The 61,077-nt window shown below is 35.6% G+C and overlaps 5 protein-coding genes across 11 annotated transcripts in view; 2 read left to right on the plus strand and 3 right to left on the minus strand.

Moving 5' to 3' along the window:
- LOC115448424 (far upstream element-binding protein 3) overlaps window positions 1-10,746 on the minus strand; it is an 18,159-nt gene extending 7,413 nt beyond the window's left edge. For 4 of the 5 annotated variants that reach the window (XM_030175861.2, XM_030175860.2, XM_037440641.1 and 1 more), the window contains exons 1-6: window positions 10,493-10,746; window positions 9,793-9,905; window positions 7,481-7,620; window positions 1,404-1,542; window positions 722-845; window positions 5-133 (exon numbers count right to left, since the gene is read on the minus strand). In XM_030175861.2, coding sequence (XP_030031721.2) covers window positions 5-133; window positions 722-845; window positions 1,404-1,542; window positions 7,481-7,620; window positions 9,793-9,905; window positions 10,493-10,576 — 729 coding nt within the window. In that variant the 5' untranslated portion in view covers window positions 10,577-10,746. Of the gene's footprint in view, window positions 1-4; window positions 134-721; window positions 846-1,403; window positions 1,543-7,480; window positions 7,621-9,792; window positions 9,906-10,263; window positions 10,446-10,492 lie in introns of those variants that run through there. The other variant, XM_037440648.1, reaches the window with a different exon arrangement.
- Window positions 10,747-11,465: 719 nt separating this feature from the next.
- Window positions 11,466-37,027, plus strand: LOC115448426 (protein DEK). The gene is given in 19 exon segments (XM_037440865.1): window positions 11,466-11,620; window positions 13,481-13,634; window positions 23,768-23,862; window positions 25,674-25,701; window positions 25,704-25,774; window positions 26,173-26,210; window positions 26,212-26,274; window positions 26,782-26,914; window positions 27,647-27,775; window positions 28,368-28,530; window positions 28,906-29,064; window positions 29,531-29,616; window positions 30,129-30,293; window positions 30,460-30,570; window positions 30,891-31,008; window positions 31,291-31,472; window positions 33,952-34,104; window positions 35,083-35,252; window positions 35,549-37,027. Coding segments are annotated over 18 exon segments (1,899 nt in total). The 5' UTR covers window positions 11,466-11,578; the 3' UTR covers window positions 35,092-35,252; window positions 35,549-37,027.
- Window positions 37,028-39,216: 2,189 nt separating this feature from the next.
- On the minus strand, window positions 39,217-57,184 carry LOC115448410. Its single transcript, XM_037442342.1, is given in 16 exon segments — window positions 39,217-39,907; window positions 40,743-40,845; window positions 42,645-42,750; window positions 42,968-43,917; window positions 44,634-44,742; window positions 46,151-46,229; window positions 47,054-47,103; window positions 47,477-47,625; window positions 48,007-48,170; window positions 49,598-49,688; window positions 50,052-50,197; window positions 52,160-52,195; window positions 52,198-52,299; window positions 52,632-52,806; window positions 53,122-53,350; window positions 56,979-57,184. Coding segments are annotated over 15 exon segments (2,658 nt in total). The 5' UTR covers window positions 53,296-53,350; window positions 56,979-57,184; the 3' UTR covers window positions 39,217-39,683.
- Window positions 53,597-55,892, plus strand: LOC115448412 (protein SREK1IP1-like). The gene is made up of 3 exons (XM_030175839.2): window positions 53,597-53,838; window positions 54,620-54,792; window positions 55,628-55,892. The coding sequence occupies exons 1-3, from the start codon at window positions 53,725-53,727 to the stop codon at window positions 55,788-55,790; spliced, it is 450 nt and encodes a 149-aa protein (XP_030031699.1). The 5' UTR covers window positions 53,597-53,724; the 3' UTR covers window positions 55,791-55,892.
- LOC115448411 lies at window positions 56,490-60,480 on the minus strand. 3 transcript variants are annotated; one of them, XM_030175833.2, is made up of 7 exons: window positions 60,071-60,386; window positions 59,596-59,780; window positions 59,236-59,411; window positions 58,527-58,727; window positions 58,021-58,179; window positions 57,498-57,637; window positions 56,490-57,427 (listed from the first exon to the last, which is right to left on the minus strand). In XM_030175833.2, the coding sequence occupies exons 3-7, from the start codon at window positions 59,353-59,355 to the stop codon at window positions 57,310-57,312; spliced, it is 738 nt and encodes a 245-aa protein (XP_030031693.2). In that variant the 5' UTR covers window positions 59,356-59,411; window positions 59,596-59,780; window positions 60,071-60,386; the 3' UTR covers window positions 56,490-57,309. The 3 variants fall into 3 exon arrangements, with proteins under 3 accessions (XP_030031693.2, XP_030031692.2, XP_030031697.2); XM_030175832.2 differs by lacking the exons at window positions 59,596-59,780; window positions 60,071-60,386 and adding an exon at window positions 60,393-60,480; XM_030175837.2 differs by lacking the exon at window positions 59,596-59,780.
- Between the last annotated feature and the right edge of the window lie 597 nt (window positions 60,481-61,077).

Raw genomic sequence — 61,077 nt, forward strand, 5'->3', positions numbered from 1 at the left:
TCACATATTCCGTGTTGGGTCCGTCCTGTATGACCACCATCTTGGCGCCCGACTGCTCTTGCAGTTGTTTTATTGTTTTACCGTTCTTGCCGATGATGAGACCTACTTTCGGTCCTGGAAGCATTATCTCCTCCTATACGAAAAAAAATTAGTTAATACACAAGTTTTTATCAATATCAACCATAGATAATATATTGATCATTAAATAGCATTCAAACATATAATAGCTGATCGAACTATAAAAAAATAAACGGCAAGTGAGCGGCGACAGCACGTCATAGGCGAGAGTTTATAAAAAAACGTTCCATGTCTTCATAATTGCCCATTTGATACTCTGTGCATTATGAGTAATAGAACTTTTTCTATAGTTTCGACTTATAATACTATTAGCCCTGTATTATTTACTGTCCCACAGCTGGACCCCGGCCTCCTCTTCTATTTAAAGTGATTAGGCCTTAGTACACCGCGCTGGCCTAATGTGGATTGGTAGACTTTACACACCCTCAAATCCCTATAAGGAACTTTCTCAGGTATGTTAGTTAGTTTCGACATGTGAGTTAGGAATTTTCGAGGGTGTGTGAAGTCTACCAACCCGCACTAGGCCAGCGTGGTGGACTAAGGCCTATTCCCTCTCAGTAGTAGAGGAGGCCCGTGCCCAACAGTGGGACAGTATATAATATAGGGCTGATATTATTATATATATTAAATTCTGTTGACTCACCGTGGTGGGTCCCCCGCCCCCGCCGCCCCGCATCATGGGCGGCATGCCCCCGCCGCCGGGGTTGTCCTGGTGTTGCGGCGCGTTCTCGCGGCCACGGTGGTTCACTATTTGGTTTACCAGCTCCCTAAATACACATAACATAGTACACAATCACGTAAGTGCCCTTTAGCCCTGAGAAATGCTTTTGCACTGCTTGGAATGGACTTCCCCTACCCATAAGTTAATAATACGAAAATTAAAAGAAATATTTTAAACAAACTAACCTTACCAAGATGAATACCGCTATGAAATATAACGGTGAAGTATTGGCCTATTGATTTATATAATACTTAGCTTTTGCCTGCGTGAAGGAGATTTTCGGGAAATTCTTTTTCAGACTTACTCGATATGTATCATTATATCACGACCAAATTACATAAAATTATTATAAACTGTAGCCTATGTGTTATTCTGATATATAACCAATTTTACTGTAAAGTTTAATCCACATCCGTTCAGAAGTTTTGTTGTGAAAGAGGAACAAACATACATACATCCTCATAAACTTTTGCATTTATAATATTAGGATAAATAATATAATTCATTCTAACTAATCTTATCCAAGTGTTAAAAATAACGTGGCACTTATACCACACTGTACGAATATTAATATTAAAATACATAATATTTCATGAATACGTACTTCGCCCTCTCAATGGCCTCTCGCGACCCGGTGAGCGTGCACAGCCTGTCTGGGTGTTCGCCCAAGTCCGGAGCCATTTGGATCTTGCACCCAGACTCAGCTTGCAGCCTCGTGATCTGCTCGCCGCCACGACCGATTACTGCGAAAATAGACTTTCTTAGTCTTTTATTAAGGATTACTGATTCAACACCAAGTACGAAAAATAAAACTAATAAAAAAATCAACGAGGACTCTTGTTATCAAGTCATATTAGCCATCTACAGTAGGGCTGCCATAAATCACTGAAGCTAAAACAGGATATTCCAAAAATGGCTTGAAGTACACCATAAAACCAAACGAACGCAACTGAATTATTGACGGAGATAGGTTACAAATCGGGATATGTCCTTGTATAATGAGAAGTATGGCAACCCTAATCTATATCAGTTTGGTCAGTTTTAGGCGTCAAGTTGAGTACGATTCATTGCATTAATCTTTCAGATGCGGCTTTACCTAATACGTCACAATGCTCTCTATTATGACTTCATACAATCATTACTACTATGCACTGATAAATTTGAGTGTGTTTGTATTACATTATTATATTTAACGTAAAATATGTATGAAATTGTTTAATACCTCTGTCGTCCGCTAGAAGCGCTCTTCCTTTTAGCGCTTGCGCAGAAAATATTTTACCCGACAATAAATACACAATAATAACACATTAGTGGAAATATTCAAATTGGATTTTTTGTTATTCTTATTAGACATAATTTGTTCTTCAAAGAATTTTATGTCAAATGTCAAAGGCAAAAGACTAAACCCTGTTGAGATGAGATACAATTAATATTTTTTTAAGTTGTATAGCTAAAAATTAAACATCTTTACCTGTTCTTAAGTTGTACAGGTGTTTATAATAGTTTATTCATAGCAATATTTTCATGTGTGTATGCTGTATTTAACTATCTTGGAACATTACAATATTCCATACATTATCTAGTAACTATCCTGATATTGGGACATCAATCATGTTACCTAATAAATTACATTTACATACATATTTAAACACATTACTCCTATGTTACATTATATCAGGACATATTGTCACCCTAGTCTTAACAATATCAGATATGCGAAATTGATATTTCTGGAACTAAAATGGCAAAATACAATTTAATAATTGTCATTGTAAATTAAAAATTTTGTTTATAATATTTTATGAAGTAAATAATCTAGTTGAATCAGTATTGCCTATTATTGTGCAATATTAGCTATTTAATCGATTGGTATGTTGAGGTTTAAATGTTATCAATAACATCACAGCTCACAATGCGATAGCTGGAATAGACAGCTTTCTTTATCTTTTTTGGAAACATTCAAAATTATTTCACTACAAAAATCATACTTTTGGAATAGCAAATTAAGAATTAAGTAAAAGTACTCATAGAAATAATAAACTGAAATAAAATAAAGTTTATAAATTCTTGAATAATTATTTTAATTCCTACAATTTGAATTCACGCATAGTTTTAATATTCTAATGAAATATTGCAAGTTGCAACCGACAACGGCTTTCTGCTTTATATGCTCACTACATTTAAATACATAACATATAACATGAAGGGAAAAATCCCTAAACAACTTGTTCGCGAAAAAGTTTTCAAACAGTAAATTTAGTTTTATTGTATGGTTTAATAAAAAAATAGATGCGACTCAAATACCCCAGTAACGATACGTAAATATTTAGCCGTAATTATGACTAGCGAGGGATAAACCTAATTTGTCAGTCGACAATATTCTACTTACCATCAGGTGCAGTTGGGTCACTTTACCACATAAAAAGTAGTGTTACGGTAGAGAGCCGCTTGGGTGTGTCCCTGGCATGGTCAACGACGACCACATACCATCAGATGGAATCTTCTTTGGATAGAACTAATAAAGAATCTAATACGATACATGTGCAAACGGCCTTACATCGGTGGCACTGTATGCAGTCGCCTTTATGATGATTGCAACTGCCGTCGTGGTCCCAATTACTTACTTAACTCTTGGTCTCTCGTGGCTCGCCGGCGAGCCAAGACAGCTACATGACATTTGCGTGTGTCACGGGATTATAACCTTATATACTACATAATAAGGTTATTTTTCCGTCACACGCGTAGCTGTTTGACAAGTCATGACGGGTTAATGTCAATAAGGGAGTAGTGACGGTAAAAAGATTTAATTGTATAAATATTGACTTTATGTCCATCGGTATACGGCTGATATTAGTGTAACGACTTGAATCGTTACCGGTGTAACGTTTTAACATATTAACCCGTCATGACTTGTCAAAATTTTATTTTCAAATATGTACAGGTAGCTGAATGTTTGCCGCCAAACATTGACAGCTACGCGTGTGACGGAAAAATAACCTTATTATGTAGTATATAAGGTTATAATCCCGTGACACACGCAAATGTCATGTAGCTGTCTTGGCTCGCCGGCGAGCCACGAGAGACCAAGAGTTAATATGAACCGTATGCAGAGGGTTATGAGGTTAAGATTTCGACTGTTCGACCTCGTTCTCTTCGTCATCTCGTTACGGTTAAGGATCAATGTTGATGGCCCGTCTCTGATTGAAATGATTGAATGTTGTTTGCTCAAAACAGCTACTTACGTTTTATATTACCTTTCTGTTAGAAATTCTACATGATTAACGATATAAAATAATTTCATTGAGGTATGATTACGAACTAAACTCCAACGAATAGCAGATGAGAAAATTTCTAATGGTATATTATAAATATAGTAAAATGCAGACGGAAACTGAAAAAATTACCAATACAATAATATTATAACAATAGGTTACAAATACACAATACGTTTTGTAGCTTTGTGTTTTCAGGTTGCGCCCGCGCCTGCCTACATCCGCCGGCTGTTTGCCTACGTCACCGTGTAATGGCTACTGTCGACTAGACAAGTACGGTCAGCAACAAAAGTCGATGAACAAATACTAATTTACAAAACACCTGAACATTGAAACGGACCTTAAATCACTTACCAAAGAAAAGTACAGATTAAGGTTATCATTTCAATGTTACAAAAGTCGCTAAACATTTTATTTGACATGACAATGCATTAGTTGATGAATCTCATTATTAAATCTATGCTTCTATTATATAAAGCTGAAGAGTTTGTTTGTTTGTTTGACCGCGCTAATCTCAGGAACTACCGGTTCAGACTGAAAAAATATTTTTGTGTTGGATAACCCTTTGTTAGTGCAGTGCTATAGGCTATATATCATTACGCTATGACCAATAGGAGCGGCGCAGTAATGAAACATGTTGCAAAAACGGGCAAAATTTATTAGTTTTGAGAGCTTCTGTTGCGTGCGCTGCTTAAACGGTTAAAGTTATGCAACAATGATGTATGACGGGATAGTTCATCTTAAAAAGTTATACATAAATATGTAATACAAGAGAACATAGGCTTACGGGAAAATATATAGCGTGACTTTTATAAGGGAAAATTTTAGCCCGAAAAACTTTATATCGCGGGTGGAGCAGCGGGCAAAAGCTCGTACACCATTAAAAAATATGAAAAATAAACTGACGTTTACGTTGAAACCTTCGAGGAGAATCTCCTGTCATAATAATTTTGAATTTACACATTTGTTTTTTAAACCGGCCAGTGCTCTATAAAATAGGATGTTTAAAATGTAATTAACCTATTCCTATTAATGTTATAATATTACTTTCTAATATATTATGATGTTTTGTCCATACTTAAAAATTTATAATTCTGTTTATTAACTGCAATATATACTATTATATAAACCTAAAGGGTTTGTTTGTTAGAATGCGCTAAACTCAGGAACTACTTAACCGATTTTGAAAATATTTCACTAATAGGAAGCTACATTACTCTTAAGGCCTATACGCTACTTTCTATCCAGGGTAAATATAAAACACGACTTTTATCTTTGAAAAACTTTTTCACGCGGGCAGAGTAGCGAGCCAAAGCTAGTATGTTATAAAATAACAATTTAATAAACATCCTGGATTGTTGTATTTATTCGGCAATGTTTTGATAGTAAAAAACGCGGTGCGCTGCGCTTCGCGATATTGGTGTCTTGAAGCTTGATGGGTTCAATTTAACGAATAGAAAAAGCTTGCATATAAAACAAAGAATTTGCTAATTTCAGCCACATTTGTATTTATTACAGATCATAAAAATTGACGCTAGTAATGTTTAGCAGTTAATGGTTTGACAGCATTCAGCTACTTTTGTAGTTCAATTATGACAAGTTGTTTTGTTTTTAAATTAATCAGCAACTTATGGTAAATGATAATGATAAGGAAATATTGGAAACAAATTATGTTCAACGACTTCTGTTGCTGACTGTACCATCGAATTGTAAAACTATGACCATTAAGAACGCGCTTCGGTGCGCCGACATGACTGAATACGATTGGATTCCGTGCACTTCTATTCTGGCGTCTTATATTTTCTATGCCCCATGTTATTTCGACAGTGCGTAACAAGAATGTAAGGTGTTACGTTATACACACTAGAAATTGGCATACAGAATATAATTTCACGAACATAACGTAAAACGGCCGTGTTTACGCTGTCATAGAGAAATCCCCTGTTCTAGTCGGCGCCAGCTTTAATATTTTTGAATAGTCTACAAAATTACCGGTCGTTTCGCCGTAGACTGGTAATTTCCAATCTAATCAGTGACTTGGTCTCACGCAAACGAACTGTAGTCGCTCTTAATTCTGCGCGCCTTAGTCACGATACAAGTTAACGATTGTAATATCTTACCAATGCGATAATACCCAGTGCTGTAACTAGCCTTATGCGCCCGCGGGGAACTTCTACAACTGCCCATGCATGACCCAGAACTTGTTCCTGGTCAGCTAATTTCTGCGCCCTATGCCTGAGCACTGATTATACTATAAAGCCCATGTCCGCTTTTTGTACAGATGCTGGTTCTTATTTCAAAAAAATCAAATCAATCAAACTTATTGGATAACTCTTAAGGCGATACCTCAAGGTCCATTTTCATACATTTTGTTTCGGCTTTAATCTGGGTAACTAAACAAGTATTGGCAAGTAAAGAATTTAAATTCACGTCTAGTTAGTGATTAGTTCTCGCAGTTGAAAGAAAAATGTAAAAATAATTAATAATCATGGATATTTCTGCCTTTAAAATTTCGTCATATTAAATTTATTTTTTTTAGTTACCTAGATTAAACAAAATGTATGAAAATGGACCTTGAGGTATCGCCTTAAAAATAATTTCAGTGATTCCTCGAAGGAGGTGGAATAAGTAACAATCTAGAATTTAGTTTTTTTTTTTGTACATAAGTAGCTGCCAGTTATTGTTATTCGTGGATACAAAGAAAAATTAAAACAAAACGCGGTTATTCTACTTCGGTGCCAGATTCATAGCTTATTGAATTTTTGATAACTTTACTTTTTGGGGGCATTGCAATGTAGCAACATTTATATTCCGAAAGCGTTCATTTAACTAAAACAAAATAACAATAATTAAAAATCGGATGTCTTTAAAAATCAATTATTTATTGCTTCAAAGATGATATATGAATTATCTTGGTTAGAATTTCTGTCGAATAAAAAACCGTTTTGTACGTCCTTTGATACTAAATTTCGGTATAAATTCAATAAGACTTGACATTAGCGTATATTGCCAACAGGGGCTCTATATCTTTATTTGTTGAGGGCAGGATAGTGCGAACTTTTGGGCGCGCGCTTAGTTTAATGTAGGTATGGGCCCCGTAATACGGCTGATATAGCGGTAGCTACGTCCCTGGAACTTAACGATCGTAACTCATATCGACACTACCGCCGTAAGTGCAGTCGGCCCTGTATCATTATAATAAGTCATACTTGAAATTAAACTACTTTTCGGATTCTATCGCGGTTTTCTATATTTTAGTTTTATATATAGACCATGAAGGCGGCAAAGTCTTCGAAACGTCGGGAGAAAACTAAAATATAAAAAACCGCGATAGAATACGAAAAGTAGTTTAATTTCAATGTTTGACATTCGCGTAAACATAAGAAATCATTATATAAGTCATACTTACTAAGTCCGACCATCTTGTGAGGTACTTTGATGTATTCATTGATGCTCTGTTCAGGCAGGAGGTTTGAGGGTGCGCCAGGCGGGCCGCCGCTGGGCACCGGCATGCGAGCCCCGCCGCCCATCGCTGCTGCCGCTGAGCCACTGGTGTTAATGATTTAGATATAATATTATGTTTGAGCTATCATCATCAGCCGCAGTATGTCCACTGCTGAAAATGTTTGAGCTAGCTATAAATTGTATAAAAGAAATAATGCTATTTTACTGGTTTGAGTTTTTTTTGGATTTTAGTAATTCCCTTTTCGAAGTAGCTTAATATTTTTTAACAAATTTCAAATTTAATAAGTTTCAACCTTATATAAAGTTAGATTTTGGAGAAATCACTAACCTGATTTATCACCATTTCATTAGCCTTTGATGCATAAATGTGATTTTATATGCATATTTAAACATGAAATAAAAATATTATATGTTTAAAGTCATTTTGACCAATGAGATTAAATGTTTTACATTATAATATCTCTCCATTTACACATACATTAGTTATTATCATATTAATTCCATTTCTAACAATCAGGCTAACTAAACCTCGTTATTTGTCATTCTTATCAGTATAGTACTTGCATTGTGACAATATTCCTAATAATTCAAACAATTAATCAATGAACAAGACTAAATCACCCTTCATTTTAACATCAGCTACAGCATATCCACTGCTGAATATAGGCCTTCACAAATGATTTCTGGGCTAACCTGTTGCAAGCAGTTTGCATGCAATGATTATTCAAAATATAGATATGGTACCCTAACCAATCAAATAATCTCCCCTGGTGCATTTCATGTGCACTTTGTGTCCACACTGAATTTCTCCCCTCCGCTCATTGTAAAGGGTGTTCCTATTCTTCCCCTACACTTCCTCCCCTAATTATTCTCTCCCAACTCTCCTCCAGCACCCTGTGGTCACTAAGCCAGGTGGATTCCAGTATCACATTTGAGGGTTTCTCTCAGTGAAGAATGCACGGACAGTTACAAAAAAAGAAACTGATCAAATGAAAAAAAAATAATTGTATGCCCGCATATACAGTTCATTAATCTATGTTATAGATTATTACCTAACCACTCAAATGAAAAGATAGTAGTATGCACTCATAAACATTCTTAACATTGATATTATGTGATTAGAAAAGGTTGATTTAATTAAACAAGTATAAAAAGGTTCACACATCCTAACCTTGTACAGGACAAATGTGGAAAAGTATCCCCTCTACATTAACAAGTATAACTAAAAGCTAAAATTTTACATTTATGTATGCAATTGTCTCTATTCAGACAACTTCAAATTGTTTAAGTAAGCATTTTTATACCATATCTACCACTTTATTATAGTATCATCGCCTGCTACCAGCAAAAATTTACATCTTAATCCACAACTCAACACTAATGGTATAAATTTTATTTTTCAAGCTTATTATCAATAATATGAAGAAGCTTAATGACTGCATTTAGGACACATGCATTAATAAATTTGTAATCAATACTTAATTAGCAAGCATGCCATTGTTCAACTTCAAGGACACTGGAGTGAGTGACAATGCTCAACAGATTTGAATCCTATGCACTTCAATAAAGTAATCATTTTTTTAGATACTAAATCTGTATCTAATAGCATGTACTCAATAAGGGATCTAGTTAATTCCACATTTCATTGTTAAATTATTGGGCTTATATCCAACAATACCTTATTATTTGAATTAATGATGATGAAAATTATTTGAGATACTGTAAGTAAAAACTGAAAAACATATTTACATGTAGATATACAATATTGTTTAATAAGATTACTAGCTTTTACTTGTAGGTTTGACGGAATATGTAAAAACATAACATCTAGTAAGTATGCCTTTATCCTGTAGATAAAAGGTAGCATTAAGATAATGTAGCTTTAACGAAAGATATTTCTGAATTAGAACAATAGTTCCAGAAATTATAACATTTAGGACTTATTACACAACTTCTGAGTAATTGGTACTTGTCAGATAAACATATAAGCCAACCAAATCTGAAAGACACACTCAAATATATGATCCCAAATAAGTGGTAATGAAATGAGTACTATTAACATTGGCTGTTTAATATAACTGTCAAATAAAATTTACTTGACACTTGTAAAACAGACCCTTCAAGAAGAACAAACATCCTAACAAGTTTTATATAATATTGATAACAAAAACTTGTTTTGAAACCAGGATCAAACAGCTATGTGACATTTAGCTATTCACACCAAAGAGTTTGTAGTTTTTATTTTTTCATACTGACCTCATGATTTGCTGTTGCGGTTGATATACAGGTTCTACAGGTGCCAATTTCTTTGGACTTGGTTCAGGTCCGTCTTCTAATGCCCTCTTGCTACCACCAAGCTTAGCAGCCACCTGACAGTAATAATGTTGTACAATATTGTCAATAATATATAAAAACTACATATAGTAATGCCATGCTAAGGGAAACACACAATCATTACTGCAGCGGTAATGACGCGTCAATCACTCTGTTTACCCTCGATGCGAAATGGCGCGATGTTAATCAGAATTTTTAGTTACACGACGCAAAAATATAGATTAGGCACATTTGTACACTTTATACAAGTCTGCTTGAATAATGTAACATAAGCTACTAGTTTTGGAAATACAAGCATTTCCCGCTATGACGTTAACGTAAAGGCCGTTGAACCCTAAAATACGCATATGTGTTGGTATTGCGGAGGCAACAAGCGAAGGTTTAATTACTTACTGGGCCTGCACCAATTAGTTTGCGCCAAAGCGAAACCACAATCAATAAGTAGGTTAGGTAAAAGTAAAGCACAATCGTATCGTTAGTGGCTTCTGCACAATAGGAGGTACGACAGCCTATAATATTGGCAAAATTGCTATTGAGAAGGTACACGTAAAAAAATAGGGGTAAATAAAAGACGAAGTTGTCAAAATAACGCGGTTTTTATACAAAAAGGAGGTACGCTTACCAATCTCGCACGTTGTACAGCAGTCGCGAATCCTGCCGTTTGGCTATTGTTTTGAAGCGTAGCCATAGAAGAATAGTCACTCATGTTTGAACTTAACTACACTTTCAACGGCACTATTCAGCAGCCATCAAGAAAAGGTCAAAAGACCCAGTAATCCGCGATTTTCACTCGCAAACTTGCGAGCCGAGAGAAAGACGCGGACCATAGACAAAATAGATTAGTGATCAAAATGTCGCTTCTAATTTCCAACGACAAAACACATAATGTGGAGATATTTTATGTAGCAGCATAAAAAATAAGCATATTACCATCAAAGATTTGTTTTCGTCAGTATAAAGTAATTCTGATGACTCCAACTGATTGATTTATTGACAAACTGTTAAATATTGAATATTCTATTTTTAAAATAGAGCTATTCTCTTTGCCGCATTGCAATAGGAAGTTAAACGTTTTATTTTTGCCAATAAATGTCAATGTATATTTTTTTTATATAAATTTATATAAAATATTTTTATGATTCACAAACTAAAATATATTTAACTTTCACGTGTTATTAAAAATACTGGTGTAGAATTTTTTAAGGGTTTATCAATAAATTGCAAAAGAGAGTCCACAAAATGCAATAAGTCACAAAAACAAGTTAGGTTTTTCTTGTTTTTTTTTCATTCAAGAGTTAAATTATTAAATTATACAGAAAATAAGTCACAAAGTTAAATAACTTAAAAATTATCACATTAGAATTGTAATTCAAAGTATTTTTTAAAAAAATGAAGTAATAATAAGTATATGTCTTTATGTAATTAATAAGTAAATTCTTTTTTATTTTACTATTATTTACGTTAATAATCTTTAGCCCATTCTTATCATTAAGTTACTCTATCCAATTTAATCAATTATTGAGATATTATCATTCAATAAATGTAATATTTATCTCGGTCACCTCAAACCAGGAAGTGCAAACCACTCCATTCCTATTGAGACAACAAAACGTTGTACCTTTTTTTTTCTATGTTATGGGTGCGTGCATTTGTGTTGTCCGGTGTTTGAAGACGCTTGGAATTCGCTTTCAATTTCTTCGTAGGAAAAATGTCGGGTGATACCGATAAAGCGAAAATCAGTGACAATCAGGTATAGTTGTGAAATATGTTTTTGTTCTTATTTTCTTCGTATTGGTGCGCACGTAATGGGAAGTTTTTGAGCAGTGAAGTGGTGTTATTTCCGTGTTATATCACTAATGTTTGCCTGCGTCTCAACATGGCTGACAGAACGTTCGCTTCCCGCTAAAAGCGGGAACTACGCCACGGAGGGATGTGTTATTAGTCAATATTTCGCAATAAAAACTGTATATGCCACGTTGATCGGTTATCGAAACTGATACTTTTGGGATATTTTTCAGGATTTTGTATATTTTAGCCACCCCCGCCCCTTTGCATTTCGTTGCAGGGCCTTTGTTAACGTGCACGACGTTATATGACATTGATATGAAATCCGCATGACCTTGATATTTGGTTTCTTGCGATTATTCAATTTTCGAGACGGCGTGATATGTTTTTGTTCCAACGAGTCGCGGCCTCGCGAGTCGTTATTTACGCTCGGAACTCGCCAAGCGATGTAAATAAAACGGGTATGCTTTCGGAGGCCTTTATTGCTGACCTCTTTAATTTTTTTTCCTAAGCTGAAAGTTGTTGTTTTAGGAGCGAAACGGCGAGAACGTTGTAGTTTGTGTATCAGACATGTGAATATTAGGTTTGGCGACTAATTCTGTGGTTATTGATATTCCTTTCTATGTTCACACTTACCTAACTATATGTACACAAGTGTATATCTCCTACGGAACCGATACGAGCACTGCAATTTGTGACTTACGTTATCAGACATAAGGTTCATATTGGAATACAGCCGGTAGCAATGACGCCAAGAACACCGATAGAATGGTGTTTTACTACAGATTTGGAAATTATTGCAAAATTTTTCAAGACATTGTGATTATTTTTATTTGTGTATAAATTGTACTCATGTTGTTGTTATGTTTTTGTATGTAAATATATCTGTATGAGACTATATTTATGAAATACAATATGCTTGTCATTGAAATCTGATAAGTATGTCATTTCATTATAGTATTTTTAAAAAACTTCCTAAATATAGGATCATACTTATTTTAATCAAGATAAGATATTTCCACATGTAATATAAAAAATAAACTCCATTTGCAGTATAGAATGTATGTAAACTTGCATATTACCATAGAAAATTTCTAGTACATAACTCAAAGATTATTGTTTACATTGTAGGCCGTTGTGCAAAATCATCTATATCATACAACAATATTATATCCTTTTTAGAACAATTATATGAAAATTAGACAAAACTTATATCAGTTCAAAATAGACCGATAGACTGACAATAGTTATTATAAAACAAATTTAAACCTGTAATATTTTACTAATAATTGACTTCTCAGTACCAAAATTACACAAAAATTGTATATCAGTTCAAAATAGTCTGACAGACTAACAATAGTTATCGTCAAATAAATGTAAATCTGTCATATTTTACTAATAATCGACATCCCAATATCTACATTGTTTAATCCATTATGAATTACAAATACATTCTATTTTACAACAATGTCTAAATAAAAAAAATATTAGTCTCGTTTTAATATCAAAGCCATGACCCTTTAACAAAGGTTATTATATTGACAAAGTATTTTTAACATACTATACACTTAACTTGTTAGACCAGTGTGTATGATGCTGGAAGTAAAAAATCGTACCTAATTTATATTATATTTAATTAGATTCACTTCCATATTGTTTAAATTCTAATACAAATGTAACTTTAAGATTTAAATTTTAATAAATAAAATTCAATAAATTATTAATAATTTGATATGTACCATGTATTCGATAACTTATAACCAATGATAATTGACTAATATAAATTAATAAATATGGAATTAAAACTGAACCCCGTTTCCCACAGGATGAAGATAAGAAATCTGGTGCAGGCGATGGGCAGACAACAGAAGACGAGTCATCACAGGACTCCAAGGGTGAGTCCAAGACTGAAGATGCCCAGCTCCAAGGTAACGCTGATGTAGATCAACCAGATACAGGGGACACGCAGACACAGTCAGGTCAGGCACGGTGATGTACACCGTCTTTATCAATGTGTTCACATGTCAGCGTTCATCTACATGGCAATTAACCTGCGGGGCTGTCACTATCCATTCTAATATTCATGTGTGTGTTTTACATTTTTTTTGTGTCTAATTGGTTATGTTGGCAACCCTAAATGTGGAGTCGCAGCAGCCCTAGCGTGGTGCTTGTTGGCGGGAAGACTTGCATCAAGCATATGAAGTGTTTTACGGGACGGCAATGCCGGGCATTAATAACACCTTCTCCCGCCTTTTTTTTTTACCTTCCCCTCAAAATCAGCAGCTCATGAGTCTCTTGATGTTGGAGTTCATGTAAACTTACTATTTTTCTGGTATCATTAATGTCCGTAATATTTGTAAGGTTAGTGGTAAACGTAAAGAAAATTCGCGCCAAAGTTTAAGCCTGTTGCACACCAAGAGCTAAGCAACTTTAGTTTGTCTCAGCCCGTATAGCGGAGAATACATTTCATATTTATTACAGTAAGGCAAACGACCAATTAATTACAGACAGACGACTTGATAAAGGTCGCAGGAGCACGTTGGATGCAGGCCGCTTTCGACAGGTCCGTCTGGGGATCCTTGGGGGAGGCCTATGTTCAGCAATGGACTTTATGTGGCTGATGATAATGATGAACAGTAAGGCAGCCTAGTCACGGCCGGCTTGAAGTTGGTCACGAGTGGAGTCAGTCTTTGTTTCTGAGGAATAGAGGGTGACGTCAGATGTAGAGGATGTCTTGTCTCACTTCAAACCGGTCAGAATATGTCGCCATACTGTACACAATGCTCGCTTATTAAATGGGACTTAACATAGGCGAAATGTGGATCTGATAACGTGTGACTACCCCCGAAAAGTGAAAAGCCGTAATGAAAGTGTTACATAGCGGTCTGCCTACTGCATACAAGTATTAACTAAACTAACTTAGCTCTTGGTGTACAAATGGCATTATGGCTAGCGTGAGTTAAATCACTTTAACAGCTTCCTTACCTCCACATTTGTCACTCGACCTCTGAAAACGGTAACAATGACGTGACTAACTTCAGAGCAATCATAAGCATTGGTAGTTGTTAAGTTTAGCCTGGGACCCATCGGCTCGAATATGCAACACTTGTAAGTACATAATTTAGTCATTTGAGTTGTAGTCAGCGCAAATGGTGTGCATCGCAGCGGAAAGGATTTATTTATTTATTTGTAATAAGGTACACCGACAGCACTACATATTACATCAATCAATATTATAAAAACAATAAGGTACAGCATCTGATATGTGTGCTACTAATAGGTGAACACAGCATTTACCACTAACAACATATTGAATTAAAATCTAAAACAATAATAGGAAGTAGAAAAGAAAATTATAAAGTACTAAAAAATATTGAATCAATGAGTAACAATTATATACTAAAAAATTTGTCTATAAACACTATTGTAAACAACGTCATACAATTGGCAACAGAAAAGGTTAATGAGAATATCTAGTTGACAAAATTTATAAAAAGTTAAATTTTTTTTTTTTTTTTTATAATAATAAGTAATTATTACTGTTATAAGGTACAACAAACGTTTTTAATGTTTTAAATGATCAAACGTTGAGACGAGCTGTTAAATATTAACATATTATTATTGTATTTAGTGTCATTCTTTTCATATCAATTGTGCTAGGTTTTCATTACTTTAATCATGTTGCGATTAAACGCACGCAATGCATTCTCAACTGTTACATGCACCTTTTTGGTACTAGAAACGCGTGTTTTGAAATAATTATGTATAAAAATATAACATTAAGTTTTAACTGACTGGTTATAAAAAATGGTAACCTGTGCCAAGGGTCCAACAACAATGAAATTCATATGAGACCACACGGGAAGCACCAGTTTTCAAAAAAAGAATCAACAAAATCGGTTCATCCAGTCAAAAGTTCTAAGGTAACAAACATAAAAAAAAATAATACAGTCGAATTGAGAACTTCCTCCTTTTTTTGAAGTCGGTTAATGAAAATTCACAATGAATAACATTTCTTAATTTGTTATGACTACACAAAGCATTGCATAAATAATAAGTAAAGTAACGCGTTGACAAACTTTGTGTCCATTTACAATAAAAATAAATTATTTCTCATACTTTATAAACAAAACACGCAACTCGTTAAAACACGAACGCAATCATTTGAACAGATGATTGTCAAAGTTTGAAGCGTTAAAAGATTTTTGAAACTGACACGTTGATGATAATTGATTCATATTACAAGTTCATTCCAAAATCATTTTTAGTCACAGGTTATTATTCCCAAACAGGCTTCATCCAGATATACAAATCGGTATATTCTTAACCGAATTCAACGACTTTATGGGACAATATACTGGGTGAATTTCTGCCTGTCACCATAGCGACACATGCGCGATGTCAAGGAATGATAAACACTCGAATTTAACATAATAACTATAATATGAATAACATGATATTGCGAAAGTAAACAAACAAAATAATCTTGCACATTATCGAATTGTTTCTTATGTGGTGTTATAATGTTTTGCTCTAGTATTGAAGTAATACTAATATTTATTTTAAATTTACTTTAATAAATAATGTTGTGTGGTTCCAAATACACCTTTTTGTTATTAAACTCTTTATGATGGGTGTATGACCTGAAGGTAAGGTTGAGCGCACACCAGGGCAAAAACTATGCATATGTATGCCAGTATATATAACAATAATCGCAGTTCTTTATAAAATTTCTGCCTTATATCATTTCGATAGAGTTTAAAATAGCACAAGTAGTCGCCACGCCATTACATTTGCGCATGCGCAAGAGATAAACAGATGCAATACACAATAGATATTATTTAATAGACTTTTGGATAACATGTATTTAAACAATTTAAATTGATGATTCGTTAAATTTTATTTTTATGAGTGATGGTAATCTTGATTAATCGTATTATTGATAATAAGAATTTGTGTCATCGTTATTTTATCGTCCCTTTGTTTACGCAATTGGTGTTTAGACAATATCATTTTTAAAAAGCCTATAAATTTTATTTCAAATTGTCTAATGTGCTTGTATAGCACAACATAGTTAATTTTGTTTATTTATTTACCAACTTAAATACTACTTATATGATCCTATAGAGTCGAATATATTAATGCTTGTGCAATTAAAGTATTCGTTGTACCTCGCCCCTCTTTATATTTTTTTTGTTAGTGAAGTGTAACTTTGTATAATCTATAGTAAATTTATAAATTTCCCTCTTTGGTAATAGACGCTAACGACGACGACAAATAACAATGAATAAAAAGAAAATAAACAGCAAAAAATCAAATAAGAAGTGACCAGACCAATTTTATAAAAAAAAAACAAATGCATTCATAACGTCACAAAAAAAAAACTAAACAAACACTGCATATGTGCAGGATTTGATTACTAATATTAAAACAAAATTTATATTATTATTGTGGTTTTGTTTAATTATGTTCACTAAGTGGGCCTCAAGTGGGTATTGCTTTTGGGCACACAAGTTAGATCCATAATGAGGTCTTAATACGAAATATATCGACATAAGATTAGTTTATTTAGATTAGTTTTCGGATTTAAACGCGCTATTTATGTATATATTTTTTTATTACTCCCGACATGTCGTTTCGAAAACTTGGCTGCCTTTAGTCACGGGAACAAAAAACCGCGGAAAAATCTTAAAACTATTATTTAGAAGTTAGATCATGTTTTGGATAAACACGTACAATTTTATGCCGATAACACGTACCCTTGATATTTTTCTTACAGTAAAAAAATACATAATAGAGCCAAAAAAATGTAGAAGAAAATAAATATATAATATTCCATGGACCTGCTATTTAATTTATTGCCTATTCAAATTAAAAGTAAACAATTATTCCCCTGTTACAATTTACATTAATATATCATTTTGATGACTGCTACAGTTGCCATAGAGATATGCATTTTGCAATGTAATGCACGCATCAATCGATAACGAGAACTAATATTTTATCTCTGATATCCTGAATTGTAATGAAAATAAAAACAATGAATATAATTTTAAACTGGTATACAAAGAGATAAAATTGAAATGCCTGTCTTCGGTAAAGCGTCCAATATCGAAGTCCAGGGATGTTTACAAAATACACTTTCAGGGACAGACAGACATGATAGACCTACATTTCGCCAGCTATGGTAGGCTCCATATAATGAGAAAAGCCATTTTTAACCGACTTCAAAAAAAGGAGGGAGTTCTCAATTCGACGTGTATTTTCATACTGGCCCTTACTCCATACTCCTGGTCACTGAGCGGAAATACCTTGCCCGAAGATCGAAGTCGCAATATGCGCACGTTACCAAAGCCAAAGGCCAAAAAAGGCATTATATATATTTTTTACTTTTTATTTGTTTAGACTAATCTACGAAACAGCTTAAATTATTTATATAGTTTTAATGGCACATGTAGAATTTTAAAGAATAAATGTTTTTAGTCCATCACTTTATTTTGCGAACAAAAGGCTGTATACTTACATATTGATTTGTTATTTCTAATTGTTGAAAAATGGTGTTTTACTTTTTAGTTAAAGTGAAATCGATCAATATTCGATAGGCTCGCAAATTTTATACAGCGTCCCGCATGATACGTTATTACCCAAGATTTGCGTAGGTCCAAACATGAAAGGTAACTTTCGAAACGACACATCAATATAGTGTTTATTTAGTATCTCCGCATTGATATCTGTGCGACTTTCGCTTTTATGCGCGTGATTTGAGATAAGATACACGTTTTAGTGAATGGTCAAAAAACATAAATATGTATATGTTGTATGTAGTAGACACGGGATAGCGTTTATTTCGGACATTCCTCAATAGATGGCGCTTATTGGAGGAATTTCGAACGCTGTTTTGGCCAGATATAACGTTAGAAGGTGGTCTGAATTTTTATAGACAAAGTTGACAGTTCAGGTATGGAGTTGTCAAATCGGTACGTGGTATTCGATTATGAGAGAGCACGGACGTTTTACAATCTTTTTCGCTCATATTTACCCACTGATAATAAAATTGTAACAAACAAATACTTTTAAAACGTCTGTCTGATCATTATCGGTAGGTAGCGAAAAGGCATTGTCCAGCTGAAGACCCACATAATCACTCCAAAAAGCCTTACTTATTCTTTTGTCGTTGAATATGTGCAATAGACAAGAATACCTTAAAACTACCATAGGATATGTAACTCGTCCTTATCTACGCGACGGTAGTAAATTACATTGATAGTTTGATCAATAATTAAAATTCGAATAAACCGGCCAATTGAATGTTAACCTTGAACGCTTCGATAGTGTGCCAGTGTGTAAATTAAATTCGCCGTATAGATACTTTTAGGCGCATCGTGCTTCTGTGAGATTATTTTTTGTCGTTTAATTTATAAGATACTAGTACTCTTTGGTGTATTCGGATTTGGGTATTAATATGTTAAACTAGGCGGTGCTCGCGGTTCTGTTTGCGCGAATAAAAGGAGTAAAAGGCCTACTTTGTTGTTTCCGGGGTAAAATACCTTAATGTTATGAGTTAATCCAAGCCTTGACGTATCTGAGTGGGAAGTAACACCTAAATCTGTTCAGCAATTTCTACATTCATCTAAACATCATAAAATTACATCTTCACATACTTACACATTTATAATATTAAGTGAGATTGAAACAATACCGCGAACTGTACAGTCTTGACTTTCGCGAGCGCATGGCGGGATGAAAATTGTGTTAATCCACGTTTCATGGTCAGTGTGTGTCACATTACATCCACATTAATTCATAATTCAACGGCTATGCATGATTAGATAACAAACATCCGAACATCCAAATTTCTTCATTAATGTTTCGTTTATTATAAACCTTATAATTGTTTGTAAAAAAATATTTACAAGTGACTGCTTTGTTGTGTCGTCGTCTGTGGATTTTTTTCTCCGGCTATAAGTTTGCTGGTAGTAAAAAATATTTTATATCCGCTCGGATAGCGACCAAGGTTTTAAAACTCGCCATAATGGCCCACGTAGGTGTGTAGCGTTCCGGGATCAGCCTGTGTATATCCGGCTCAAACAGGCCGGCATAATTGTGTCTACTGCTATGGGGTAATCATCTCTCGTCAGTCGACATTGTGTTGGACCCCACTCTACCGAAAATCAGGTGCAATGATATGACTTCTCCGTGTCGGTGTAAAAAAATAGTTTAAAACACATCACTAACGTCGAAAAGAAAACTACGTGATTTCTGGAGGTTATTTAGTTTGATGATAGCTGTAATGGGTTCTGCCAGAAATCTAACGTTTGCCTCGACACAGTTTACTGAGTCCGCGCGCCCAGAGCGGACATGGTTTTATGTTATACAATGTAAATGTGTAAAAGTTTGTGAACCTTTTTTAGTCATTAAATAAAGTGTTTTATATATTACCATACTATTCTATGATTAGGTTGTCGATTATAAATTTATTTCACTGGACCTAATGGTAAGTATAATGTATGTGCAGTGTAAATGTAATGTCAAGCAACGAGGGAATATGCCGGCTTATTGTATGTGTGCCGGCTTACTTGAACACATGACGTGTTTTCACCATTCATACCAGTCGATATTAATTCAGGTATAAGTAAATAATATCAGATTCTACCAGCGTAATGTAGGCAACAGCCGCTTAATTCATCTCCGCTCCGTAACGGCTTGTCGTTATCGTTTATAGAACTGAATAATTCATACATCAACTAGGCAGTGGTTTATTTTGGGATGAAAAGTGATTATTATATACTTTTTCGTAAGTAAATGTTTCATTCATGATATTTCGGTATACAATTTTGACTTTTCGTTGACTAGTATTGCGTAAACATGAATCACAAGTAATAGGATTTAAGGATATTATACTAACGTGGTCTATCTCGATTGATTTATACTGTGTTCAAGGAAGGAAAATCTAAATGTACAGAAACAGTCCTTTTCTATATAACAACACCTGTGTTAGGTCTTCAATATGACATCAAGTACAATACACAATAGGGCACCAGACTCATTTTTGTTCTTTACTATTATCAAATATTTACGTTATATAAATTACTAGCTTCCGCTCGCAGCTTCGCCCGCGTGAATTTCGGACTTCAAAAATGGAGGAGGTGCTCAATTTGTCGGGATGTTTTTTTAAGTATGGTGGTATGCAGGTGGTCCGATTGTCCTGTCAGGGTCTGATGATGGGATCCTGGTGAAATCGAAGGAAGCTTATAGCATGATTCAGTATTCACGCGTGATGGCTTATTATTAGCGTATTTCATGTATAACTTTGGTGTTTCTATACCGATTTCTATGATTCTTTTTATGGAATATTTAATAATTTTAACTTTTTAATTAGGGATGACTGAGAGTGTTATAAACGTAAGAGTAGACAAATATAATGAGAAAGCTTCGAACTGCTAAGCTATCGGGAGTTACACGTGTTATTGTGAGTCAACCATAAAAGATAGACATATGCTGTCGTGGGATATTTTTTACATAATTTTAAGGAGAACATTTCCTTCATACATGATTTCTGCGTAGCTTTAACCATTAATGTTGCACACGCGACGGAAGCTTAAAAAATTGAGTAACTTCTCCCGTTTTCCCAACATTTCCCTTCACTGCTCTGCTCCTATTAATTGTAGCGTGATGAAAACTATAACCAGCACAGGAGTATGACAAATAATTGTACCAAGTTTCGTTAAAATCCGTCGAGTAGTTTTTGTTTCTATAACGGTTATACAGACAGACAGACAGACAGACAAAAATTTTACTAATTGCATTTTTGGCATCAGTATCGATCCCTAATCACCCCCTGATAGCTATTTTGGAAATATATTTCATGTACAGAATTGACCTCTCTACAGATTTATTATAACTATAGATAGATATAGAAGATAACACAGAGGGAATTATTAAAATTCGGTATAAAATCAACAAGTTACAAGTCTTTGAATTTCGGTGGAAGGAGTAAATAACAAGAAACTGAAATGAGACGCAGTACCCACATTACTACATTTGACGTCATCGGAGATTACGATGCGTGCAAAAGAAAGAGATGAAGCGATATCCCTACAACGCGCCCACTTCTGCACATTACAATATTTGAAATATAAATTACTGGCTTATTTTTTAACTAATGTTGATGCAGTTTGCGCAGGAGTGCTTCATTTTTGTATTATTAACTATAACATATAGAATAATGTACAAAATCAAGCATAGGACGGTCCCCTGTTGATATTTTATGGGTTGTGGGATATATTTTTTATCTGCTCGGGTACAAAAGCCATTAAAATCCGCCACAGTGGCCCATGTCAGTGTGTCGCGTTCGGGGTTCAGCCTGTGTATATCCGGTTCCAAAAGACCGGCATAATTGTGTCGACTGTCGAGGGGTAATCATCTCCCGTCAGTCGACATTCTATTGGACCTACTCCACTTACCATCAGGTGCAATGGGCTCATTTAGCCTTGACCCTATAAAATAAAAAGAAAAAAACAATGGAAAAGCAGGATATAAATATTTTTGTTTTATTATTACTTTTTTATTTGAATATGGTGTAAACTGTAAAGTGATTAATTTGGTCAATAATTTGCGCAGGTAGGGCCGTGACGCAATATTATACTACGTACAATTTCAAGGGCACAATTTTTTATTGCAGAAAATACGGCGTGATATACCTGTTGCGCGTCCGGTGCTGACAAAATATGTGTACCTTTGTTGGATTTTAAACCTTTTCGTAATTTTCTGTAAAGTATAAAATGGGTTAGAACGAAGTTTTGTAGTCCAGACTTAAATCACGGAGTAATCGGTTACCCAAATTTAAGGAGGACTTGGCTTCTCTTGGGGCGAAGCAGAGAAACAAGGGCACGTAACTTGGCTTTTAACACAAATTAAATCGTGGGATATTTTCAATTATATAATTTTATCTGGATTTATTACGTTTTTGATGGTCCTGGCAAATAGAACATAATCTTTTGATCAATCAAATCAAATATTTATTTAATGAGCAAATACTCGACTGTATTATATTTAGGAAATAAAGTAAAACTTATTTTCAAATAGGCAATTTGTTTAGGTCTGTCAATTCCATCACATACAATAGATCATTCAATAGATACGCCTGAAATGTGCGTAAAATCGAATTCGAAATTTTCAATTACAGCAAAAGTAATTAGGAATTAACGTAATTCCTTCAGCATGAGCGCAGTCCGTGCGTACTCGCGTCAGACGTTATCGGTCATTGCACGTCCACGAAATTGTTTAGCGCTTGTTGTGACGCCGAATTGTTTACGGGTTTTATTTATTTTTTGTTATTGAGGTGTTTATTCAGTTTAGTTTTTAGATTGTGGTCCCATCGTTGACAGAGGATGATTTTGCCAATGTCAAAGTTGGAAGTGGAGAAGTTGCGGTATTTTTTTTTATAGGTCTAATTTTGTCTATGAGTGTTGACCGGTTAATAAAGCAATGGCATTACAAAATAATATATAAACGTACTAAGGTGTTACTTTCAGGCTTTGTTTTGTTAAAATTTTGCGTTTTCGGTGTTGTAATTAAACTGTTTTCCCGTGAATGAACACAAACTTGATTGTAGCCTTATAAAATATATTGGGTATTTTTTGTGATAACGTTGAACAATGCTGTTTTTAGTTAATTTCTTAACCCTTTTCTCAGTAATAAACAGTAACTTTTACAATTGGGCATATAATGACTGGATATATTCCAATTAATATATTACATCTTAATTCAGGGACATCATAGTTCCTGAATTAAGTAGGAGATAAATAATACAAACAGAATGCCACAAGGACTCAGTGGGATATGCGGCAAAATGTTATTAAAATAAGACTTATATAATAAATCGATCAGAAAGTAGATGGTTGAAACTGTATGATAAAACTTAGATACTACAAATGTCTTCTTTGTGTTCACTGATTCTCTGATCTTTGATGATTTCCCACTTTTTAACATACCCTAAAAAAATCTTAATGGAAGATATTGAGGTTTTCTTATTCCGTACGATGCTATGAGGTCTTCAAGAAATATAAGCAATTTTTTTTTTACTATAACAGCGACGTTTTTTGTTGCGTAGGAGATTCAAAAACAACAACAAACGGCAAGGACGACGAGAATGGCGGAGAAGACTCGAAGAGCGACAAAGTTAAGGCAGAGGCTGATTCTAAAAAGGTACGTATTTTTTTAGAGCGATTGCTTTCCGTCATTGAAAGCCCGCCGAAAGGTTAAGGCGAGTCACCAAAGGCGAAACGGCGAAGCACTGGTTTGCTAGATCCAATGTATTAGGTATTTACTGTTAAATAAGACTAAAATACACAATACAGCTAAAAAATTGTTTAAAGCGTCTGCTAATTTTGTTACACAATGGTATGTTTTTCCTCGGTCATATAAAATCCTAATAATTGACCATTACCTATACTGGTTACCAATTTTGGAGTCGGTGCCTATAATAAAATACTCGTGGGTCCTCTCAATGTTTGCCGGCAAGCATGACAGCTACATTGACATTTACGCGTGTCACGAGAATATAACCTTATATCTATACTATTATATAAAGCTGAAGAGTTTGTTTGTTTGTTTGTTTGTTTGTTTGTTTGTTTGTTTGTTTGAACGCGCTAATCTCAGGAACTACCGGTCCAAATCGAAAAATTCTTTTTGCGTTGGATAGCCCTTTGTTCGTGGAGTGCTATAGGCTATATATCATCACGCTATACCCAATAGGAGCGGAGCAGTAATGGCTCATCTCAGGAAATACCGGTCCAAACTGAAAAATTATTTTTGCGTTGGATAGCTCTTTGTTCGTGGAGTGCTATAGGCTATATATCATCACGCTATACCCAATAGGAGCGGAGCAGTAATGGCTAATCTCAGGAACTACCGGTCCAAACTGAAAAAATCTTTTTGCGTTGGATAGCCCTTTGTTCCTGGAGTGCTATAGGCTATATATCATCACGCTATGACCAATAGGAGCGGAGCAGTTATGAAACATGTTGCAAAAACGGAGAAAATTATTAGTTTTGAGAGCTTCTGTTGCCTGCGCTGCGTAAACGGTTAAAGTTATGCAACAATGATGTATGACGGGATTGTTCCTCTTAAAAGTTCTAAAAATATATTATAAAACAAAAGTCCCCCGCTGCATCTGTCTGGCTGAACGTGTTAAACTCAAAAACTACCCAACGTATTAAGATGAAATTTGATATGGAGATAGTTTGAGACCCTGGGAAGAACATAGGCTCCCGGGAAACTACTACTTTTATAACGGAAAACTTTAGCCTGAAATACTTTATAACGCGGGCGGAGCCGCGGGCAAAAGCTAGTACTACATAATAAGGTTATTTTTCCGTGACACGCGTAATGTCATGTGGCTGTCGGGTTTGCCGGCAAACCAGAGAGGACCCACGATATAATATCAGCCTTGTATTACATACTGTCCCACTGTTGGGCATGGGCCTTCTCTACTACTGACAGGGATTAGGTCTTAGTCCACCACGCTGGCTTAGTGCGGATTGGTAGACTTCACACACCCTCGAAATTCCTATCGAGAACTTCTTAGGTATGCAGGTTTCCTCACGACGTTTTCCTTCACCGTTAAAGCTAGCGATAATTCACAAAGAATACCCACATATTTTTTTTTAGAAAAGTCGGAGGTGCGTCCCTTTCGGTTTTGAACCTGCGGACATTCGTCTCGGCAGTTCGTTCCACACCCAATTAGGCTATCGCCGCAATTAATTATAATAATTATTAATTTATTTGTACATTTACTAAATAATAATATAATCATTTAACTAATGGCTAGCCAATGTCATGGTGCCGTTTTTACGTGAAGAGTGTGCCTCGCGGACACAGCGTGCCCCCCCATACTTTTTTCTAAAATCTTGATTTGCTTTAAAACACCTCACCCTAAGCAGCTAATGACATTGAAATGGATGTCACTTACAAAGGTATAATAAATAGATAGTTAACAAAGTGTTTTGGACAAACAGGAGGAGAATGGCGAAACTCATGATGATGATGAAAAGATGATGTAAAATCCAACGACAAAGGTGCAAAGAAACCACCGCCCAAGAAGAAACCGAAGAAAGAGGTGAGAAATTAGTGATTCTTTTATTGGAACTGCAGAAAATTCCTAATTCGGCGCTATAACCAGCAAGCAAGTTTCTGGTGGTAGACAGTTATTTAGACTGAAGTCTCCGCCATTACATGCAGGCGAATTGTAGTATCGGAAAAGTAACCGAAAAAAAATAACAGAAGTAAATACAGTAAAAACCGGTTATAACGAATCCGGTTATAGCGACGCATCGGTTATAACGACTCAATTGTAAGGTCCCTTTAAATAAAGCCATATAAGAAGAGTATCGTTTATACCGGCTATTCAGTGGGTCCTTCAATGTCGCTATAACCGGTTTTCGGTGTAATCTCCAAATATTTTGTTCTCTATTACTTGTCACTGATGTAGATTTTTATTTAAAAATATATTTCTAGGACACTGAGGAGGAAGATGAGGATGATGAAGATGAAGAGGGAGGAGGAGGACGAGGAGGGCGACGATGTAGACGAGGAGGAGAAGAAACCATCTAAAGACAAGTGAGTGCAATACTGTTACTATTATATTCTTTTTGCTAGGAATCACAATGGTTCTTTAGTTGTTCCTTCATGTAAGGTTTATTGTTTGATTACAAATAATATAAACTTAGCCGGAAGGGAGACAGCGATTTGGTAAACGTAGTGTAGGATGCCCTGCGGCATGATAGACGGGTCACTTGAGAGATGTGGCGGTGGCGAATGGATACCTACGTTCAGCAGTTGATGGAGATAGACTGATTGATTGAAGCTAAGCTAAATCTAGGCTTGTCTTGCCATTAAGCCGCGATTCGACCACGCTAGCAGCATGCACATAAGCTGCAACCTGCGTGCAGCTTGAATAATGGAAATGTAAACAACAAACATGCATGTAACTCGCAAGCTAAATGCGAGTAGTTTGAACTCAAATGGTTACTTTCATGCAAGTACGTGAACAATAGGAACGCGGCTTTACGACTTAACACGTACGCCTAGCAAAGGTAGTGATCGAATTGATTTATGTTGGATTAGGGCAAAGAAACCAGTAAAGAAGGCGAAAGATCCAGAAGACGACGGGGAGGACGAAGAGGGCGACGAAGAGGAGGACGAGGAGGAAGAGGAAGAAGAGGAGGAGGAGGCGCCCAAACCGAAGCCCAAGAAAGAGGTACGGCCAAAAATTAAAATTTATTTTTCAAATCTGTTATGATATTAGTTTACATTTATGGTGTAGACAGATAATGTACCGACAGTCTGATTCGTTTTCGTAAGGCCGGGGTCCGGCTTTGACAATGTAAAGAAACTGAATATGCAACATCTTTTCTTAAAAATTAAGTTATAGGTACGCGGGTCCCTCACGTAATAAATTTTTCGGTGCTTCAAGCGGAACATTTTTTCGGCCATATATTTCTCGTTATACCAGTAATGTTTCAAGCTACAACAGATGGCGCATTTTCGAAATTTAGTGCCTAAGGCAACTGAGAGGATAGACCCACCCTAAAGCCGTTGCCTCTTGGGAGGGAATCAGTTCTATTTTCTACAGATATTCCTATGTTTTAGGCTGTAAGGCTATATAGATTATTATTAGATGTTGGCCTAATAATTGGCTAAGCTTTTTGGGGTTTCATATTTATAATTTTTAATTTTTTTAGTGTTAATATTATTGTGATCCCAAAACTGTAATGCACGGCGCAGGAACAACTGGCTAGACATAGTATATGGTATCGAACAAGCCGGAGTAATTATGTAGACTGTCAGGGCATAATGATTTATTGTCAATCAACAAGTATATTAGAACCCTACTCCACTTACCATTTGTCGCATTTACCTTATGGTGTCCATATAAAAAATAACATAATATAAGGGTTTAAAAAAAAACAATGTTTTGTTATTGTTCCAGCCGACAGAACCACCGGTACCGCTGCCGGCCGGCAAGGGCATACCGCTCGGCCACATCAGCAACGTGGAGGTGTCGCTGTCGCGGTTCAAGACGCAAGATCAGAAGCTGCTTCATCAATATCTGTATGGGGTGAGTTGATTTGTAAATATGAACATAAAAATCGCTGCAGATGACGTCAAGCGTCAGTCATTTGTTGTAATTACTGCACTCATGAGTGAGTTAGTTTTATCAGCAATACCACTAGAATATTCCATCAAGGCCACCGGCTTGGTACAAAACTGCACAAAAATCAACTGACCCAGGGACTGAAGGTAAACAACCATAGGCAACAACCTATCGCATCCTATCCTATCTCGTATTCGTGTTAAAGTTGCTCCCATAGATTGCGGTGTTTTCCTGCCGTTTTTAATAAACGATCCCAATCGCCTATGTCCATCGCGAAAGTGAAGCAATTAGAACAAATTTTTTTTTACATGCTTACTTATGACTTGATTTGATTGGTTTATTCTCGGTATCGGATCGAAGATTATTCCAGGATTGATTGGTGTACTATAAGTAAGATTTGTAGGCAAAACTGGCGAACGTCAAGGGGCAAAATATTTCTGTCTAGTTGCTATTCTATTTGGATAATACTGTACTTAAATTGAACATGTAAAAAACAGCATTACCATATTTAATTTGAGTAATATAAGAAGTTTTAACGTATGTCTGTTTTTCACAGCAACTCTGTTTGGATCGCAACGTGAAACGGAACATCAAAAAATTCAAGGGGTACGAATGGGCGATCGGATCAACGGAGTACAAGGCAAAGCTGGACGAGACCACCAAAATGGAGCTCAAGCAGTTACGCACCATGTGCGAGATGCTCGACTTGGATAAGAAAGGTATAGCAGTGTTATCAATACAAGTAGTAATAATTAATACTTAGTTTTACGTACGTTAGTTAATACCTTTGTTTAATGTTTATTGTTTATTTATAAAAGTTGTTATAAAATTTAATTTTATTCCTCCTAAGTAATAATTTTTGTTAGTTACATTATATTTACTTTGTGAACGTTGTGTATACCTGTAAGTGGCATGCATATCAGCCAATTGTCAACACGCAATACTTTTTTATTTTAGATTTACGGATATGTATGCTGTTGGTGTACCTTATTAAATAAATAAATAAATAAATACGTTATTAACAAAAGTGCAAATATTGTGACGATTACGCTAAGAGTTAGTATGACATTATCGATGTGTGTGTGTGTGTGCAGGCGGCCCGAGTGAGCTGGCGGCGCGGCTGGTGGGGTTCCTGCAGCAGCCCGCCGCCAACTCGCCGCACGCGCGGGGCGTGGCGCGCGCGCCGCCCGCCACGCCGCCCGCGCCCGGCGGCCGCCCGAGGCGCTCCGCCGCCGTCAAGGTGCACAACCGAGGTAATTGTTACACCGACATCGAACTACCTCACACAGTTTACTCCCACAGCTCATATCTTTACCCTCTAATTTACCTGCTATTAATGTTTTAGAAAAAAAAAATATTAACAGTGTAGTGGAGGCTTGTGGTAGGATACTTGTATTCCTCATAGTGGCCCACGTAACTTTGACATGTCCTATGACCAACCAGTGTATATCTGGTTTGTAACAAGGGTGAGAGTCGCCGGAGTCCGATAGATGAGGGCGGCCCAGAACCGGTCCCTGTGGCGCTCAATGGGGGAGGCCTATGTCCAGCAGTGGACGATTCAAGCGCTGAAATGATGATGATGATGAACAAGGCGGCATAGTTTATGCCTTTTGTCTACTATACTAATTTAATATGAGTTGGCATCAGTTTACATACCATAAATATTCTGATGGAGAAAAATTTTAAAGTAAAATGCGATAATAATTAATTAATTCACAGGCTACTCCGATGAAGAGTATGAAACTGATCCAGAAACAAAAGTCAAGGGACCGAAACCTAACAAAGAGGGATCTGAAGATTCTGATGTAAGTACGATAGAATAACTACTGCTCCATGATTAATGATTGAATCACTTGATGTGATTTCTAGGCCCATCCCCTATAACTCGGGAACAACATAGCTGGTAAGAAGTGGGAGTGTGATATTTGTAAGGTACAAAAGGCAAAAGGCTTTGATAAGGGAAATAGACTAATGCTATGCAGATAAAAGTGGCTAATTCTTGGGAAATAAATCCCGCCCCTTTCACGTTATACACACTTTTTATGGACTATTTAGGCAGTGTTAGGTGTGACGTCAATGGATATGGCGGGATTTACTAGTATTTGATATGCTTTTTATAACAGTTATAATCTTTTTTTTATATTAGTCACTTCTTTATAGTGTCTGAAAAGATTCTTCATAAATTGAACCTACTTTATGGACTAACACCCACTATCAACTATTCGAGAGGGTTTTTTGAAATGTATACCTTTGTTTTTATAATAATTATGTGATTAGTTGTATGAGGGAACAGATTATGTTATAGTCGTTTACGCAGGGCTCGTTCAACCCGAGCGGGTCGGAGGAGGCGGACTCGGACTTCGACCCCGAGGCGGGTGAGAGCGGCAGCGGCGGCGTGCGCAAGCGCAAGTCTGGCGGCCGTCGCCGCTCCGCCGGCAAGCAGTCCAAGCGCAGCCGCAAGCCGCGTGGCAAGAAGGGCAAGGTGACTCACTCAACTATAACTATTATTGTCATACGAATATCTTTCAGCTATTGTATTTCATTATTACCGTCAATTAATAAACGATGCTAGTTTCATTGAACATAATAATAAACATGATATAATATGGTAAAAAATAAGGGCAGGTAATATTTAAAAATTGTAACAGGGTAAACCGGGCCGAGGGCGGCGGGCGAAGTCAGACAGTGAAGAGGACAGCGACAAATCTGAGAGTGAAAGCGACGGAGGAGAGTCAGGAAGCGAAGGGGAGGAGTCTGATGTAAGTAAATTATGCACACACACTGGACGTGGTGGAGATTGAAGTATTATTTGATGGGGCTAAATTGGGCATACTTGAGCCTTAAAAATATATTATAAATGCTTCCCGCACCGGAGACTAATAATTATAAAATCTCTAGTTCACGAATATACCTTTGAAAAAACACAGCTAAAACAATACAATAGAGAGAAAAGATCATGAAGTTATTAATGCAGTTAATTTAACACAATATGTCGTGTATAATCGTACATCTACCTTCTAAAATTTGTTACTGGAAAATACTTTTTTCGTTACTATATGATGAGCTTATTATACATCAGGAGCCGAAGGCGAAGCGAGGCCGGCCGAGCGCAGTGGCGAAGGGCCGCAAGGGACCCGTGGCCAAGAACTCCAGCGCTAAAGCCACGCCTGTCAAGCGGAAAGCGCCAACGCCACCAGGTATCATATTTTTACTATTTTTATCTTACACAAGTTGAACTGACAGACCTTGAACTGACCTATGAAGAAAACCAACCGCGGGCAACTGGTCTGGACTTTGGAAATATAAATGACCTGAGAATTGAAATCGTTGTCTCACAGGTTGCAGTTAAATGCCCTGAATTAGGACAATCAGGCAATAACTCTATTCGTCTGTACTGTAGTCTTGGTTAGCTTGGCGAATGCTTGTTGATGGAAGGCACTGATTACGGTAGCATAATAAACAATATTATTCATAAATAGGCAAGAAAAAGGCCGCACCAAGCAAGGCGGTAGGCAGACCGGCGAAGAAGGGTAAGAAGGCGTCGTCGGAAGAAGAGTCTGGGGAGGGCAGCGAGGAGGAGGAGGAGGAGGGAAGCGAGGAAGAGGACAGCGGCGACGAGTCCGACGCGCCTGCGGACAAGAAGGCCAAGCGGCCGCCCACTGTGAGTACTCAACACACTATATCGTTACAAATTTTAAATCTTTGTTATGCATATACTAACACATACCTAAGGATTCTATATGTATAAGAATTACAAATGGTATGTGAAATTCGCTCCCACTAAGCCAGTCTGGTGGACCTGACCCACTGTGATGGAAGAGGCTCGATCCTAACAGTGAGATAGTATATGATACAAGGCTTGTATTATTATGTCACGTACGATGCACCCACGCGACACACGTGACACACGATATGGACAGTTATGATTATTTTTAATATAGAGATAGGCAAGAAACTGTCATCCCTCGCCAGTCAACACAATTTTGCCAGCCTCTACGAATCGATATACCCAGGGTGATCATCATTATGTGAACAAGTATTATAATAGTTTAGTAGTGTATAGTAAAAGGGACAACACACCTATGTCATGAAATGCATGAACTATAGATATTTTTTTCATTATTTTCATTTGCCATTTTCACCATCTCGTAAACAACGCACGTCAATGACATCGTAATGTATTCATTGTAATAGCTTACTCAATACTGTGTATCGAGGTTTAGCTTGTGTTATAATATATTTATACCTAGATGTTAAGCTATGATTGATTAATAAAGGGTTAACGAAATAGTTGGCAGTTAGTATGTGTTAAAAACACTATAGATAGCCCGAAAATTAGGGATAACCAACATTCTTAAATCCGTTTCGATTGGTCACGACACATGCCTGAACATATCTAGTAAATTTACTACAAACTACTTTGTGGGGAGATAAAATATTTAGTTTGGTAAAAAAAATTAATAAACTGTCAGAATATATTTGGTTAATAGGGGACCGGCCTATGCTTTATTTTGTACATTATTCTATATGTAATGGTTAATAATATGAAAAAGAAGCACTCCTGCGAAAACTGCATAGAAATTGGTTAAAAAATGAGCGAGTAATTCATATTTAAAATATTGTAATGTGCAGAAGTGGGCGCGAAGTGGGGATATCGCTTCAGGTTCGCACGCGTTGTAATTCCCGATGACGTCACATGTGGGTATTTCGTTTCTTTTCTGTTTCTTGTTAATTACCCCTTCCGCCGAAATTCAAAGACTTATAACTTGTTGATTTTTTTACCGGATTTTAATAATTTCGTCTGTGTTATAATTTATATTATGTAAATATTTGATAATAGTAAAGAATAAAAATGAGTCCGGTACCCTATTGAAATATATTTTTGCAATTTTAATAATTGAACTATATATTTAAAAAGAAATAATAAAACACAAGTAATGTAATCTTCTTTACAATGCGTGTTTTTATTTTTATTTTACTTGAACATTTAAATTGAACATTGTTTTTGTATATAATTGTTAGGTAAGATAACTTAGCTGGTAATATAAAATAGGCACGACTCCAAAAAAATATATTTTATGTGCATATAATCATAAAAACACGCTTTGGGAAGAAATTAAATTGCTTCTGTTTTAATAATTTCTGAAATCATGTAGTTTTATTAAAAATATTTTACGCATTATGTTCTAGTCTATGTCTACTTTTTATCTTATTGTCTATGTTACTTAATCGAATAAAAAACAATTTAGTTCATTCCTTGTCACTGAATACATATAATTTATCAGGTTATGGGTCCAGGATCTTAACACTGGTCAGTTTTTAACAATAAGAGAAAAGTTGAGCTGTTTAAAAGCGCAATTGATGTGTGTAGTGGCGAACCTTTGTTTGTCGCGGTGTAAAGGTTTGGTGGCCAACAAAATGTATACCAACTATCTTATAAATGCTTTCAAGATAACGCGACAAAAATATTATAATTTATTACATACATAGTTCAATTATTTTTTGGATTGTAGTGGTTTTTCTTTTGTCAAAAGGTTTTTATTTGCTTTTTAGACATCTCTAATTGAATTTAATACGAAGTGAAATATTCCTATTTGTTTTTGAGGAGTTCCCCTCTGCGTGTTCTAAGTCCAAGGTGGACCTATATACCCACAAAATTAAACTGGGACCATTTCGAAGCTCTATGAAATTAAACGCGAGAACTATCATTTAACCGCTATTTTCAATAAACGATGCCAATCGCTTTTTTCCATCTATCTCAAAAATGGACCAATCAAAACAAAGGATTTTTTGATATACTTACAAATGAGTTATTTTCATTCTTGGAATCAGATTGAAGATTGAGATTGGGATTGTTTATTGAAAACGGCCGTAAATTGCATCGCGGGTTAAAAATGTATCACTAAATATGAAAAAATATGACAATAAATAACCTCTCTCCTTTGGAATTTGTTGAAAACACAGTCTACCAGTGGTGGATACTAAAAATTTTAATTAAAATATATCATTTCCTTTATAATTTTCATTATAATATTACTTACCAGTGGCGATTATATTATATGGATCATTCACCACTGCTATCTACCAGCATAAAACACACCAGTACAGCACGGATTCGGACACGTTAACACTGTTCACAGGATGAAGAGATAAAGAAGTACGTGAAACAGATTCTCGAGGGCGCCAACCTGGAGCAGATCACGATGAAGACGGTGTGCAAACAAGTGTACAGCCACTACCCGGAGTTCGACCTCGCGCACAAGAAGGACTTTATCAAGGCCACAGTCAAGTCGGTGAGTTCATGTTGACATATCGTTTGACATCATCGACATTATTTTTAACACTAGATATAGACTTACTGCCAATTACAATAAACGACGCCAGTCTTTATTATGCTCCAATCCCGAGAATGAATTAATCAAAATATCCAATTTGTAAGTGAGCGATGTTTGGCGATGACGAAACAGTGATTGGAATAGTAGTCATTTTCTACCAATCATAGCCAGCCTATTTTAATTTTTAATGTCATGGCAAAGATTAATGACATGATAATAATTATAATCTCCCTATCTCGTTTGCACTTATGCATCGTTGTGGCGGTGACGTCACTCATGCATCAATCCACATTTATCGCCATACGACAGTTATATCAGAAGTATCAAATTTTAACGCGTGTAAAACTTGTCATATTTGTAAAAAAAAGAATATATTTCCTAAGAAAAGTAAATAAGTCAAGTAAAAAACATTAATTTCTACTGTCGCCTAGTAAAGACACATACCACATACAAATTTATAATATTTTTAAATAACATACCTGCATTATACAAATGTGGTATGTTCTACTACTAAGTTGATTATCGGACAGACTACTACACAGACTTCGGGTTGGTGTGAAGTACAGTGCCATGATTTTCAGGCAGTCTATAGTGTTTTTGACTTGTGTTAATATTTATAGTTTTATTTAGTCAAAAAAATCAATTGATATTATTAGTTTACAATGATCATAAGATTATTCTTTGAGCTATAAATTAAGCAATATTAGGCAGGTCAAAGGGATTGATCATATAAAGGATTACATTAATTAAAAATATTAATTCATTTTTTTATTTTCATTAAGTTTACAGAGCAAATATTATTTATAACAAAGTGTCCATTGTATAGAGAGACATTCTCGATTATTTTGCATGCGTAAAGCTTTTTAATTTGCACAATAGGTAAGCTTGGTGTACATTATTATTTCTGATCTATTTTTTTCTTTTTGTTTGTTGCAGTGTATTTAAGATGTTAGGCGTTAAGGGAGGAGTGTAGATGTCTACATAGTATACCTATAGTTTATAAAAGGACATAGTTATATATTATTACAATAATAATATATTATGAATAAAATAAAAAATAAACTGAATCGAAGTGGAACGGATAAACAACCGCTTTCCTTTAAAAGGTAGTAATATTTTGCTTATTATTGTTTTGCATGTTTATTATTTTGTTTTTAATACATTACCCATGTTTTGGGATACTACATATTTTTGTCGATTTACCATTATTATGATTATATCACAAAAAATATGAATTGTTGTGGTTCAAATTGTTAATGTGGTATCCAATTTCACTTTCCTTTGATAGCAACGCGATATAAATCATGAGAATACATCTCAAATATTACGTTAAGAGTACCACAGTGTTGTGTAAGTTTTATTATAATTATTACGTATGGTTTAATAAGTGTTCGTTCGGCAGCTCATATCATCGTGAGCAGTGACCGGTCGGCCGCACCACACATAGTGAAGTAAGCTACACCAATGCAGGCCTCGCGGCGGCGCCTCCACGCTATATACACTATACCTGTATACCGTACACCGGGGCGTCGTAATAACGAGGTCCCCGGGCGATGCAGCGCGGGCCTGTCTCATTTTATGTTGTAGGAATAATTCCCTCTAGACTAAGGATAACCAAGTAAACTTATAGCTAAGGGATGTTTTATTTTTACTGTGCCTGTAACACTCGTGTGTCAATCGATATACTTTATTTTCTTGTTGAGTTTTATTAAGTTGGGCTCGCAGTCCCCGTGTAATAGAGTTCACGATTTATTTTTGTATTCAAATCTTTAGGAGACATGATTTATGTGAAATGAATTGTAACAGTATTTAAATAATATCAATTGGCATCTCTTGTATAAATTTTATTGCTTATTGTTAATTGGTTTGAGTGGTGTTTTCGGGGAGTAAGCTTATTTTTTTAACGTAAACGTAGATTGTAAAAGTTTCGCGCAGTCTGACACTATCGCAAGGAATAACATACTATTTGGATAAGATTGTAGTAAGGTGTACTTTTAAGAACGTGTAAATACACAGTACTTGCAATTTTTGGGGCTGTTTTGCAAAATTACCCTATTCGGTATCACGATATATGTATATCGATAAAATTATCGATGAATTAAAAATTGTTTGGTATAAAGTTTTGCGTGATCCACAGCGCACGGTGTTGACGTTACGCGAATTAATATGTTTATTTCATATAGTGTCCGATTGACAAAGTTGGTTATTAAGCAGCTATTTTATCGACGGAGTCCGCCGTGCGCTGTGGTCGACGCGAGCTGGTTCCAAATTGTAAATTTCGTTTGGATAAGTTAGCGTAACTCACAGTATGTATGTGTTCAATTGTACGCGGTAGACCTTGGTTCGTCTCAGCATATTCAGATACAGTGCAATACTTAGTATCGTCAGTCGACGCAGCGTCTATATGGTGCATGGCAATGTTCACGTTTCTCTGTTACATTCAATTAGAATAAGTTGGTCCGCTTGATTCACGTTAGGTGCTTTATAGCATTGGGAATTTGAACTGTGGCCGGTGTCGCTAAATCCGTGGGTGAGCTATTTAGTGGTAGGCGGGGGGCGAGCGGGCATGGACGCCGCCCAACGCCTCCGCCGGGGCAGAGCACTTGCGGTCTGTCCCGACCGACGCGTTGGCCCACAGTGGATCAGTGTGGTCCGTCGCGCCGTCGGTCTCCCGGCCCGCCCGCGCCCACTAGCGGTAAGATAGTTTTTAATCAACATTAAATGTGTATTTGTGAATTTTTAACCTTATTTCGGTTGATGTTTCTTTATAAATGTGTAAATGGCTGAGATCTGTAGCGACGTAGTGACACGGAGTGATAGCGAGTGACTGGTTCCCCCTTTTACAATTGATATATAGATAATAAAGTAAATAAAAGTTTGATATGGTTTCTTTTATTTTTATCCTCGTAAATTATTATAGTGTATCATCAACATAGTCCCATTTCTCAAATGGACTAATAGCATCAGGACTAGACATTACCGATTTACAGGAATGATAATTCAGTTCTAGTAATCTGGGTGCACATAGTAAGTAATAATTCCATGTGCCGAATATAACTAATCAATCAAAACTAACAGTTATGATTTCTATATATATTGTTTTATTTAAACTATGAATGACGAGACGAGCATGCCGTTCGCCTGATGGTAAGCAATACGACCGCCCATAAACAGTAGAAACACAATCTAACACCTTAAATTACAGAGTATTGTTTGGTATTCCACTGCGCTCGTCATCTTGAGACATGAGATGTTAAGACTATGTCGAATAGTTATACTGGCTACAATGCCCTTAACTCTGGAATACAACAGTGACTACACTGCTACTTGGCGGCAGAAATAAACATTGCCAGACTTACCCAGGCGGACTCTCACATATGAGACGCCTGCCACCAGTATGTTCTATATCTGTGAGTAAGAGTAAGGGGCCGTTTAAGTATTACGTAACGCAATTTTTCTTGTAAAACGTTACGACGCGTTACAGGGGCGGGAGGGGGTCTCGTACAAAGCGTTATGTAACATTGTTTTTTTTTTTATTTTATAACAATAACAAAGGTATTTTAGCGACTTTCCGGTATTTTGCGTAAAATAATTGTGAATATTAGAAAAAAATTGTAATTTTAAAATGTTAAATGTTACGGCGCGCTAACTTGGGGTGGTTAAAAATCTTCAAAAAATGCGTTACGTAATATTTGAACGGCCCCTAAGTCTTCGATTTCAAAAATTTCAAAATATCAACCACCTTATCTCATTTGGGAAATCGTGTAAAGAAATAAAAAAAGTTATAATAATCTTTTATTAGTATTTGATGTACAAAAATATACAATTTATAAAATGTACATATTGACTTATAATACAAGAATGGCATTAACTAAACATAGTTATTCTAGTTCGCTAAACGAGATCCAAATATGGACGGATTTAACGTAATTGTACACGTCCTAGCGGTTGAGATCTATGAAGCAAAACTACTTATCTAAGATCGACTCCAAAAATTACGTTACATGTCAGGCGAACTCTTATCCGCAGGAAGGGTCCCGCGCAGCTATCTCAGTGCAGCAAGATACCTCGGGCCCCAAAGGTCAACAGGAGTTTTGGTTGGTATGCCGGTGGTATACAGGGGTTAGGGACTCGGTCCAATGCTCGCTCGGATGATATACTCCCGAGTGTCGACATTGGGCCGTAAGACCGCTGAAACTAATATAACCGTTCCACTCACCCCACAGGTAACGATATCGCGTTTTTGACCGCCGAAAAAAAGGCGAGCTCTTGTCGAAAATCTACAATATAAAATTTCTATAAAAATATTTTTCAAGAGTTGAGTAATTTCATAGTGTTATTGTCTCGATCTTAAGACTAGAAGTTTTCTTCATAGATTTCAACCTTAGTGATGTAGTGAGTATTTTAATATTAAAAAGCCTTTCCAAATCTATGTCTATCGGTAAACAAAAAATATAAATACAATAAAAAGCTATAACCACAATTAATAATGGAAGAATGTAATAATTCAAAAAAAAATATTAATCGATTAAAAAGATCCTTGTATGTTCTAAGATATAACTGAAAAATATTCGCTACACCACTAAACCTTATTATGAGTATAAATAATAATTATTTCAATTGAGCATTTCGTTAATGTACTTAATATTTGCTTATTACATGTTTCTGTACAAAAATACATGAATCCGAAGTATATTGTCATTACAATTATTTTATTAGCATTTGTACATTTGTTAGTCTTAAATACATTTAAATTATTTATTCAATCGACTGCTAAAACATGAAGTTTTTTGTTGTAGACATCACCACATTTTTATTAAAAACTTGATGCAGAAACTTAAATTTGATAGTATCGTCATTTTTTCGGATAGTTATTCGTAGTGCTACCTATTTCAATTTAAATTATCGACCAAACATCGATTGGTTATAAACTTGTAGAAATGCTTAAGTAGCTAAGAATTTCATTATGAAATAGTTAAATTCCAAATGAACACAATCTTCCTATTACCATATTACAATAGGTTGGCTACGTAGCCCGCTAGTTAGTTATTTATACATTTACTTATTACCTGTTAGTACGTCATCCGTGAAGGAAGTTCATGTTATGATAAGTTTCATGGCTCGATTACAGATTCTATAAATATTTTTATGATTGATGTCCAATTGGTTTCAATTGGTGATATATTTTCTGATTACTTATGTTTATGCGAATATTTGACATTAAAATTGAACTACTTTTTTTCGGATGTTATCGCTGTTATTATATTTTAATTTTCTCGCGACGTTTCAGACTTTGCAGTCTACGTGGTTACCAAAAGCAAAAAAAAGTTGTATAATTGTAAAATGTAGATATTGTAACTTTGATTTTGCGGGGATGACCAACCTTAGTCCGCTCCGTGACCATGAAGGCTACAGTCTTGAAAACGTTGGAAGAAAATTAAAATATAAAACCCGCGAAAAAATACGAAAAAAAAACTTTAATTTTAATTAAAATTTATATCAACGGATATCCCATTTCAACACTTACACATATTACTTTAAAGCTTAGTCTCGGGTTTGGCTGCTTGTTTCCTAAACCCGTGCCTCCGCGGCCGGCCGGCCGGACACGCGCCGTACACGGTGTCCGTGTACCCGTCCGGCCGACCGTCGGGGTGTCTGTGCGGGTACAAGCCGTCGCCGTACGTAGGGCTTTGGATCTGCGAGGTGGCGGAACAGTTCGAGCGGCGGTCGCTGTCGTTGTCGTCACCACTGTCTACGTCGCCTGAAATTAAGAAATTAAGTAGGGACATTGCAGCTCGTGCTTTCGAGCTAATGTTTAAAATTTTGTTGTTCATTCTGAGAAATGTATTATAAGTTCTTAATATTTTTGAGATAAATACGCTGCAACTATGCTAAAGAGATAATTAAAATAATTCTATTATTGTGTATTTTCCAAGTGTCTGGAAGGTCAAATCAAAAATTAGAAAGAAAGAAAAGACACTCAAAGATGTTTCGGAAGTGATGAGAAAAACCCGTGGAGTCAGTAATACAACAACAAAATAAAATTATAACAGACAATACAATTTTATCACAATCATTATCCATTTAAGGGCAAGTTACATGAATTAATTAATAATTATTCTCCTTTATTAAGGTATAATAGCCACCAAATAACTCGAGCACGCTACCGCGTCGCGAGGAATATTTTAGTACGTAAAGTATTGTGTACTTTTTTATTGCTTTGAATGACGAGACTAGCTTGCTGTTCGCCTGATGAAAAGCGACACGACCGCTCATAAACAGTATAAACACCATCCAACACCATGAATTACAAAGAATTGTTTGGTATTCCACTTCGCTCGCCATCCTAAGACATGAGATGTTAAGTTTTATTATGTCCAGTATTTACACTGCCCTGCCCTTAACCGGAACACAACAGTGACTACACCAGTGTGTATTGCTCCTTGGCGGTAGCAATAGACATTGCAGTGGTACCTACCCAGGCGGACTCACATATGACCTACCACCAGTAAGTGCCTAAACTAAAAAAAGTTCTACGCCGTAAACTACATTAGGAGAGTGAAGTTGTTTGCGAGGTATTATGTGTAGAAGCGTACCGTCACTGCTGTTGTTGCTGGGCACGTGCGCGTCGCGGAGCCGCGGCCGCCGGCGCCAGTAGCGGAACTCGCGCGGCAACGTGTACGAACGCGGCAGGGATATCTGCAAATATACCAACACCGATGTATTATTTATACGAGCAAGGCGAAGTGACGTCACAACCCACCGGTGGCGAACGGTGAAATTTTCTGCAAGGGAATCCGACATAAAATGTAGGTACCTACTAATATAATAAGTTTATATGGAGAATGAGAAAAGTATGAATTACAGGTAAAGTCGAGAGCACATGTTCTCCATTCACCGTCTCCTTATTTAACAATAACATAAAGCAGGTCGTTATTGAGCGTACGGAATATTAGGAATGGAATTGGTGAATTCGTTCGAGTTTTAGAACCTCTAGGAGGAGGGGGTGGCAGCTGCCCCTCCCTGCCCCCCCCTTGGCGACGCCGTTGTATGTACATCATATTATATTGCTAGCGACACTATTAGATAGACAATTTAATAAGGAACATTTACAATTTTGTATAAGGCCTAAAATATAATATTTTTTATTCATAAATGTTTACATATGTCCGTCTGTAATTATGTGCCGTAAATGTATGGAACGAATTCTCAAGGCTGTTCACTCAGGTGAGTATATCAAATCAAAACAAAGTCCCTAGTACCTAAAGTCGTTGTTAAATTATCGCGTTATGGCTTCAGCACAATCTAGATGACAGATCAGCTCCATCCTGGTGAACTTCAAGTGCTGCAACTTCCTACTGGGCCCCCTGAGTCACGGGCCGTGACGCCTCCTACCGAGGATATTTAAGCCTTAGACCACCACGCGAAACCTAGTGCGGGTTGGCAGACTTCACATGCCTTCTAAACTAATTTAGAATTCTTAGGCACGTAAGGCTAACGGTGTTTTCTTCTTTTGGGTATCTGAATACTTATGTCTCTAAGTACTCACCTAACTATACGAAAATTTTATGAAATTGTATTTCTCGTTTTGTTTTTTATTACTTTTATTTTTTCACTCAAAAGAAGTTTAATTTATCGTAAATTATGTTTACCACCTGTGTGGCCAATAAATGTTTTTTTCTTTTTTTCTCGACTGCTGAAGCGAGCTCTAATTGACAAGCAATACACACGTAACTTCGAAAAGTCAGAGTGTTTTGAACTCTCGTTAGAGACTTACTATATACCAGTGGCGATGGGTGAAAATTTTCTCTACAGTTAAGTAACATAATATAATACGCTGTTCACAATAAATTAAAATCAGTAAAATATAATACTTAATAATTTCCTTCTAACATAAAAATTATGTCTAGTCTCTGAATTTACAAAATAATCATATATTTTGAACATAGGTACCTAAAAGAGTCCAACAAGAATTAATAACGCACAAACACTAATTATACATTCTAAATTTTTTAAATTATTCGCGCCAATAGCTCAACATGAAGCCCGCAAATTCTCGGGTTACCCAGAAGTACACAGACACGCACGCATACATATATTTTTACGCCACTTTAAAAAAAATTGACAATGACACCGCACTGCGTGTGAAAAAGACAACAATATCGCGAGGGGGGAAGCTATGCGCGGCCGGGTTCACTTCGAATACTATAAGGCGCGAGCATTGCGCGCGAGTTACGATTTAACGAATTGACATAAACGACAGATATCATTGAAGTCTTGATTTAATTTAATAATTATAAGATGACTTGTTTAATATACTAGTTTTATTCTAGTTATATTGTTACGTTTTTTTTATTATTTTTAATTAATTTACAAAAGGTAACCCGGTAGGAATCGGCTTGTATGGACGCTACGCCACTGCTATATACTTTGGTTTTGAACCTGCGCTCTGTTAGTTCCGTCAGTTAGAAACAAGTCGATGTTGAGTGACGCCTGACCTGACTATCGATGTCGCTGGGCGGTCGCGGCGTGTCCCGCGCGGGTCCCTCGGGACTGGAGTCCTCCCCACTGCTGCCGGCCGCGCCTTCCTCCTTCTTTCTATTCCTGATAATAAATAAATACAATAAATAATCAATTACTTCATTGTTCCAAAAATATTTGTGTTGTGAATATCGGGAATTGGCAATTTTTTTTCTTTTCCATAAATTTTATTTCGTTTAATAATTGTAATACAATACACATTTTTAAAACTAACAACAATAATAATTAATATAGATATATTTGTTATAAATTAATTTTGTCATCATTAATTTGTACTCACGTATAAGGCGGTCCCCAATGACAGCACACCTGTCTATTGCACCCCTCTAAATAATGAGGAGCTAGCAGGATCTCAGGAGTCCTGCACCTCTGCATCTTCCGCATCTGCTGGTCTATCTTCTTCCCCCCCAGCCCGGGATACGGGAACCTCTCACAATTCTGCCCGTACTGGGCACAACCCTCGTAATTATTCCTTATATTGTCTATACTTTGGACGTTAGCTAAAGCGTTGTGTAACGCGGAGACGTACTCGTCTTTACCTTCGTATTTGTATTGATTATTTTCGCAATACCCAGAATATTCCCCCATTTGTCTATGGTCTTCGGAGTATATGTTATTTTGAGGTATCCGCGGCTTGTCTATGGCGTTGTCGTAGTTGTTACCAGAGACATCCGCCATATAATTTCCGGGACTGGTATTTAAAACGTTCCTAGGGCTGCCACAGCTTCCCTCATAATTCCTCGTTTCCAGATAATTCGGGGACCTCAGTGGCGTTCTATCGTTTCTAATATTCGCCGGATTCTCGTAGAACGTTCGCGCATTGTCGTACCTGTTTGGTAACCTTCGCATTTTTAAGTCATTGATATCGGGGTTTGACGATTCGTTGTTTTGGAAGTTCGAAATGTTGAATTCGGGCTTTATTTCTGTGTACGTTGGGTATAGATTACAAGTGTGGGGTACTACTGGGTAGTTTTGGTACGAGTGGGTCATTTCTATACTAGGCCAGGCGGGCGGTTCCGCGTGCGTTTTCGCGCGTGGGATCGGCTGTCGTTGTAAACTGCTGTATATTTCTTCGGCGGCTACTGGAGTTGTCTTTGCTAATTTCCCTTGTTTGATCTCCTCCTCGATGACCCTTAGCTCTGCGAGTTGTTTTTGTTTTTTCTCTTGCAGTTTCTGTTGGATGTTGACGCGGGAGCCGACGCTGGAACCTTCGTTTTCTGATGAACCACCCTGTATAAAATGTATAGTAATATATTTTATTAACTGCCACCATACTATATGGTATTTTTTGTTAGATAGTTAATTTAAATTAAAATAAAGTAAAATTTGTGTATCATAGTTATATCGACGGTTGAAAGGCTAAGGGGCCGTTCAAGTATTACGTAACGCAATTTGGGGGGAGGGGGGGGGGGTCTCGTATAAAGCGTTATGTAACATTGTTATTTTTATTCTAAAACAATAACAAAGGGATTTTAGCGACTTTCCGGTCGATCGGTCGGTTAATTTTGCGTAAAATAATTGTGAATATTAAAAAAAACTTATCAGTTTAGAGTTACATAACTTTTGGAGGGGCGCAGGGGCGTACAGGAAAACGTTACAGCGCGTTACATGGGGCAGTGGTGTCGTCAAAAATCTTTATAAATTGCGTTAGTACGTAATATTTTAACGGCCCATAATCGACTTGAGCGTTTTTTTGCTACACTAAGTTTCATACATATTTAAAATCAGCACTTTTTTCTATGTTTTATTAAACTAGTTAAAAGTTTTGAAAAAAAAATGTCGTTTAGTCAATTAGCCTTTGAACTGTTGATATAATTTTAACCGTCATTTTTCCAATGAGTGTATTTTTGTTATTGTTTACTCTGTATTGTTTGCCTAATTTTTTTTTGCTTTAATCGCGTATAACATTTTAAAACAGCTATATTATTATAAGCTAGTAACGTTACATGGTGGTTATGCGCGGCGGGGAGCGGCCGCCTCCAGAAGGCGGCGGCGGGGGCGGCGGGCGGCGGCACGAACGACGTCGGCTTCTTCTTCTTACGGCCGTTTGCTGCGCTGGAGATATATCACACGTTACAATATACCATCACACAACCATAGATTTAAAATGTATAGGCAGTGGCGGCCCTAAACGACGCAAGGCCGCAGGCGAAAGCAAAAAGAAACAGACGCGAGGCCCCGAGCAGAATAAAAAAACGTTCCCCTGTTTTAACAGTTTGGTCTGTAAGAACGTAAAAAAAGGTTCTGCGACGTACTGCGCGAGGCCTCTGTAAGCGAGGGTCGGACGGTTGCCCGATTCGTCTCCCCCAAAGGCCGCCTCTGATCCTAGGTATATACACATAAGCAAAACTGTTGGTATAATTATATGGGCTTTATTAAGTTAAAATAAAATAAAATGTGTTATTCATCACGTAGGCGAACATAGTTGTACTTATAAGTCACGATACATGAGAATATTTAATTATTATTTAAATAAAGTCGCTTATATAAAGGCAATTTATATTGGACATAAAATAAATGAAAGTCTAAAAGTAAACGAAATAGCCAGCTCGGGCTGGCTGATGTTACTCCAGTACATGATTTGTTTTATCTGTATGTTCCAAAAAAAACATCCAAATCCGTTCAGCAGTTCTGCGTTTACTTTTAAGAAATATCTCCACAACCTACATTTTTATAAATAAACTAGCTTTTGCCCGCGGCTCCGCCCGCATTACAAAGTTTTTCGGGCTAAAGTATTCCGTTATAAAAGTCACGCTATATATTTTCCCGGGAGTCTATGTTCTTCCCAGTGTCTCAAACTGTCTCCATACCAAATATTCATTTTAATATGTTGGGTAGTTTTTGAGTTTAACACGTTCAGGCAGTCGGATGCAGCGGGGGACTTTGTTTTATAATATATTTTTGTAGAACTTTTTAAGAGGAACAATCCCGTCATACATCATTGTTGCATAGCTTTAACTTTTTACGCAGCGCACGCAACGGAAGCTCTCAAAACTAATAAATTTTCCCCGTTTTTGCAACATGTTTCATTACTGCTTCGCTCCTATTGGTCATAGCTTGATAATATATAGTCTATAGCATTTCAAAAACAAAGAACTATCCAACACAAAAATCTTTTTTCAGTTTGAACCGGTAGTTGCTGAGATTAGCCATTACTGCTCCGCTCCTATTGGTTATAGCGTGATGATATATAGCCTATAGCACTCCACGAACAAAGGGCTATCCAATGCAAAAAGAATTTTTCAATTTGGACCGGTAGTTCCTGAGATTAGCCATTACTGCTCCGCTCTTATTGGTCATAGCGTGATGATATATAGCCTATAGCACTCCACGAACAAAGGGCTATCCAATGCAAAAAGAATTTTTCAATTTGGACCGGTAGTTCCTGAGATTAGCGCGTTCAAACAAACAAACAAACAAACTCTTCAGCTTTATATAATAGTATAGATAATATTTATGTTACCTGTTACAGACGGGGTTAGAGAACCGGCAGTTGAACACGCCTGGTATGGTAGCATTATCACCCTGGTTTGCTTGCTTTCCTGAAAGTATCATAAACAAAATTAGCTATTTCTTGGTATCAGGCACTGAATGTATTAAACCCCAGTTCAGCAAAAGCCTAAGTCCGTGCCTGCATATACTGTATATTTTAGATAAATTATAAATGGTAAAGTAAAGCGTTGATTATTCCATAATACACCCAAGAGACTGCTTAACTCAACAGCTAGGTTCGCTTCGCCAGAAAATTAAGGAGTTCCGCACATAAAATATTGAACCACAGTTGGTTATTGAAACGATCCCAATCTCAATCTCAATCTCAAATCAGATTCCTGAATGAACCAATCACAATAACTCATTTGAACGCATGTCAAAAAACGTCGTTCGGATTGGTCCATTTTTGAGATAGATCAAAAAAAGCGATTTGGATGGTTGATTGAAAATAGCGGTAATATTTTAAGCTATCTGCACTTCATTTCTTTACCAGTGTTAGATGAGATTCATATAAATATTAGACTTCTTGGTATATTGGTATATACTTGGGCACAGCTAAGATTACGTTTAGGGAGGTGCATCTACATTTACACACTATAAGTAGGTAGTACATAATATCATTAAATATGTTTTTTTAAATCTCCCGAGTATTTGTATATGCTAAACCATAATAACACCCGTGGTCGATAGTTCCCATTGTTATACAGTGATTTATTTTTGTGATTTCTTTCAGACAGTGGGGTGCGCGTGCACACCATTGCACTTCTCTTCTACATAAAAGTATAAAGTTGATTATTCGAATATATCGGTTTCCTAAACACGCATGTCTCCAATTAATTCGAATAATCGCTCGATTGTAATATATTTGATATACCTTGTTGATTTTCGCCGAGCATGTAGCCGAGTCTTCGCACATGAAAGTACCTGCAAATGAAGTTACGTTTTATTTGTGTTCGTATAATCGATAATTTTATACAGGGTGTTACAAAACTGTTCCTAAAGATTAAGACAGGTCATAGCGGTTTTTTACATTATTATTTATTCAAGGTGTGTCGAAGACTTTGCAGCCTTCTTGGTCATGGTCTTCAATGTATAACATACGCGTAACATAAGAAACCATCACAGGTCATTGCGTTGGTATTTCCTGATACTCTGTCACAATGGCATTAAAACATCGCAATCGAATTTCATAATTTTACTAATGACTTAATGGCGATATAAAACATATCCTATCACCACAAAACGAATGCTAGTGAGACGGTGTTGTACCACCGCGTACGTCATGTGAGTAATGTACCTGTAGTAGAGCAGCATGAAGCCGATGCCGGCGGCGGAGGCGGCGGCGGCGGCGGCGGCCGTGGCCAGCGGCGCCTGCGCCTGCCCCGACCACCACCACGCCGTCACCAGCAACCAGTTCTCCACCATCATCACCACGTAGAACGTCACCTGACCACACACCACTACATTAACAACCCTGCTTACTCCAACGTGGAAGGATCAGAAGATAATGGTAAATTCATTGTAGATTTTATACAATCTAATGACTAAACGAAGCTCGCCATAAAAGCACGAGTCAATAATTATGTTTTTTGAAATCGCGTTACAGGATGTTCTAACATGAGAACAATATTTTAAAACAAATAAAATAGAACAATATTTTAAAGTAAATAATTTTATATGATTTTTTTTTAATTAAATTTAACATTTCCACATAAAAAGATGATGATTTAGATTTTGATAGTAATATTCTATATTAAAATTCACTATTCCGTTATTCGATACGTAGAAATATGTTATATATTTTGACCTGAAGTTGGCGCCACTCACCATCTTCTGCCTGTGGTTGTGTTCGTGCAGGTTGACGTACGCGAACACGTAGATGAAGGCGATGAGTGCGGAGAGACACGCCTTGCGCGGGCGACTGATGCGCTCGCCGTGGAACACGTTCTTGGGCGATATCAGCCACAGGAACATGGACAGCCAGTGCAGACCTTCGGAAAGGGTATAGTCAGACTTTATAGAAATAGTATGCAATTTATAAAAGCTTTTATATTACACGGCCTTTAAAAGGATTAAAGATGGGATTTTTTTTTTGGTATTTTAATGATTTTAAGAAAAGTACGTATGTGGGAATGAAACGTTAGTGTGATGCATGGAATGGGAAGTGCGTGAGCGAGATGAAAGAGAGACGAGTGTATGACAGTCGAAAGGAGACGGGCGAAATTGGGCTTGACTGTACACTTATGAAACATTTATCAATATTCCTCTTCTATTTTTATATCAGCCATTAAAAAATATTAGATTGTATTACAATGGGAAAATAAAATATGTTTTGTTATGAATAAGTAACTGACTTCCGGTATCGCGAATATCAGGCTGTCTATTATTAATGTATATTAGGTATTATTGTTATTTGTTTTCTGTACTTCTGCGCAAGTGAATGTTTTTGGTTTGATATTTTTATTTTAACGACTACGGCTTTTTGAGAATATTTTGACGATTGCTGCTTTAATGAACTACCCACGCTTATTCAACAACGGACTTTTATTTCTTGCTTGTTCGACTGATTTTGCTTGTTCTACCAGATTTCGAAAAGTATCGATGAACCATCAACACCATTGTGTTAATTGTAGCATTGCTACATGGCGTTGTAACACTACAGGAATTCGTCCAATTGAAAACGAAATAGTTCTTTCAATAATATAAAATCAGTATAAACTCATGCCCGTTTCCATGAAGGAGAAGATAAAAGAAGATGTGCAACCTACACTTAGATTCATCTTGCGATAAGTACTTAAGTACCTTCATATCGGTCCTCGTCGATTCCATGCGATAATTTCAATTCTGGTTATTATTTAAGCCAGCTGCTCATTAGTCAACACGGCAATCCAATGGACAATGATTAGGTGCTGTGAACATCTTGTGCTATCGGGTAAATGCGAAGTTATTCACAGAAAAGTGTTTTTTTTTACGCTATATTGTATAGCGATTATTTCTTTACTCCCGTTGTAGAGACAGATTTTTTTTTCTAATTTAGAAATGGTTCTATTATTCCTATAAAATAATGCATAAATTATCTCTGTAACACCAAGCCCAAGGTTCTATGAAGTTTCGCCCGTCTCCTTTCGAATTTGCTAAGTAAGGATCACGACAACGGAAAAAATGGGAAGACGGAAAAAATAATCAATAAAAAAAGACGGTACTTTGGAACAATATTTCAATCCGAACAAATCCCACTAACATGTTATTTATCTACTGTTTTCTTAGAAGGATTTATAGCTTGAAAATAATAAATACTGGATTTTTGTAAGAATTTGAAATTAGTAAAGAAGTTATAATTTATTATAATTTATAGTACAGTTATAAAAAATATAAATTCCAATGTAATCAGTTTTTAAACATGTGATAGAGTACTCACCTATAACTAAAAAGACCCAGTATTCGTAGACTAGAGCGTAGACTGTGAGCGCGCATATTCGAGCCGAGATCGTGCCAAGCCGCCACAGAAACTACAAACAAACGACATAGTGTAATAATATGCCTTTTAACATGACTACTTATATGAAGAGTTCTCAATTTCACTACACCTCATCTTACTTAAGAGACTTTGAAGTCGATTCAGTTTTAGATTTTATAACGTATTTACGACTTTCTATAAAGGTTGATATGTATTTCTGATAATAAATACCAATTTAAAACATGAAAAATTCAGTCACATTGCTCTAAATATAAGTTTCTTTTAGATTTTATAAGGTTGGGACGACTTCCCCTAAGGGTTAATATGTATTTATGATAATAAATACCAATTGAAATATGTAAAAATTAAGTGACATTATTCCAAACATATTGCGAGTGTCTTTCGTATCTCTTACCTGAAATATGACCCCCAACCACGTGAGCACGAGTCGATGCACGTTCTGCAGCCGCACGTTCTTGCTGAAGCTGGCGAGCGCCCAACACACAGAGAACAACGACAGCGACGCTGAGATCACGTTCAGCTCCGCGAACGCCTTGTTTGCTAATCATAAAATAAAGGTACTACACACTCAGTGAAATAAATGTACTACATACTCAGTGAAATATATGTACTATATACTTAGTGAAATAAATGTACTACACACTCAGTGAAATAAATGTACTACATACTCAGTGTAATAAATGTACTACATACTCAGTGTAATAAATGTACTACATACTCGGTGAAATAAATGTACTACACACTCAGTGAAATAAATGTACTACATACTCAGTGTAATAAATGTACTACATACTCGGTGAAATAAATGTACTACACACTCAGTGAAATAAATGTACTACATACTCAGTGAAATAAAATAGTCGTAACCATGAAGGCAGTCTTCGCAATGGTAATCTATATATATAAAAATGAATTGCTGTTCGTTAGTCTCGCTAAAACTCGAGAACGGCTGAACGGATTTATCTTATCTTGGTCTTGAATTATTCGTGGAGGTCTAGGGAAGATTTAAAAGGTGAGAAAAATTCGAATAATTGCCGGGAAAATCCTCAAAACAGCATTTTTCTATTTCCCATACAAACGTTTTCTAACTAATACGTAGAGTCAATTTGAGCTTTATTACTATTGTATAAAGTTCACTGTTGTCTAAGCAATGTAGGTGTGTTCCTAACATCAAAGCAGTGTGCGTTGGAGCACAGAATATAATAATGTAATGTCGTGTTCTGAAACTCAACAAAAGTGATATCGCGGACCCGACTAAATTGAACAGTCACAAAATTTAATATATCATTAGTTATTTGGTTGGCTTCACGATATTATTTCTTTTGTTTTACTTTAAAATGCATGTTTTCGTTATGGACAATTTTTGAGCTACTTTTGCATATCTATACTTATAATAAATCTGTAGAGAGGTCAATTCTGTACATGAAATATATTTCCAAAATAACTGGGGGTGATTAGGGGATCGATACTGATGCTAAAAATGCAATTAGTAAAATTTTTGTCTGTCTGTCTGTATAACCGTTATAGAAACAAAAACTACTCGACGGATTTTAACTTAACTTGGTACAATTATTTTTCATACTCCTGAGCTGGTTATAGTATACTTTTCATCACGCTACAATTAATAGGAGCATAGCAGTGATGGAAAATGTTGGGAAAACGGGAGAAGTTACTCCATTTTTAAGCTTCCGTCATTTCGTGTGCAACCTTAATGGTTAAAAGTTCCTTCGATTTCACCAGGATCCCATCATCAGACCCTGACCGGACAATCGGACCACCTGCATACCACCATAAATTAAAAAAACATCCCGACAAATTGAGCACCTTCTCCATTTTTGAAACCCGAAATCCACGCGGGCGAAGCTGCGGGCGGAAGCTAGTAATAAATAAATCGGTAAAAATTTCGTTTAGTAGTTTTATTTCAAAGCCAAAATTTCGCGTTAACGTATTTCATAGCGAAATAAAAGTTCGATAATGCCACTGCCACTCCTGCTTGTACATTTGTTGATGCTTGCGTTTAAACACGCGTTACTAAGCGCGTTAAAGAAGTAACCAAAGTTAGCGCGTGTTAATACACCACGGCGCAGGTGTAGAGGTGGAATAATGAACAACCCAGGTATGGTCAATGATATAAATTGATGTGTCCATCAGTCTAGTCATCAATATTGAAAAAAATATTTATAGAGCCCACATTAATACAGCAAATTAAAAAAAGACAAAAATTGGACACCCTGTATTAAAACTTTTACAAGCAAGTATAGCGTATAGATTCTATTATGCTAAGTTTAGACTACTAAGTTTTTCTCAAATTTCAGGTGCGTTTATATTAGCGTCATTATTTCAATAGTTTTTCCACACATTGCTACTTCTCGCAAATCCTACAACCTTCAAAATTTTTAAGTATTCGCTTGCCGTGATTGTTGCTGTAAAAATCGCTTGCAGAAATTAACATCTAATAATTTTCTTGCTAATTGTGACCGCACTTCATAATAAAATTCTTACCCGAGGGCTCATCTATCGTCGGCTCCGGAGTGACTCTAGCTCATTGGCGATTTCGTGGTTGGTGTCCTTGAACAGGATGTGCAGTTGGAGTAATAACATCGGCGCCGCCTCGCAAAACGCGTGGACTAGACGTAGCATACCTACGATCAACATTGATTTACATTTTCATAAAAATAAAGTACCGCGTTGACGCTGTGAACATATCGAAAAACACACAAAACTAAAATTTCAAATTATAGTTGAAAATATCCTCAATTTCATTATTATAGTGTTGTGTTTGTGTCACGTCTTATTCATAGTATATGAAGTTAAACCCCTCCGAGCGTTGAACATTCTTTCGATATAATACGGCGCATTGACAGCGATTATTAACAACAATCAAACTCTAATATTGATAGATTAGTCATAACAAGCATTTTAGAAAAAAAAAGGGTTCTTTACATATTTTCTAACTCAATAACTATACACTTACATAAATCTCTCACTTGATGTTTAACCCTCCGTAGCTCGACGGGTACAAGCAGTCTCGCATACCGCCACAACACCCCGAGTTGTAAACAATGCAACATTATTGGAAGCCAGGGCGGGCGGTCCTTCCGGCCCTCACTTGCCCACCATACGTGCAGGTACCAGCGGAGGGAGAGGACCTGTGGAAACAACAGTCATTATCATTTTATAAAATATGAGCATTATGAGGGACGAGGAAATTTTATTTTTCGAATTTTCCTGCGTTTCTGTTTGCCAGATTTGTGCCGATTGGTTAAAGTTAGATAATTGTAAGCACTGAGAATTTTAAAGGGAATAATTTCTTCTTTACTCTCTAGCCAGTTCTTACATCATTACAGCGCTATCTAGCGTCACTGTCCTGAATTAAATCAATTATTCCATCGTATAATACTTTAATATTGTACCCAGTTTTGTGAACCAAAATAAAAAAAAAAAAAAACTCATATTAAACAAACCTGAGATATAAGTAGCGATGTGATCACAATAGATATAGCCGCTGCAAACGTGCCCTTATAGCCTCGTTCGAGTAGCGCGTATCCCATTACTACATCGAACACGACGTCGCAGAAATACCCAGCCAGCGAGATCACGTTGAACAGTACGTCGCAAAGGGGCAGAAACTCTGCCATTACGGAACATTTCTCTATTTTATCACGATGTAAATAATCGTTTTTCGTTCATTTGCTGTAAACAAAATGTTATTTTTGCAACAATTGCGTGTAATGAAACGTAGTGCACATTTCGTTTCACATTATTAATAAATGATGCGTCTGTCCTGTGTATGTGGAACCGTGCGTGCGTGTTAAATAAATTTTTAAATATATTTAAAACATCCTTGGTAATTTAAACTATAACGTTTATTTTTGTAACATTTTTTTGCAAGTTATTTTTATAATGACAATGAAAATATATGATTGAGATGACTACCATCCGTAAAACATTTTCCGTAAATTGAAACGCCAAATATGCTTGACGTAAGACGCGAATAAGTTTGCGACTACGAATTTATGAAACTAATTTTTATTTCGAGATAATTCTACTGTTTGTTTAAGAAAATTATGTCTAATTACCCAGATATTGTTAGTAAAATAGGCAAAGAATCATCTAGGTCTGCCTGTAAAAAGTGTGGTTATGCAGGACATCTTACATTTCAGTGCAGAAACTTTATAAAAGTAAGTTTGTTATTTTAAACAGCAATGTAAATAAATATTACTGATAATGTAGAGAGGATGTCCTAAATGTATTTTTACGCAATATTTTAGCTTTCTTAGGAATGTAGTCGCACAAAAGTGTGATCATTCCTAAGGAAAAAAATTTGTTAACAAGTTATTTACTAATTAAATCTGTATTATTATTACTTCTGAGAACTCACCAGTGAATTATTAAACAGTACTAGCTAATATGATAATATCAAGAGTTGTACTCAATATTCAAAGTTATTTGAGTTTACTGTAAAGAATAGATAAAATTTCAGTTGCTAGTTTGTTAATCATTTACCTTCGGCATTTTATTAACTTTTATTTAGGGATTTGTGGAGTATAGCACAACAAAAGCATTGTTTGTTGAATTATAATGCAATACTTTCTAAACAAAGCTATTTGGATGCAGCGTGGCATGGCTTTTTGCCCAAAAATATTGATTCCTTTCCAATAATTATTGTATTATTATTGTACATATACACTCATGTCTTTTATCCCTGAAGGGGTAGGCAGAGGCGCATTTAGTCCTACTTTTCAGTGTGTGCATTCCCTTCCATGATGCAATAGAGCCTACTGTCATGTCTAGTATAAATTCCAGGATTCGAGTTGATATTGAGCAGAAATACCCCATATCACTGTTTGATTTGGTATTCTAATCCGAAACGTTAGTATGGTAATCATACTGTGCACACTATACAACCACACAAGTGATTTTATAACAACTTGATTAATAAAAATTAATATTACTTTACAGATAGATCCAAATAAAGAGATAGTTTTAGATGTAAGCAGTACAAGTAGCGACAGTGAAGAGGAATATGCCACTCCACTACAGACCTTAAGAGAAGCAGAGTTGAGACAGAAATTAGCAGAGAAACTTAAAAAGGCGAAAGAGAAAAAGAAGAGTAAGAAGAGAAAGAGATCTAGGTAGTTGGAATAGTTTAAGATTTTATCGATAAATAGGTGCTACCATTTTCAATAAAACATCAATAACATTTTCTTTAATATAATGTGAAAATGGGCTAATTAAAACAGTTATTTTCATGCTTATAAATAACACATTTTGACAATTAAGATTGGGACTATTTATTGGAAATAGCTGTTATTGCTAAATATTGTTTGTGCTGTTACATTTTTATAACTTTTTTATTTATCATAGAGCTTATTTCAGTTATCAAATTCGAAATGCAACAGAGTAATGTAGTACTTAGCTATATTACGATAAATAAGTGTTAATCTTTACAGTAGATGTTTTTGTTAATAGCTGTTATAATATTCTAACTGCATATTAACAAATGTTGAACATAGATATTGTCTTATTGCTTAGCCAGTGACATGCTTCATTATGAATATAATTTTTTAAATTTATCTTAGCACTTCATTATAATTGGAACATTAACTTTTATCAAAAATTAAAAGGCAAACTGATTTTTCTGCATATCAATGCAACATGTAAACTTGTAGGCTGTCAAAACATAATTGATAAATAGACTATTTTATGGTTATTAAGGTCGGTCTTAACAGGGTGCTTGCAGCCTTTCAGTAGCGAGATGGAAATTTAACACATCATCTATTGCCATTGTTTAGCTTGCAGTACATAATTATAAATATTAGAATGCTATTTTCTTATTAAGAAAGACATCCCAATGTTTGGGAAAAATCTATACAATATTTGTAAAATCGAATAAATTCACCGAAAAATCAAAATCTTTTTCCGAGGTAGCAGTACATTAATAAGTATTATAAATACATATGTTTACAGATCCTCAAGTACATCATCCAGTAGCAGTGGTTCATCATCATCGTCATCGTCATCAGAGAGCAGTGATTCAGAAGAAGAAAGGAAAAAAAAACACAAGAAACATAAGTCAAAGAAATCAAAGTCGAAAAAATCATACAAGGAACGGAAGAAAAGTAGAAAATAATATTAGTCTAGCAATATTATATTGTAAAGACTGACTATTGACTAAACACTCAATTTGTATAAAATGAGAATGAAATTAAAATAAACATTTTTTTATTAATAATTTTATTTTTTCTATATTTTCTTTATCCCACCTTATTCTTGAAAAGCAGAATTTCATTCTGCTAATACATGCTTAGAGATCAAATTTAGTTATAAATATAATTTGAATGTCCGTCAACTATACAAAAGTAGTTTTTATGCTAACTTATATATTCTCTTAAAGATTATCCATAAAATACTTTGAAAAGATTAAATAGATAACATACTATATGCATAGGTAGAAAATTTTACATCAGCTTCTACTGCTAACAAATAATTATAGAAAGTGTACACAACACAAAATTAGAATATTTGCAAGGAAAGGCATTTTTAGTTACATTGAAAATGCTCACAAGGCTGCATAGTGGCAGTTGAAAATGAATAATCATGGATATTTCTGCCTTTAAAATTTCGTCATATTAAATTTTAAAGGCCGAAATATCCATGATTATTAATTATTTTACGGTTTTCTTTCAACTTAATCACTAACAATTTAATTTTATACTGTTTAGTTACAGATTAATTTGATGGACCTGAGCTACCACCTTAAGATTGTATCTATTAAAAACATATAATTTTATCGTAATTAATTTGAGTATACAAAGAGCAATACTTAATATGTTGACATAAGATGTATATTTATAATTTCAGTTCTTAAATGTGTTTGATTTGAGCATTGGACTTCTATGCTATTCCTACCTATGAATGATGATGAAATGTAGCATTGTATAAACTTTTGCGTAAGGTTTAAAAGTGCAATTCATAACTAACAATATCAGCAATTTTGTTCTTGTGACATTCTTCAAAGTAAGTGGTAGTTAAGTTAGATAAAAAACTTTTGAATTTTTTTCTAGCTTTGCTCATTAAACGAACAGTGTTCAATATCTCAGTTTTCTTACATAATAATATGTTACTTTTTAGCAGTTCCATTTATAAAATCAAAAATCTAGGTTCATTATCTAAGCAATTGAACGTCTGGTTTTAAAGTTGTTATTGAATATATGCCAGTAAATTTGTATCGTGGTATTTATTTTTGAAATATGTATCGACTCGTCTAGTTCTACGAATACATTGAATATGTATAATTTAGTTGTAAATAACCACATACCTTAGTCGAAAAGTATTTCTGCAGTCAACCAGGATATCTTGCGAAAACACAAAAAACAAACACCAATGTTTCTCACATATTGTATTATAATATTATGAGCTATAGAAATAATTTCCCACGGCAATAACTATTCACATCACGTAAAAAGCTTAGATATTTTGGTTAAGTTGTACCAAGTTTCAATTAAGTTCATGTCAAAAGTTCATTGACACTAGCGCCATCTAGCTGCTGGCATGTGAAACGCTAAAGGCTCGGTCGATCGTTGCGGATACGTTCATTGCAGATGAATGACAACAATGCGTCCAGTTTTATGTTTTGTTTTGTGTTACATTTATTTCGACCCTTTTATGAGTTGGATATAATTTTTCTGTGTTAAAAAATGGTTTATGACTAGATCTTGATCGGTCATGTGTCGTAGTGGTTTTTTAAGATTAGATTTTGGATTAGTTCTGAAATATAAAACATATACATTATACATTTAAATTATTAAGTATGCGTAATTATTTTTTAAATACCAACCTTGAGCAATAGGAGGAACAAGAATTAAGCAGCCGCAGAAAGCCAGGCAAAGCAAATTCCAATGAAGCCTCTTCCATCGCCAATATCTTGATTAACTGCAGAGGATCTGCTTTCATTTCTGTCATATTACACACTTTGTCCTAAAGAAATTATAATTTTAAATATAAAGCTTATAAATTTTAGTTCTAAAGCGAATCATTTTACAAAATCTAAATTTATCATTGATGCGAGTGGTACTATGAGCTCCTTTCATTACTTTTTTTACGAGAGCTTTTATAGGCTGTTAGTCTTAAATGAATAACAGCCTAGATAATATGCTCTTTAATAGACTGAATATATGGGATAACTACTCAAGTCCGAAAAATCATCTGAATTTCTTTTTTAGATAACAAGACCCTCCTTTTTGAGGTCGATTAGAATTAGAAAACAAATATTTCGTAATATAATATAGAAATAAGAAAAGTAAATTATTAATACAGAAGTGTTTTTATATCAGGAAATCTGAAATTTCAACTCTAATTACCTCAATAAACGCGGCAACTTCTTCTTTTTGCTTTTCCAGCGAAGTGACGACCGCTTTAGTTATCACCTCACATTTACTACTAATACGTTTTACGCAGTTTTTGTAAGACCCTTTGTGTCTGTGGCATTTTCTTTCTATTGCCGCTGTTCCTCGAGTAGCCTGGTTAATTAATTAGGCTTTTTTAAAATTATGATATCTAGCAAAAGTAGAAAGCGATAATCAGTACTATTTATAAATTCTCACTGTTGGCAACATCGTTACTCCCATATTTCAGCTGCTCTTTGTAAAGTGTAAAGGCCAACCGGTAGAGACAGCCTCATTTATTTTAAAGAAGATAGAGTATACAAGCAGGCAGGTGCCTCGAGAATGACTCGGCCTGAGTAAATTTATGACTAAGTATATTATTTCTGTACTATGGTTTTTGGATATACCTATCTAATTATATAAAAATAATCTCAATGCTAAGATCATGATTTACCATAACATTAATTATATTGCTTCTTTACCTCTTTAATATCTTTCAGGAAATATAAAGCTTTCTCGTGATAGATATTAAACATTTTTATTAAAGTTTTTTTGATGAAGAGGATAATATCTCGTTGAGTAGGCACTTCGTACGGGCCGATGTTGGAAGGAATTTCCGCTTCCGGACATACGAATTTGATTCGTGTTGAAAATGGAAGAGTGCTTGGTAATTGTGTGGTACTCTGAAAGTAACAAATGGATACAGAATGAGATATTATTTATTACAAAGCTTGCTTATTGGCAATTTTATGTAGATAGGTACACGCTGAGTAATGAAAGATAGCTTGTATGCAAGAGGATACGTCGGGCGATTCTTTTGCTGCCAAACAGTTATATGCTAAGGCTGTTGTTACGATAATAAAGATTTTTGTACCGAACGTAGTTAATTCTTCTTCTCCAGCATTTGGAAGTCCACTGCTAAAAATAGGCTTGCAAGATAATTCCAAACCAACCTGTTAGAGGTGGCCTGTATCCAACGGATTCCTGAGACCTTTATGAGGTTAAAGAGATATTGTGGTTTGCATTTCATCAATAATTACACAAAGGTGGGCGGAGTCTTATATCTAGGCGATAGAGAAATTTTGGGAGTATCGTGTGGCCATAGTTAACTTGTTGCCAAGAAAGACTACTATTATGCTAAAAATCCAAGTTAAATTATTCAGCAGAATGCTAACAGAGTTTAATACGCACCAATTTATCGTCTTTTTGTCGTATTTTTGATGTCGTTTCTGAACTCAAATTGTTTTGTAGTCGACTGACATTTGAAGACGGTATAGTGGTGTTTGAACTGGAATCGAATCCTGGAAACATCTCGTAAGCGACGTAACTATAGCTCACTGTGATTTGAACCGTCAATAATATAAAATCTGTAAATAATAGACCAATTTTTTAATTTCCATATTCACGAGGAATCAATGGCTCCATCTTTTCGACCTATCTGGGTATATATCGGATCTGATAGATTTGACTAGAAGGCTGCCTCGGATCTTGAAATTATACGAGGCAGTGCAAAATCTGGAAAATGCCGCCCCTGCACACCTATATTTTTACCTTTGTCATCACTATTATCATTTCGCGCCCCGTGGAATATAATTGATGTATTTACGTAATGTCTGGACGTCTCAGTAATCAAAGATATGTTAATGATGAGTTGTGTATTCGTCTGCCATATTTAATTTGTCGCCCTCTGAAATCTGGATATGGGTCCCGGCTTGCCGCTCCTAAATCTAAGGCTGCTAGAAGGTCATAGTTTTGAATAATGTTATTTAAATACTATAAATTAAATAGTTTATAATAAGGTAGTGTGGCCGAAAATTTCCCGATTCCTAAAAATACCACCATCCATGTGTTTGGTAGTTTTTTGTGCTGTAGTAGAAAAATATACAAGGATATTTTGTTAGTTCTTTTATTATAAAGTTTTATACTATGAACATGTTGCAATTTAATCAAAGGTTTACCTTTATTTGTTCATGAAACGATTTTATAACGATTTTAAAATTAGGTGGGCTTATAAAGGATCCTTTACCTTACTTACATGAACTGCGTACCTTATACTTATAAATTACGACATATTATTGTTAAGAAGTTCATGAACATTTACTTTAGATTTTAGTTATAAGTATTGTTTGTTATCATTTAGATAAAACAAGAAACAAAGGGAATATCATTACAGAATAGGTGGTACAGAGATAATTTAGAGTAACTAGAAAATAGAGAGAGCTTAGTTTATTTATAAAGATACGGACTTGATTAAATTGTAATTGCACGCGGGGAAAGAAAAATATCATTTCAAGGTAGATTCTTGAAATAACCTATTATGGAATACTGAATAAAATAGAAATACTTACACGTGTACATATTACAACTGCGCGAGAACAAACAGTTTTTACGTTTTATTAAATCTTTGGTTGCAATATGTGGTCACGTGCGTGTGTATTACTCGTTTACTTTGAAACAAGCGCTTGGACGTAGCCTAGGTACAGTCAGTATCAAGGAGCCTGTGTGCCATAGACCATAAAAACGTCAATGTCGCTGACTTTCATGTTTTATTATAATTGCAACATCTTTGTGTTTTAAACAAAATTAATCAACATTCTGGTGGACATCTCTATCAGAAGTGCAAGGCGACGCAGAATTTTTACAATATACATCCATTAATATGTATCATAAAAAGTGTATCTCTCTATCTAGAACTAGGTATATAAAATTCATAATAGGTATATACGACTGCAGCGATCTTTAGTATGGTGGTAGAGCACTCTTTCCAAACAAAATATCCGATTAGGTAGATCATACTGTTAAATAAAATGATGTCTTTTAGATCTTAGCTTAGGTTTCAAACATAACATTTTATTATACTATGTAAAGCATATTATAGTAATTTTTTTTTTTTGTTATTATCTGATTTCCGCAGTGGTGCATTTGTATCGCGTAAGCAGTACGACACCAATTTGAAATCCTGTTTTACTGTTCAGAATCAACCCGAAGTTTGGAATGTGTGCCCAATATGGCGATAGGCTCGCCCCCTGTCAC

This window comes from Manduca sexta, chromosome 4, assembly GCF_014839805.1.
Source record: "Manduca sexta isolate Smith_Timp_Sample1 chromosome 4, JHU_Msex_v1.0, whole genome shotgun sequence".
NCBI classification, from domain to species: domain Eukaryota; kingdom Metazoa; phylum Arthropoda; class Insecta; order Lepidoptera; family Sphingidae; genus Manduca; species Manduca sexta.

Excerpts from the sequence above, each read along its gene's own strand:
- LOC115448412 (XM_030175839.2), top strand. The coding sequence starts at position 53,725 with ATGTCTAATTACCCAGATATTGTTAGTAAAATAGGCAAAGAATCATCT. Across the intron at positions 53,839-54,619 it reads AGTGCAGAAACTTTATAAAA|ATAGATCCAAATAAAGAGAT; the intron begins GTAAGTTTGTTA and ends ATTACTTTACAG. Across the intron at positions 54,793-55,627 it reads AAGAAGAGAAAGAGATCTAG|ATCCTCAAGTACATCATCCA; the intron begins GTAGTTGGAATA and ends ATATGTTTACAG.
- LOC115448411 (XM_030175832.2), bottom strand. Across the intron at positions 58,728-59,235 it reads GACAAAAAGACGATAAATTG|AGTACCACACAATTACCAAG; the intron begins GTGCGTATTAAA and ends TGTTACTTTCAG. Across the intron at positions 57,428-57,497 it reads TGTTCCTCCTATTGCTCAAG|AACTAATCCAAAATCTAATC; the intron begins GTTGGTATTTAA and ends TTTATATTTCAG.